At 34.5% G+C, this 57839-nt stretch overlaps 1 protein-coding gene across 1 annotated transcript; it reads right to left on the reverse strand.

The window, feature by feature from the left end:
* Positions 1-25248: 25248 nt before the first annotated feature.
* Pgant2 (polypeptide N-acetylgalactosaminyltransferase 2) lies at positions 25249-49399 on the reverse strand (the record flags this gene model as incomplete). Its single annotated transcript, XM_017619557.1, has 6 exons — positions 25249-26485; positions 30986-31158; positions 31388-32075; positions 32215-32282; positions 32411-32509; positions 48809-49399. Coding segments are annotated over 6 exons (1930 nt in total), but the record flags the coding sequence as incomplete, so codon positions are not given.
* Positions 49400-57839: the final 8440 nt, after the last annotated feature.

A 57839-nucleotide genomic window follows, 5' to 3' on the forward strand; every position in this document is an offset into this window, starting at 1 on the left:
AAGGCCAACAACTGTGCCAAGTTTGGAAGAAATTGGTGCAGCGGTTACCAAGATATACACATGTAACCATAAGTGGGCGTGGCTACGCCCATTTTCCAAAAATTTATAATATACTTTTTTTTTGTCTAAAAATTATTGTAAATATCAATTTTGAGTGAATTATCTTCAGTAGTTACTAAAATATCGCAGTTTTCGTATTTCTGGAAATTACCGTTATATGGGAAGTGGGCGTGGTTAAAGTCCGATTTCGCCCATTTTCAATACCAACCTACCTTGGATTAAGGGAAACCTACGTACCAAATTTCGTTGAGATATCTCAATTTTTGCTCGAGTTATCGTGTACACGGACGGACGGACAGACAGACATGGCTTAATCGATTTCTTTTTTCATCCTGATCATTTATGTATACATTTGTCTATAGCTATCTCGATTCGTTTTGGCTGTTACAAACACCGTTATGTGAACAAAATTAATATACCCTTGTGCACAAGTGCGCTCGGGTATAAAAAATAGGAAGGTAGAACCGCTGAGAGGAATTTTTTCAAATTCTTGACGTTTGCAAGCAATTTAATTTTAAAATTTTACACACAAACTCACACACACATTCTCGTTTCCAATCTAAAACAACAACAACTTTGAACAATTCTTTTTTTCTCTCTCAATTTTATATGATTTTAAAATGTTGGCAAACTTCAAAAAAAAAAAATCATGGCCGACGAATTGAGAGAACGGTTTTACCTTACCTGTTTTTATCATGATTCATGAACGATTCCGCACCTTATCAGCGTTACTCAGCCAGTCTTGACTAAACTACCACACAAGATGGTATTGGATTTTTAGCAGTTAAGTTTTTTAAAATGTTTAAGTGTTAATACTACAAAAATAAACAACGCGCCCCTGATGGTGCTAATGAGCTTAGCGAAAAGTTGCGCTGTAATAGTGGAATAAACTTGTTTTAACTGCACTAGAGATAATTAGGTTGGACTAGCCTATCAAGGAAATGTATTAAACATATCCAAACCGATCGGAAATAACAACAACTAAGTTTTGTCTTGTTTGTTGTTGAGTTGCTTCGTTGTTTAAATGTATTGCATGTATGCACATAAATAGTTAGTAGGTACCCTGCAAAAAATTGTGCAACTATTCTCTAAAGAGAGAATTCCGAGATTACTCTCAATCGGGCACAATTGGGCATTAATTAGTCGCAACTAGTCTCATACGGGTACTAATGGAGATTAATTAGCTTCGACTCATTTCCTACGGGTATTATTGGAAATCAATTAGTCTCCGACTCATCTCTAACGGGTGCTATTAACGATTTAATAATATGTACGCACTTAGTCAATGAAATTTCATGTGCGGCGTTGGCACATAGAGAGAGTATTCGCTTAACCAACTTGAGCACCCTGGTTCGAATCGCACCTGACGCAAATTTTTATTTTTTTATTTTAAAATGACCAGTCCATTTTGGTATCCGTTCGGGTATAAAGGGGAACAATTAGTCCCTTAATAGGACATGCTCGAACAAAAGCGAACAGTTTTTTCCATATAAATAGATCAAAAGTGGTATTAGTCGCTTGTTCCTTTGCGATTTCTACCGGATTTATCCCGGATTAGTCGCATTTGCGGGGTATATTCTATTTTCGTTATTATCAAAATTGGCAACGAATATTTTTTGTTTTATCTCTCTTAAATTACTTACTAACGTGCGTACTTATGTTTATTTACTTTAGAGCTGGTCTCATACTTCTCTACGGCAGAGATGGGCGTAATAAGGAAAATGAATAATTGAATAAAACAAATATAAGAACAAGTTTTCATTTATTATTTCAACAATTTTGAATGATGAATAAATTTTTATCCTTCATTCGAATGATGAATACATTTTTATTCATCATTCAAGTAATTTCAAATAACGAATACATTTTTATTTATCATTCAAGTAAATTCGAATGATGAATAAATTTTCATTCATGATTCAAGTTATACTGAATAACGCATAATTTTTCATTTATTCATTCTTTCTTGATCCCAGTAACAGGTAGACGATCATGGTAAATGTTCCTTTCTTATATACCTATTTATTGTGTGAAATATTGGAAAATATAATATCAAAATCTACACATGTATGTAAATATATAAGACACGAACATTTACCATGATCGTCTACCTGTTACTGGGATCAAGAAAGAATGAATAAATGAAAAATTATGCGTTATTCAGTATTAGTTGAATCATGAATGAAAATTTATTCTTCATTCGAAATTACTTGAGTGATGAATAAAAATTTATTCGTTATTTAAAATTACTTGAATGAGGAATAAAAATTTATTCGTCATTCTAAATTAATTGAATGATGAATACAAATTTATTCGTTATTTGAAATTAATTGAATATTGAATAAAAATTTATTCATCATACGCAAGTGCTTGAATTATTGAATTTGAATTGAATATTGAATATTGAATTTATTGAATCATTCAAAACTAGAAAAATTATGAATAAAATTTTATTTTTTATTTGAATAATAATTCATTCAAAAACGCCCATCCCTGCCCTACGGTTGGCTTATGCACGTACGCCCCCGCGTATGAGTAACATCCGTAGTGCACTCAGAAGCTGACGCTGCCATTTCCGCCGCCACTGCTCTGTTTTGTTAGCTTTTATCTTGTTTGCAATTACTCTAAAGCTCAGTCATTTAAGTATTCACTATAACTGGGGTTCCCAAACTTGTAACATAATGGAAACCTTGCTAAATCGTTTCATTTTATGGAACCTCACATCAAATTACTAACAGTCAAAGGCACTACAATTTAAATATGAATAAAAACATTTAGTAGAAATAGTATACATACTTTAAATTTAAATGTAAAGAATGAAATTGCTTCACTGTTATTAAATATTGCTTTATAGTTCGATATTATGTCTGAGAGATATATTCGCATTTCTGGGGTAGCAAACCCATTTTTCACAACGATACGAAGCAAGGTTAAGGTAGTATTTTTAGCTACTTCATGGTATTAACTCCTAACACTAATCCAAAATTCGTTCATAGACATAGACTCAAAAGAGTGTTTCAGTGTAGAAGTACTCTGAAGATCTATGAGTGCTTTATAAATGGGTTTTGACCCAATCGATATTACTTCTACCCACCGAAAATTAATCCGACAAATATCTCAACAGCTATATCAAGAGCCCAATATGACATTTCACATTTCATTTGGCAATTCATCGCGTTTATTGCAGAATGTTTTACAAAAGTGGGAAACAGTCAATGTTATTCGTTTCCACACAGGTAATCCGGAAATTAAATTTTCTTTTAAAGGACGTTAATTTGTCTATCGGCAAAAATAAGGGTATTGATTTTCCATGCAAAAATATAGTAAATTGACTGATCTTTCCAAAAGTATTGTAAGTCGGATATTTGAATAGTAAAAATAATAATATTTTGGCGCTTACACGCTAAGTGTTTGGACGAGCTTCTCCTCCAATTTGTGGTGTGCGTCCCGATGTTGTTACAGGAATGGAGCTTTGCGCTGCCTTCGAATGGTCAATGGATTTTATGAGAACCTATTTCATGTCAGAAATACAATCGGAGGTTCGCCTTTGTCTGCCTAGGGGGATCGGTGTTACAAAAAGACGTTTTTTTTTTAATATTTTTGAGACATTTCTCTGACCAGGGCTTGATTCTAGGTCACACGGAGTGGTAGAAAGCACCTCTAACACTTCGACTACAGTGGCCAATAACACATACAAGTTAGAAAAAAAAAAAACACAAACTATCAAGCGCATCGCTCAACGCTTGTATGTACGGCAATCATACCAATTACGACTACATAAGTATACTCGAACATAGATACTCAGCAAGCTAAATCATCGTAAACGAACTCGAAACTGGCTTAAAATTTTCGAGCGCCTACTAACAGTCGTAAACGGGTCGAGAAAGCATTCGTATGCGAATATTATATATTATAAAATATTGTGGTTCAAGAAAAATTTCCAACAGAATGGAAGTTCTTTCTTGTGCTGACAAATTACTACAAGTCTCTTTCTTTTATTTTGTTTTTGTTTTATCGTTTACGAGCCTTTCTCTAACTTTTCGCCGATCTAGAACTCCTCGTGAAACAAAATGTTCGTAAAATATACGTTTTCTTGCTGGCTGGGTAATTATGTACAAACCGACTGCCGGCCGCCGTACTTATTCACACCGAATTTTAACAGCCAATATTTTTATTTTTTTTTTCACGGAACGCTGTTGACTTTTCTACGGAACCCACTTTAGGAAGCTCTGTACTATAGTATATGTACATTAGCGTGGACCGAAAATCCGCGTTTTTCAGAATTTAGATTGGTAATAGCAAAAATATGGTTCATAATGCTCTAAACACAGTCTGTGTGAAAGATGATAATTTTTGGTCAATATCTGTGGCTCGCCCAAGTCCATCAAATTTCAAGTGCTAAACAAATTTTTTCTTAGCTTACTTCGATTCTCTACAAAAAAGTTCCTCATACGAAATTATGCAGGACTAATACTTTCGAAGATACTTGAAATTTTAGTAGAAAATTTGTATTAATTAATGTATTTATTTGAGCACATTGACTTTGATTGACTTGGGCGAGCCTAAGATATTGACCAAAAGTTTTTATCCTTCACACAGATTATTTTTAGAGCATAATGAACCTTATTTTTGCTATTACCAACCAACATTCTAAAGAGGCGGATTTTCGGCCCACGCTAATGTACAAACTTTTCATGTATGTATTTAAAATCCATCCTTTAATTACAAACAAGCAATGTAAATATACACAATTGCAAACTACGTTCCATTGACTACATACGCATGTACGCCTGCCCGGCGAGGAATAGTTTGCGCTTATGAAATATGTATATTTCAGGTGATACTACTCCTCCAAATACAACTTATTTATAATAACAGCTTAGTTTCAAATTCCCATATCAGTTTTGAGTTCATAGAATTTCTACTAGACCTTAAACATAAAATCGGCTTACTGTGCGCTGGTTTGTTTACATGTAGATAGAATCGCTATGAATTCATTTGTATGTAAGGATATTAATAAGTGGGCACTTGCTACTTTGTAAGCAGCTACATGTGTAAGCAAGTTATTTTTGTTGGAGCCCTAATGTATGCATGTGTCTTCAACTCAGTTGCTATTAACGTACGCTTGCACTTACTTTGCCTTTGAAAACAATATCACTTTACAGACTTATTAAATGTGACCTATTTTCTGCTTCGCAACAGTTAATGATCATTTTACCCTAATTAGTCTGAAGTGTTGCAATAAGCAGACGATTAGACTTGTTAACATTACTTAATTAATATATATGAGTATAATTGCCCTTTCCATTAGTTTTAGATAATTTTGTAAGCATATGTATGCACGCATGCTAAGGTAAATCAAATTCATGACTGGCAAATGGCAAATATCTTTGATGAGTTAAATTGGAATTTAATTACCTAGTATTATTTACTGCTGGCGCGTATAAGTGTCTAAATTCTAAATGAAATATGTACTTTAATCTAGAGAGAGGTTCTAAATATAAATAGTAGTACTTGCATACAGGTTTTGACGTAGAATACGTCTTACGTTTCGATATGGAGGCTATGCTGAAATGTTGTAGTTGTAATTTTTAAAGCTTCACGAAAACGCTTATTGCACGAAAACTAATGAAGCGATTTCAAAGAAAAGTGTGGCGTTTCAAAGAGAACATTATCGACAGATTCATTTTTGTAAGTAACTAATTCGGTTTCCGTCGTAAAGAGAACGGTAAACATTGGCTTATTTTGGGGTCAATTTTGAGCCTTTAAAGTGCTCTTGCAACTTATGATTTGCAGATATAACTTTAATTTTCGGGATATAGGTTCTTTGGCGCAATATAAATATTATCGCGTACAGACTTTATATAAATTCAACAAATATTGAGCATTTTAAGGCAAACAAATTTTGAAAAAATTTGCAAATTTTGTTTATTACCAAAATGCTCGAATGATTTTGTTTTTGTTTTCTTTAATCAAAAATTCCGGACTTTTCCTTTCGTTTGGTTTATCGGAAGTATTGGTTGATATCTGCTAAGTATGTTTATTTGATTCAAATATATGGGCATAAATGATATCCCATACAAAATCACTTCGTCATCGTTTTTCAAACACGTGCATGCGTTGGAAGTGAAGGAAGGAGACAAAAAGTATTTATGGATGCGTAAGTACATATTACGGCTTTTGATAAACAGATGGCGCAATATTATATGAAGAATAACAAAGAATAAACAAAGATAAATATAAAGAAAAAGATGAGGATGAGGATACCGATAAAAGATAGAGGCAGAAAGATTAAAATGAAGGTAGTTTTAGAGAAAAGGATATAGATATAGGCACAGAGACTCAATCTGGACTCTATTTCGGAGATTTTAGCGATTCTCGGCATTCTCAGGACTCGTCGATATAATAACAGATATTTTGTCGGTTTTGTGATCGATATTTTTATTGATTTTGTTATCGAAATTTTTATCGATATTGTTATTGATTTTGCTATCAGTATTGTTGTAACTTATCGATATAATAGTCGATATTTTTATCCGTTTTGTTATCGATATTTTTATTGTTTTTTATCGATTTTGTTATCGATATTATTATCGATTTTGTTATCGATTTCGTTATCGATATTTTTACCGATTTTGCTATCGATATTTTTATAGATTTTTTCGTCGATAGTTTATTCGATTTTGTCATGTGTACTTTTATCGGCTTTTTTATCAACATTTTATTGATTGTGTTAACGATTTTGCTACCGATATTATTATCGCTTTTGTTATCGATATTTTAATCGATTTTTTATCGAATTTGCTATCGATATTATTATCACTTTTGTTATCGATATTTTTTTCTTATTGTGTGCTTTCGTTTTTGACTTGGATATGCTCTTAACCGTACCACGTATTCTACGTTTAAATTTAGCGGCTGTATCTCTGATTCAGCCTGCAAACCAAGACGAAGGCGCTGGACTGTTCCTTTTTCTTAAAATTGCGCACATTCTCGTAAACAAGGCGACATTTCTAAAAATGACTATCGATTCAGATGTGGCTTGTGGAAAACCTACATACATAGGTTTATAAATGGGAAAATCTTCGGAACCGTACCACTGAAAGTTAAAAACGTAAAGTTTTAAATTGAACGAATAAAAATAAGTTATACATCAGAGATCCATCGAGGAAACAAAAAATTTTTATTTATGTAATTCATTTTACTGAAACACTAAAAGAGTAACAAATAACAGACAGTAATTTTCGACATCTCAAAGAAAGCCGTAGTAAGTTTGAAAAATTTGGTTCTGAACGGGAAAGCGGTTAAGGAAATAGCCTATTTTTCAATCCAGGTTATAAACATTCTGTGTGCAAAATTTCATTTTAAAACAGGTGGTAAAAATATCTTCGAAACTAAGTTTTCTTAAACTTCTTTTCGTTTGACGCCTGCATTTTAATATTTGATGTAACTTTTTAATTTCATTTAACTTTTTAACAGGTGGCAACTCTTACAGCCAGTTTCACCAGATTCATTTAAGCTAGATTTTCGAAATTTTGGTTTCACTAATCCATTTTAATTTGTTTTTAATTTTGATTTAAGTGACCGATGTTCTTCATTTAAATAAAAATTAAATCAGAGTAACCACACTCACAGCCAGTTTCACCAAATTATTTAAGTGAAAATTACTTTAATTTTTGGAATTTTTGGTTTCACCAATCAATTTTAATTTTGATTTAAGTGACCTATGCTCTTCACTTAAATAAAAATTAAATCAGAATAACCAAGCTCACAGCCAGTGTCACCAGATTCATTTAAGTTAGATTTTCGAAATTTTGGTTTCACTAATCCATTTTAATTTGTTTTTAATTTTGATTTAAGTGACCTATGCTCTTCACTTAAATAAAAATTAAATCAGAATAACCAAGCTCACAGCCAGTGTCACCAGATTCATTTAAGTTAGATTTTCGAAATTTTGGTTTCACTAATCCATTTTAATTTGTTTTTAATTTTGATTTAAGTGACCGATGCTCTTCATTTAAATAAAAATTAAATCAGAGTAACCACACTCACAGCCAGTATGACCAAATTATTTAAGTGAAAATTACTTTATTTTTTGGAATTTTTGGTTTCACCAATCAATTTTAATTTTGATTTAAGTGACCTATGCTCTTCACTTAAATAAAAATTAAACCAGAATAACCACACTCAGAGGTGCTACACGTTTAATCACCTGATCATTGTGTATCTGCTGCTTACTTCTATACCAGCCCTGCTTTTACAACACAGCGTGCCAAAGCTTTAAAAAGCTCTCAGTACAAATGAAAGTTTTCGCTGGCCTAGTCTGTTTTACAACCACTTTTTACTCACTTAAATAAATAGCTTATTGAAACGGAAAATAATTTAAATGAGAATTAAATAAATTAAATTAAAGTTAGTTTCTACTTAAAGAAATCTGGTGAAACTGGCTGTCAGTGGTGTTACACGTTTAGTCACCTGATCATTGTGCATCTGCTGCTTACTTGTATACCAGCCCTGCTTTTACAACATAGTGTGCCAAAGCTTTCAAAAGCTCTCAGTACAAATGAAAACTTTCGCTGGCCTAGTCTGTTTTACAACCACTTTTTACTCACATAAACAAATAGCTTATTAAAATTAAAAATAATTTAAATGAGAATTAAATAAAATATTAAATTAAAGTTAATTGCCACTTAAATGAGTTTGGTGAAACTGGCTGTTAGAACAAAAAGCTTATTTTTCATTCTTGGTCATAAGCTATCTGTGTGCAAATTTTCATGTAAATTCGTTTAGTCGTTTTCGCATATTAATTTAGTCAAGCTTCTTTAGCAGGTGGCAAATCTCAATAAAATTAGCCTATTTTCCAATGAAATCAGTTCAGTCGTTTCCGCGTATCAAATTAGTTAAACTTTTTTAGAGGGTGGCAGCTCTTAAAAAAAGTAGCGTATTGCCCAAAATGGGTCATAAGCTATATGTGTACAAAATTCCATGCAAATCCGTTCAATCGTTTCCGCGTGATGGTTTCCCAAACATCCACATACATTTAATTAAACTTTTTTAGCAGGCGGCAACTCTTAAGAAAAGTAGCCTGTTTTCCAACCTAGGTCATAACAGGTGGAAAGTCTTAAAAAAACAACCTATTGTCTAATCTGTGCCATAAGCTATCCACGTCATGCAAATCCGTTCACAGTTTCCGTGTGATGGTTTCCCAAACACACAAACATACAAAGTTTCACATTTATAATATTAGTAGGAAGTAGGTAGTAACTATCTATTAGTTAGATACAATTCGGAAAAAAAACTTCACTTGCAGTAATTTCTACGTGGTAGTGCTCCTCCATCATTTGGTTTCATAGGGATTGTGATACCTTCCTCATTAAAGTAGTAAAGAAAGTTCGCTTAAGTGCTTTTTTCGGTTAAGCGCACAAGTTTTTCGTGCAAAGAAGGATGGGCAGCTAAGCAAAATATAATGTAATTGCTAGTAACAAATTTCAAATAGGTACAGTTTATTTTATCTTAACGTATAATGCATTTTCCGATGTTAGAATTACAATTTGTCATGATTTTTTAATATCTCTATGTAGCTCTGAAATATAACTCTTAACGAAAAAAAAACAACAAAAAAAAAAACAGATACCCAAAGCAACACGTCAAATTTGCTATCGAAATGATTTAGATCTATATATATATGTATATATAAAAATGAAATGTCTTTCGTATGACCGCGATGCCTGACCAAACAGCTGAACCGAATTCAATTATGTAAAAAGTACTATTTTGGATCTTCTGTGTGTCGGTTAAAAAAGATTCAAACTTTTTGTTGCTTCAAAAATGGAATCAATAAACGGACAAAAATCCGCACTTCATCCACTTTATTGTCATTTCTCGGATGGGTTTTCGGATTTTTTGCTGGCTGTGCTATGCATGTGTTGTCACCGCTGTGTATGCTTGGTGTAAGTACATACACCTTCTTAATTATGAAAAATCATCCATGAAATGCAAAACGCCAAATTGAATATTTCCAGTATACATACACTACTTTTGAACATGTTTCCATCTGATTTAAATACTTTCTTATTTGATTTTACTATTTCCCCCCCTCAGTGTATCCTCAAATATGTGCGTGCTAAATTTTGGTATGACATATACTCAGAAATGGGAATTTTTAAATAGGAACATTTTTAAATGATAATCAAATAAAAAATATTCATTTTTACTGCCGTGATCCCTGGCTGCCCTGATCCCCAGCATACATACATAGTACATGTATACCCGTACAAATATCGTGTTGTGGATGACTCCGGGAGAAATCGCAAAGGAGCATGCGACTAATACCACTTTTGATCTCTTTATATAGAATGAACTGATCCCTTTTGTTCGAGCATGTCCTATGAATAGACTTCGTTGACGTTTATTATATTTGGTCCTAATTTGTGCCAATAAATCTAAAAATAAACTATCGATGTTGGAGCCTTTTGGGTTGGCTAAAATGATATTTCAGCTATCGAAATATGTCCAAGACGAGTCCCTACCTTTTGCACCTGTTTGTATGATCAATGAGAAAGTGATAGTTGATGCAACGCCTTGAGTTGTAAAAATGTAATGAAGTGAATTTTTTAATAAAAAAAGTTTAGTGAAACATCACAAAGTAATTTTCCCCATGTTTCACCAATAAAAAACTTATGTTTGTTTCAAGATGATTATATTTTAAACTATAATCCTACATACTTACAAAATCCGACCGTGTCTAACATTTTGTTTAATACGTGATTTTGTACCATATAATATTGAAAGATGTTCTGAAGATTATTTTTATTTTAATTTTTTTTTTCAACCAGTTTCATGTAAGATGCACGTAAACGTGATTATATCATGATTCAAGAGCATTTTCATTTGAACTTAATACACATTTCAGATTCGAATTTAGCCACCCCAAAATATTTTAAGTAGTTAACATAATAATATACCTGAATTCATGTGAATATACTCATTATTTAAATTATGGGCACAAAATGGGTATCAAATATCACTGTGCGACAGGGGGAGACCAGTTCTGCTGGCATGTATTTCCATGAAGCTGTGACCAGTGTGGGGTCCACATTCATTTCGTTTTATAATGTGATCAGGCAAATAAAAGCTTTAGTGAAAGTTTTCGAGAATATACCACACTCCCCACATTATGAATTAGCCTAGAGTCGTCTGTGTTAAATGAAGAGGATGGAATCTATCTATTAAGGGTAGGAACGGAGTAGTCTAGATGTTTGAGCGCAAAATGATTGAGTGACCGAACCTGGTGTCACTCCGCTTTGTCAGATTATTTTGTCTCACCTTTGACCTGCCTGTACTGTACCAGATCTAGAGGTTGAAGATTGAAGAGAGTTGCAAAGGCTTTAGTTTGACTAGAGGGTAGCGATCCCGTAATTAGCATGTCCACTGCCCTGTGTGCCTTAGTGAATTTTTACCTTATCGAAGATTTACTTAAGGACGTTTACCAAACTTTGACTCTGCTGAATATGATTAGACAAGGCATGCCGGAATTAAGGAGTTTTGTGTTTATGCAAAAAGATTTGTTCGGATTGACGTTCAGTTAGCTCTCTTTTGACCAAGCTATCACAAATGCTAAGTTCTAAATAAGTTAACCTTAAACTTAAGGATGTTTTCCTACTTCAGTGTCTGACAAGTGTCAGATGGTCTGCCTAAGAAATGGATTAAAATCCTGTGCTTTGTAATCGCAGTAGCAGTTATTTATTGTTACGCTGTATAGGAGTGGACAGAGAACCCCGAACCGCGGATAGCATCGTCTAGTATTAGACATGTTGGCACTGTGGTGGCCTAAAGGCCTCTATAAATTGTCGAATGTGCATAATCATTAGGCATTAGTCTTTCAGAAAACATAAATTATGGTGATAGAAATTAAAGAAATCACACTTACTATCTGTACTTTGAAGGCCACAGAAGAATAAGGAAAGGTATGCACGATGGGTAAAGGAAAATATAGACAACACAAAGGATAATAAGCCAATATTTACCGTTGTTTATACGATGGAAAACGAAGTGGTCACTTGTAGAAATGAACCTGTGTGTAGGTCTGGGATTTTTTCTTTCAAGCATTTTTCCTTGGAATCGCTTCCTTACTTTACGTGCAATAAGCGTTTTTATGAAGCTCTAAAAATCACAACTACATACAACGCTATCGAAACCTAAGACGTTTTCTACGTCAAAAACAATTGGTCTAAACTCAGAAGGATGAATATACTTATATGCAAGCGAGGAGTAATATTTACGCAGCTTTTAAATTAAACGAACATTTGAAGTTCTTGTAAACACCCTTGAGGATTAACTTCATGGTTAATATGTTAGTGCAAATAAAATCCATATGTGCTACTACCAGTGGCAGAGTTGTCAGCATAGGTATGTAATTTAATACTCTTTCCCTGAATTCAGAATATTTATTTGTTACAACCTAATTTCGTAACATGATTTTTTACACACAAATGTGCACTCCAAAGGATGTTAGCGGATGTTAGGCGCAATAAAAGCGAAAACAAAATCTCTTTCAAAATAAAAAAGAAAATCGATAAATTTTGCCTATGATCGCATGGCAGGTACCCGCCACCGCTTGTCACTTCTAATGCAGCTGGAAAGCGTAGAAAGATTTATGTCGTGCATATTTCAAGAGCGAAAAGCATTTAGCGAATATTTGCAAAGCGATGACAAGCAGGAGGAGGAGGAGGAGCAGTAGCAGTAGCAGCGGAAGAAACGGTACTTAGACATTGTCGCAGCTGAAAACTCAGAAGCTTGTCTGCCGGTGGAAAAATGGCAGAAACAGCAGCTTACCTTTAAGGTAGTTCGAAATTAAATTTTCACTCATAGAGAAAGAGGCAGATGCGACAGCAAGAAGTAACCTGTGTGTGTGTAATATGGGTAGATATATATATGCTGGTATTTGAGTATGTACCTATGTAAATATACATACCAGTATGCGCTCCAGTGTTGCCACTTGAGCGTATTTTTATGTACCAAAATGTCTACCAAATCAATATCCAAACAACCAAACATTTTTCCATCATTAAAATGAAATTTTTTAGCTACCCAAATTAGCGGTAAAAATTAAAATCTGTCTCTCAAGATAGGCAATTTTTCGTTAAATTTCAACAGCTGATCGATCATGACTTAGGGACGGAAGAAAGCTCTTGTGACAACTCCTAGGTGTGAGCAAATTGAAAACAATTTTTGAACGTGAAATCGCAAAGTCACCCAGCCAGCAGAGAAACGTAAATTTTGCTGACTGTGCAGTCTTTCGTATCCGGAAACGAACAGTAAACGACTACAATTTTGGTCAATTCACGTATTAAAAATCGTTCAAAAAACAATGCGGTTTTCGTATCCAGAAACGAACCTAAAGCGACTGCAGTTTTCGTTCATTTTCGTATCTGGAAAACGTTCGAAAATGATGACGTTATTTCAAAGCAATAACTGTATTTTAGTTTTTCAAGCGGAAGTGGCTGAGCGTGCAGAATAGCGTTCTAGTATTTGTTAGCTTTCAGAAGGTGCCGTGTTTAATGCCGTCAGGTACTTCCTAAATAAATGTTTTCGAGCTATGAAAAATTATCTGCCAAGTCAAGAACGAAAGTGTGTTGAACGAAAACTTCAATCAGAAAAATAGACAAAAACGCATCCGTTTCAAAACTATTTTCGGTATTTTCTTGAATATACGTTTCTGCCGCATACTTTAATGTCTAAAGTTTCCGAAAATGGAATCGGTTAACGGACATTTCATACTTCATCCACTTTTTTTCGTTAACGGATCCATTTTCGGATTTTTTGCTGGTTGGGAAACGAACGAATTTCAGTGCTCAATTTGGTTTCATTTTTAAAACATTTCTTCCTACCAAAAGCTTTATCAAACCAACCAAAATACCAAAGGAAAATGAAGCTACCAATTTTGGTCCAATTGGACAAAAACGGCAACGCTGACGCTTATGTGTAAATCGTATATAATCATATAGCACAGAGCAACCACCAACGGCAATATCAACACATGGCGAATGACAAAAATGAAAATACAAATTTACTGTTATCTTGCATACAATTATACGTACATACAAGTGCAATTAAGCATATTCATAAATACTAAGCGATTATTTATATGAAACTCTTGGACCCGATAAAACTATGGAAGCGGAAACATGTCAGTCCTTCTTATGTTTGGAGTTTCAACTTCGCGCAGCAGGGTTCCGCCAGCCTAGTTTTAATTTTCTTGCTTCTTCTTCTTCCTCTTCTTCTTATTCTTCAGAGTTCATCCTTTTGGTTGGTGCCCTGTAGTCAGTCGGCTTACAGTATATTGTTTTATGCAGATCTCCATTTTTGCTTCACCACCTGTCACTTGCAACTCACCTTTAATCGAAAAAGTTCCTTATGCTGCTGTGTGGAATGCTGCACACCGACAAGAAAGGATGCGAGCATAACAACGTCGGTCACTCAGGTAGCATAGGGCTACGTAGTTTTCAAGTTTTTTTTTTCTTTTTTACTATCCCTTCTGTGACCACCAAACAACCTCCAGTGCAAGTTGAAGTACCCACTCGTGTGCGTTCGAGGGATGATGCTCACGGACGTTTTCAGTTAAGCGTACACGCACTTAACCGCTTCACAGCTTTGACATTTAATGCTTACCGCTCTGTTGGGCTTGTAACAGCAGCTTTATTGCATGAAATACTGCTGTGATGTGGGAAAGTGCCATCTGAAGTACATACTGTGGAAAATTATCAGATTTGTCTTGGGGAAAATTATAATAAATCTTTAGGGGAAAACCGAGCTTGATTGGATGCTTGAACTATGGGAGAAAGATTTTAGGGCTAGGCAAGTTTTCTGCAACAACTGTGTTAGCCTCAAACTAAAAAATGCAATTTTTTTTTTTTTTTTTGCTTTGCCAAAGCGAATGCTTCCATTTCTACTTGGTGGAGATTCACTATAATTAGGTTAGGCTACGGTGGCAGCAAATCTAAATAAGCAGTGTAAAAGGACATACCTGGCCCAAATATTTACGGTTATACCACTAACGTGGGCTTATGTTTACTCCGTCTTCTTACCCATGTAGAAGTACGTTGCCCTTAGGTTAGGTTATAATGGCTGCGCCCATCCAGCACGGCAGAGAGTCCACTTAGACCGTCATGTGCTCATTGCGACACCATAAAAGAGGCTGCTTCTCGTCTTACTTGCTGCCTGAAGCGATACCAATTCGTTCCGGTGAAGCTAACAAAACCATAGACACGAGCCGTAATCCTTTCCCCCAGAAATTCAAGAAATCACATAGTTAGTGTTGGAACAAATGACACCAATTCGGGGCAGTGACTTACTTAGATAATATACTCCACTCTCGATTTCTTCAATATCGCGGCACCTGTGACATAAGGCATTCGACCGTAAACTCATTATGTTGGCATGCATCCTTATCAAGCAGTGTTGCGTAAGAACGCCGATTACATGTCGAAGCAGTGATCGCTCCAGTCCATTGTTTGAAATTAGTATTAATTTATTTATTGAATTTAGTTCCAATTCCTTGCCAGTCCATCCAAAAAGGATTTTCTGGAATATCTATGGGTCCGAAGACCAAGACTACATTCGTTGGGCATAGTGCAGCCAATTAATAGGTTAGAGTATCTACGCATTCAATTACTACATTCAAAGAGGTAGTTTTATTTTGATATAGAGACTTTATCGCAGCCAAAGAGGAGCCTTGGGCACAATCGTTCTTCTAGGTATGCAATTACTGTTGCACGTGAGTAACTCATGTGCGAGATGCCGTAAACAATCTGAATGGAGCCTCGGGCCACGGCAGAAAGAGAGGGAGTTTTGGTGGGGCGATTCCCACTTGTTCGGTTTAAAGTCTGCAGCGTTTGTTCACCAGTAGGCGTGGATACAAGCGGACATCTGTCGCTATGTAAACGTATATTTGGTTAAAAACCATCCACTAGTGTACTGGGCAAATAAAAGAGCTAATAATGCCTACGATGAGAACCTTCCTCTTTTGATGACGACCACGGCAAACATTTAAAGGCCTATGATTTGAGGACTTGCAGCTGGAATGTCCGGAGACTTAGTGGGCCAGGTGCCGCTGCTCGGCTGTTTGTCCACACATAAACCGTATCAAAGCGAGACTCTTCAACATCGCGAGACACTCAAAAATCTTTTCTATGACCGCCTGGAGCGCACATATTAGCCCTGGCCCTGTAACAACATCCAAATCGTGCTTGGCGATTTCAAATGTACATATGTATGTTACGTACCGCTGGCGGCGAAATAATAACTGGTTCGATTCGAAGTGTATCAAAACTGGAGGGAAAAGGGATGTCGCCTTAAGGCCCTAGCTTCAATCGGGCGTAACGGGAGGTTTATGCGACCGATATAGGGAGCTGAAAAGAGACGAAATATGGGAGTGCGAAGAGCCTCAAATGCTGGCCGACCGATAATTTTACGAAAGAGTTAGGCGACTTTTGGAAAATTTCAAATGTAAGGCAAACTTCTGTAAGAACGACCATGACGACCTTCTGTTGAATGATGGCAGTGCTGAGAGTGGTAAAGAAAATGAATAAGTGCCCGAGTTGATGATGATCGAGTAGCTATGATAAGGAAGGAATAGCAATTACGCGGCTGAAAAACAACAATGCTGCCGGAACTGACGGCCTACTAACTAGCCAAGTGCGGAGGCGAGGAGCTGAAAAGTTACATGCATCAACTCTATGCAGAATGTGGTCAGATGAACGCATTCTCGACGACTAGAATTTAAGTGCGCTCTGCCCAAGCTACAAGAAAGACGACCTTCCGCACCTCTCTAGCACAGAAAGAAAAGCCACTTAGGTTTAAATTAAAGCTATAACTCTCAACTACTGTCCCTGTAAATACCATTCCTGCACCTTGGCCTAATGGTTACTTATAGTCATTTATGGAACAATAAAATTATACTGGAAAATTATGATATTGCAAAAAAATTTTTGCCAAAATCAGTTTTTGCTTTACAATAAATGACTTAAGGGTTGAGGTGCAGGGATTTTATTTCTAGGGACAGTAGTTGCGAGTTATAGCTTGAATTTAAGCCCAAGCGGAAGGTTCTAGCCTTCCTTCTGTGTTGCACTTTGTGAGTAATTCCTCAAAACGTGAGGAATTTCGGGTGCGCTTGAGTATTTTTTGAGGATTTCTTTTGAGGAATTTTTGAGAAATTTTCTCTCGATATATTTGCAGATAACAAATGCAACCATGTTTTACACAAGATAGTTTTTAATATCTCTGCAAATTTGGGAACAACAAACATTTTGAAGTTTTATAAAAAGCGAAACACACCACACAAGCGGCTTGTCAAACATTCTGCAAACATGACTCATTCAAGCAAAGAATTTTAGTTTTCTTCCGGTTCATAATGTAAAAGGGTTGGGTTTTCTTCGATTTTTCTCTCCCACGTCCACATTCCGTTGCGAATGCGGCGATTTTATCATACTCAATGTAAACACTTTGATCAAATGTCAACATGGCGGTCAGAAAATCAAAAAAATTTGATTTTTGTTCACATTTTTCTGAAACGGCTTGTCAAGCCTTCAACCACCCCCATATATAACATAAATAGCTTTAAGGGAAGGGATATTTCGCTTGGTTTGTCAAGCCGCTTGTGTGGTGTTTTTCGCACTTAAGTACATCTGCATTTGCTGCTAAATGTTCAAAATGTTATTGATATTTTTTTTCATTCCATCGTTATATTTCCAACTTATTTTAAACTTGCAAAATCTCGGTAACGAATGGAGAGAACACGCATTGTTCAATTTTTTTTTTGTTTGAGGTGTCGCTCATTTTCTCCATATAAAATAATGTTTGATAATTTTTTTATATGGAAAAAATGTGCGGCACCTTCAACAAAAATATATCCCAAAAATCAATGGTAAGTCCTAGCTTCCTCATACTTGCACTTTATTATACCAAAATTTAATGATCTATAAAACTGCATACTCAACTTGTTTCTAGAGAGCGTAAATAAAAAGTGCAATATTTGAATGTAATTTTGCAGAATTGTCTTTAATTTTGCACAAGGTTTGAAACTTTGATTTTTGGGGTTTTTGTTGTAGAATTAACTATGTTTTTATAAAAATTAGCGAAAAATAAAATATTTAAAAAATAGTTGCCCGTATTGTAAAAAATTCGCTGTACCTAAACTTTGTTGACTGACTGTACATACGTACTTTGACCGCAAGCTTATGTTCGTCTTGCTGATGGCTTTAATACACCCAGTAGAAATCGGTGGCATGCATTCATGAAGTATGCATGCTATATGAGTGAAAGGTGCCATAAGCGGCCATGAACTTCCAGAAATAAAGTCAAATTCATTCGAAGTGTAAGCGAACACACTTAATGTTATTTTAAGTAGATTTCTCTATAAATTTGACTACTTTACAGCATCACAAAATGTTTGTAATATTTTCGGTATTGTGCAAAATTTGTAGGGAACGGACGTGTTGTACGATAACATTTTCGGCACTGAAAAGGCTTTTACCAGATATGCATTTGCATATATAAATGCTACCGTGTTGTTTGTGCTCGTATGTGCCATATATTGAAATGTATCAGAAAAGTAGAATTTACATATGGAAATAGATGTATATCATATCAGCATTAGTACTTTCGCAAGCAGTAATTATGTGTATTTTTGTATGCCGGTATACTAGTGCTTTTGCAAGTTTGAAACATTAATACAGTCAGTTGCATACAGCAGTAGTACAAGTGTATGGTTAGAGTACGCATACGCTCTGAGAAACCACACGAGTTAAATGGAAATGAAAGTACATTTATACTGGCCTACATACACAGCAACAAGTTCATGCCACTACAATCGATGTCGTATGCATAAGATTTCTACTGGGCAGGGTCGGGCATATTCACACTGTCACATATTGCAAAGTCTCTGCTGTAGCGCAGTTTTGCTTTGCTTTGCAGAACGTCAGCGAAGTTGGCTGCGAAAGACAACATATTCACGCGTGTATAGGCAAACCAGGAGTGCCCGACACTGCTTTAAAAGCATTCCTCGTGTTCCGAGCCAAAATCCTATTATTACACGTTCTTCGTTATGACGCGTAACGGGTGGATCGTAAATACATGCTAATTCGCCGGTCGGACTACTCACTTCCAGAAGGCGTTGAAAAGGTGTAAATCGCACATATGCCATTAACCTACTTTACACAATGTTATACTCACCGGCACATACACATACTAACAATTTCCTCACTTAGAAAGGCATGTGAAAAACGCATTAACATGAACTTCCACTTAGAGGGCGTTTATGAGGTAAGTACATAGTTTAGTGCAACGTTTGCGGTGTTTAGTGAGCAACTTGTTGTTGCCGCGTTAGTCTACTTTTATGACGTGTGAAAGCCTACACTCACTTCATTCTTATAGACTTTTACGTGAATATTTACGAGTATCTGCACGAAGTGATAAACAAATTTATAATCGAAGTATTTTTCATAACCTTCATGCCTGCCAATTGTTTAGCGCTTTTATGCTATAACTTTTAGCTTAAATGTAAGTAGCGCCTGAAAAATATAATTTTTTGTATGAATAGGTTTGAAATGCATTCAGAAATCTGGCTTCAAAGATATTAGCTTCTTAAGGCGTCAAGAAACATCCTTCGCATGCAGAGTTCCCAACGTCAAAGATTACGTTGTTGATATCTTTGGGTAAATCAACTTCCCAGCGATGGCGATACATTCACATTGAATAGTTATATGCATAGACTTACACTGACAATAACTTCACTCAGATGATTTGATTGTCTTCGAAAGTCGTATTTAAATACTATAGATTCCTTCCAAAAGTTCTCCATCCCGCACATTACGCATTTACGAAAAAACTATCGCGGAAGAGTGGAGCAGCGTCTCTATCTAGTGAAATGGTCACGTATATCATACATAAGGTAGCGAACGACTGCCAGCTCATTGTTCACGAAGATCCCACGAACATTAATAAAATTTCTAGACTACAATGTATTTTGGAACGAATTTCCGTCATCCCTTGGCATGTTGGGTGTGGAGACAAACGAATAACGAGAAAAAAAAAATGACGCTGAAAATGGTATAATGGCTAGGTCGTTTTGTATCCAAACCAAATTTTGCAAAGGATGACGGAAATTCATTCCAGCGCCTTTCCATATAATTGTTTGTCCAAATCCATAATTCTGACTGGATTCATACATATATTGTTCTCTTGCACCTTCACGCGGTCTCAGATATCGACGAGGAGCCCAAGCAACGATCAGAACGTCGGATTTCGGGTTGTGTGCTCTGGTGAAAATTTGGCCCTGTCGTAGCTCATCAAGCTCATCGTAGCAATCTTTAGGTATTCTGTTCGTCATGTGGTCAGCTTATACGTGAGCCCACAGCAAGCACGGTGTTTGGCCAGCAGACCTCCCGGTTCATCCAACTTTTGTGAGAGGAAGTGGTTATTCGACCGTATGTGATGTGCAGCTGCATCTAATAAGGTTACTTAGATTAAATGCATAGAAACTGTACGTTTAAAATTTTAACCTTCTATTATCGTATATACATATGTATATCTAATTTTCATGCATTATCGCAAGCTGACGTAATATCAGTAAAAGTCTTTAGCTAAAAGTTCTACGTCGAGTCGGCACAGGTAATCATGATTCGCAAGGAAACTTCCTGCAGCTCCTACTTCTTCAAACGTATTTGAGCCGGCTGTGGAGTTACTTGGTAAAATGCATGGGTGAGATAGAACAAAAGATTCTACGACCTGAAAGATCTTTTGTATATCTAAAGAGAGTACCTAACCCAGTATGCCCATGATACCGTCGGCTTTCTTCGTGAATCCTAAAAAGGTCTTAGCAAGTTCTTAAATAACAAGTAAAGAAGTATAAGTTCGGGCGAAATCGAACCTTATATACCCGGCGCAGGTATCAAATATCGTAATTTCAACTCTTTAACTACATTTGCATGATAAGCAGGGGGTTTTCCCCTATTTCAAACTTTTTCGATAATATGTTGAATTAGACTTAATGAAATAATTGAACCAAGTTTGGTAGAAATCTATAAAGTGGTTACCGTGATACACCGCGTAGCCATAAAAAGCGAGGTGCCACGCCTTATTCCTAAAAATGTATAGCAGTCTTATTAATTGTTCAGAGATTGTTGTATTTAACTGTAGATTTATAGATTGGCGCTTACACATATGTTATTGTTTGGCCGAGCTTCTCCTCCGACTTGTGGCGTGCGCCTTGATGTTGTCACACTAAGCGGAGGGACCTACAGTTTTACGCCGACTCCGAACGGCGGTTGTATTTTTATGAGAAGTTGTGTTTCATGGCAGTAATACACTCGTAGGTTTGCCATTGCCTGCCGAGGGACGACCGCTGTTAAGAAAAAATCTTTTTCTATATTTTTTGCGATGTTGCTTTGACCAGGGCTTGAACCCAGGTGCTTATAAGTGAAAGTGCGCACTGCTTACCATTACACCACAGCGGCCGACGACTGTTAACTTGGAGTAAATTAGCGTCCTCAGTTACTGACATATCGGAGTTTTCGGATGTCTGAAATTTACCGTTATACAGGAAGTGGGTGTAATTTTAGTCCGATTTGAATAATTTTCAACGAATTTCTTTCTCGTACTAAGTTGATTAAGTAGAAATTGATGAATCGATTACCGAGGTACAAATTTTTGGTCAAAAGTGGGCGGCGCCACGCCCATTGTCCAAAAATGTGTAATAATCTAGTTTTCTGCTAAGTGGTTATTCTAATTAACGATTTTGAGTCAATTAGCTTCAGTAGTTACTGATTTATCGCAGTTTACGTGTTTCTGTAAATTACCGTTATAAGGGAAATGATCGTGGTTATTACCCGATTTCAAAGATTTTCAACAGATTTCTTAGCCAGGCCCTAGGCAATACTCATACCAAGTTTGGTACGGATTCATGAAGCGGGCTACTGAGATACAACATTTCATCATAAATGGGGCGAAACCAATGAAAGTGATGGCGCGTTCTTTTCAATATCCCAGTAAACACTTAGTGTGCTTTTTTATTCCATTCCATTCTTTGTACGCATGTCGTTGAAGTGTTCTGCATATTTATGAAGGTGCCTTTTTTCCCAAACCTATGTATTTGCCTGTCGGTTGTGCTTGCCGCGTTTGAAGGTATGTATATCTACGCACATACATTAATGTGTATGTATGTATGTTTAATTCAAATTGATTTGCCTGCTCACATTGTGGACTGGAGGTACATGGGGAGTGGGTATGATTTTTGAAACCGATATGCTTCATTTTGGTCTATGCAAATTTTTGGGATTCTGTCGGCGAAAAAGCTATTTATGATAAGTTTCACTTTGAGAGCATCACCATGCATAGTCATAATTTAACATCAAAATTAATTTCAATATTCATTCATGGTCAAATGAATAATAACTGACAAGCTATTAAGCGGAAAATATTTAGAAAGAAAGCGCTTTTGAATTTTATGAAATTTTAAAAAATCTTCAATAAAAATGCATGCCTTAAATTGTAATCCTTGATAAAGATTTGCCTTAGAATGTTTAAGAATTCTTTAGCATTTACTTACGCAAGATTTTCTTGGTGCATCAATAATGGAATAAATCAAATTTGTATTGGTGTATTTCGGTTTATTTATTTTTTATCTGTTTTTAAAGTTTCCTTTGAGCAAAAATGCATTTAATATTTACTTACATCTCACGTTTTCTCTTTTCTTGTTGGGTTTTTAATATTACGCTTTAATGATTTTTAACTGTTAAAGAAAAACAGCTCACAATGTTTACAAGTTGAAAGCACACACAAATTCATACTTACATATGTACATATGTATGTATGTATGTTTGTATATGTGCATGGAATACTTACAAATATATAAACATTGACTTTTGCCATTTATGTAATGATTATGCTGTAGTATTTAGTGCAGCAGATTTTATTGGTTTTCTTGCTGCTTCTTTGGAAACTTTTTTGTATTTTTTTCTTTGTTAGCAAACATTTATTTCATTTTTAATTTGGCTCATTTATATGTACTTTCTTTTAAGCGCAAACACATGTATACAGTTTAAAATTATAAATATTTTTATTTTTTATTTTTATTTTTATAGTCCTTATTATTAACTAAGAATTTTAAAGTTTTATAACTAAACGGCTCGCAATTTAGAAATTTTATTAGTTATAATAGTTTTTCTTTAATTTTTCAATAGAAATAACATTTATTTAAAATAATTGTTTTCTTATTTACAATTAAATATATTTCAAATATATTTTACAATTAATTAATGCTTATCTAATGATAAATCTTTGTTTTTTCTTCTACCTTTTTATTTTTAGTTTTTGGGTATTTTTTGTGTATGTATGTGTACACAGAAGACCGAATTGTGCTAGTTTTAGCTGACAAAAGAATTCAAACAACAATTTTTCATAAAAAAAAGTTAATATTTTTTTAATTGACGCAGTGAAAACAATTGGGTCTACCAATGTAGAAAAGTGGCAAATCTTCAGAGTGGAATTAGAAAGGTGGCAATTATTAATAACTGAACAAAAAATCGCAAGAAAAGTAAAAAAAAACATTGAAAATTACAAATAGCTAAAAAATTTAAATTTTAAAATATTAAAAACAAAAATACTTTGCAAGACATTTATAAATGTGATCGACACAAAAAAGGAATAAAAAAATAAAATTAAAATAAAAAATTTTAATTCGAAAAATGTTTTCTGGACTTGCTTTTATAAGAAACGTATAAACTGAAAAAGTTTAAATTTAATATTTTTAGAACACAAAAATATACTAAATCAAGGATTAGAATTAAAGAATCATTAATGATGTAAATTTTAAATATAAAAGCAAAGAATTAAGCCCAATTGCAAATTTATAATTATGTATAAACTGATAAAAGTAGAAAATTAAAAATTTTTTGGTATATAAAAAGTGGCAAAATCAAAGAATATTTTTAAAGAATGATTCAAGTATTTAAACTGTTAAATATAAAAATGAAAATTTAGGTACAAAGTGTAAAAGAACATGAAAAAATATAGATATGTCTGAATCCGGGGTGAAATATTGGGCAGATAACTTTATAATAAAGAAGCTGAAAAAAGATTTAATAAGAATTAAAAAGTTAAACCGCTCTTTTAACAAAAATTTTAAATACAAGCTCTTTTCAAAAGACTGACAAAATAATAAAATTTAAAATATTTTAGGACATTCAAAGAAATTTTTTTTTAAGAAATTAACAGCTTAAAAATGAAAGATTCGTTCCAAAATAACGATTGATGATTCATCTTAAACTTCAAAATTAAAAGAAAATTTTTAAAAACTGTATGAAATGTTAAAAAACATAATAAAGCATTCAAACATACATATGTATGTATAGAACTTACACGCATATATAAGTGAAAACTTTTCACAAAATAACTTTTACAATGTCAAAAACTGCATACAAAAATCTATCTTATATTTGTATGTTTGTATTTGGTATAGTTAAAAAAAAAAAAATAAACTCAGAAAATTTTGCAATCCCAAAACAAAAATATATATTTTTTTTTTATTCTTCACGGAACACGGTTGTATATGGTTCCAGGTTTTAAAATTTCTCTCAACAATTTTGAGTGGTTTTTCACGATTTTGAACCTAAAAAAAAATTTAAATAAAATAACATATAAATCTCCTCAAACCGTAAAAAATTTTTTACTCACTCCACTTTCTTCACCCATTTGCCTTGATTCTTTTTCACTAATAGTGCCATTTTCATGTACATACATATTCGCAAAACTACAAATATCTACAAATGTATGTAAATATGTGTTTGTGTAGGTATATACTTAGTTAACGCGTCCTTGGAAAATTCTGAGGAGTGAGTTCTGTTCCATTTAAAAATAAGTAGCTTTCAGCAGCTTGGAATGCATAAAAGTGCGCAGTGTAAATTAATTAAGGTTGCTGCTGCTGGCTCTTCAGTTTGATAAAAAATAAATCAGTCTAAATATTTAATATCCCCCTCAATGACTCTAAACTAACCCCCGTAATTTGAAATTCTTAGTACAGCGCATCCCTGTCATCGTCATCGTCATCGTCATCGTCCCCTTCTTCTTCTTTCTCTTACATTTCCTCTTCTTTCTTATCAGCATCATCTTCGCTTAGCACTGCTTATTATCATTGGCGTTGCATGCAACAGCATCACTTCACTATTAAATATGTAAGTAGTAAGTCATTTGCCAAGTCGCTGCCAACCGGCATAGTCCTGCCACATCGTATTCGCCTTTCTATCATATTTCACTTAAAATTACACACTTATTGTAATTCATGTAAATTTAACTAACAAATGTATGTCTGCCTGGATGTGTGTGTGTGTGTGTGTGTGTATGTCAGCTGGCAGATGTTGCAATTGTGCTTACACCGTTGCCACGTTTTGTTTTCTTTGCTTCTCCGTACTCTTCCTTACTGAGGGCTACTTCGGCGCCAGCCATCCATTAAACTTTTAATATCACTAGTGTCCTTGTTTACTCGCTTATGCTTAATTATACTCTTTATAATGTCCTTCATTACCCACTTTGTTGTTAAACGACCATCAACGGTCATTTTTGCTGCCCTTCTGTTCCCCTCCGCTGCACAACGTGCCGGCACATTCGAGCGCTGTGTCAGACTCTGCTAGTTACATAGTTGTCATTCATTGCCATTATATTTCTTTGCGTGCCATGCCATTTTGTGAGTCCATGTGTTCGTGTGTATGTGACTGTGTGTGTGTGTGTGTGTGTGTATACGCGCGCGTGTTGAACGTTTATGTTCCACCTCATTGCCCCAGTGTCATTCGCCTTGTTGTAATTGGTGGTAGCAGTTTTAAAATTGTGGCTCTATGAGCCTCAACAATAAACTTAGTTTTTGCGCGGTAGTGATAGCTACAAAGTTATTGTAGTGTCCATAGTCGTGCAAAGAGTGAGATCCTCGTTTAGTATTTTGTCGCCGCATTAACATCCGCTTCCGCTTCCGCTTCTACGCCAGTTTTCGTTTCCACACCTGTTGTCTCAGCCGTCATCGTCATCTTTACCTTCATAGTAGTCCCCTTTGCAGCCATTGCCGCCTCATTTCACGCAAACTTCCCATTCGCCACAAATTTCCAACGTTGTGACTCCAGCGCTGAGTTGCAGCGTTGGGCGGTAATGCCATGCTCGTGGTGATCACGTGAGTCGAGGCATACGTTGAGTTTATTGTGCCGCAGGAAACCGCCTTCACGCATTGTCCAGCGCTGATTTTCGGAACTGTCGCACTCCTTCATCACCACTTCAGAGCCCCGCGCGAATTGAACCAGCGTCAGACAGAGGTCATCATGTTTGATTTGGCCTTGTTTGGTGTAGGCCCACTCTTGATTGCCGCCAGTGTTGTGGCATTGGAAGAGTCCTGCGAGTCCGTGCGATGTTGGAAAATGCAACGAGAAAGAAAATGTGAAATGAAAACTATATATTTTAATGCTATTGAAGTTTTAATCCTATTTGCATGTAACTCTATTTTCTTTGCGTTGTTTCACTTCAACTAACTAATGAAGCAGAATGGATATGGGATGTAGTGAATGGGAAAAATTAGGTTGCGCGCTCATACATATTTATTGTACCAGAGTATTCGATGCTGCTTCGAACATCAGTTCAATGAAATGGAATTAATTGATTCGGCGCTGCGGAAAGTAAAAGCGATAATAAGATTGCCAGGTGTACGCGAGTTCTTAATGCAAAGCAGAAATTTTAAATTGAAATTGGTATAAAGTTTCGATTAACGGGAATAAAAATAATCGTCGTTTTAGATTTTAAAAGAAGTAGGGCTTATGCATCGGAAACTATGTAAAATGTACGAGTTGACAGGCTATTAGGGAAGTATTTAAAAAGGCCGTGCCTTAGAAAGGGGGTTAGTAGGTATTTCTATAAATCCATGTGCAAGAAAACAAGAAATCGATTAGAACACCACATTGTACCTATACAGATAACAAAGAGGAGAGAGTTCTGCGCTCTGCTTTCTGTCCACTTTCCGGATGCTACTCCCACTAAGTGTTCTAAGAATTAGACCTTATCAATTAGACTATAAGTTGGAAAAATGTACAGTCTACTAACCACAGGTGCCAAGAATACGCGAACGCTATATTTAGTAATAATTACCACAACCAAGGAGTACGCTTGCGAAATAACACAAAGCGGTGCAAGTTTAGTGAAAGAGTTATTCTTAATATCAACCCCTCTAAGGCGCCATCGTCCTCCATACAGAATAAACCCCCTTCTAGGTATTAGGACAACAACTATGAATGATATTTCCGCCGAGAGAAAGTACCTTATTCTAATTCTAGACTGCAAACTTCTGTGGACCATATCAAAATCTATTAAGGCACTAAAGTTATGCAACCATGTACCCTCTCTCTCTTGTCAAAGGCAAGGTCCTAAAAACTAGGGTCATGGAAAGGCAAAGACGTCAGCATCCACTATAAGAAATTAAAAATAAAGTCGAGCAGCACAATAACCCGGAGTAACTCCGTTATGGAGGGACATGTCCAGGCCAGTACTCTTAAGTGCTACATAGACGGCTCGTTAATACCAGAAAGCGTTGAAACTTTTATCTAGGGATCTAGGTGTGCCTATGGGGAAATTAAATAGGCATTTTCAAGCGGAAAATCACGTCACTAGTCGTTGGGCAAATATTAATTTACGTAGAAACTACCGTAAGGAGAGAATCCTAATACTTAGCGACAGTCAAGCGGCACACAAGACAATCGTGGCACTTAGGGCTTTATTTAAATAAACTTTAGTCCTTGAGTGCATGGAGAAACTTAACGTCATTGCTTAAAACAATGGCAATCAGCTACCCTGGGTACCATGTTACAAGGAAGTAAAGGGAACGAGGAAATATTAGCCAAGAAAAGTTCAGCCGCAAATGCTACAGGGCTTGGCTCATTAAATGATTATCACGGGCATCCTTACTAGAAATCCACCCAATTACAATATGCATTGAACGATGCCTGCCGAAAGATTACCACGATGCATATTCGGCTTCGTCACGAGAGTGTGTTAGTGTACATAGTAGTAGTGTACAGCTGATGCGCTCTAATCATTGCGCTCTCTTTGTTGGGGTTTCAGATATCACCTGTATATACTGAAAAGCTATGCTAAGCTGGAGGTTCTTCGCTTCTCTTGTTTTCAGAATTCCATGATTTAATGGAAAAGAGAAGACCGTTTCACAGAAAGTCAAATATATGTATATATCACATATAACAGAGAGCCTAGCCAAAAAGAGTAACATGCGACGAAATGTTGGGCCTTTGGTATAAAAAGTGGATCTCATTCAAGAAGGCCATGCAGTTAATAATTCAACACATAATACTATAAAGTCTCACCGTAAAATTTTTGGCATGTGGCAGAATGGTAAACGTACGAGAAACCCCCCCGCAAAAAACCCGATTACTACAGAAATTAAAATGGAATCGAATTCGGCGATGAGAATCGCTTACCCTTTCGCTTGAAGAAGGCATCATATTAACATGGGAATGTCATTGGCCGTAAGCCATTACCCGAGCATTCGAACGAAGGGAGAACGCATGGATAAACAGAATCCAGAGCAGCGAACAAAGAATGCCTTACAGAGAAATTAATGTAGAATGACTAGATAATAAGTACATACATAAATACTTATGTACATATATTAAATTAAAAAAAGAAAATACAGATTGTCTTAAGAGATTAAAATTAATAAAAACTTTTTTAAATCAGTTTCTAGATCTTACTTAAAAATCGGTATGCATATACATACATATTTAATTACACTTAAAATTGTACTTTCTCACTCATGTACTTCACTTCATTGACTGACTTAAATTTCGCAAGCAAAACATGATTTTTTCGATGGAATTTCCGCAGAAAGTAACGGTAGAAAAGAATTTTTGGGTGTTCATTCTATTTTTCAGCTGACTACGGTGAAGTATTCTACTTTGCATTCCCCGTGATGAATCAAAGAATCTAAATTAATAAAATATTGTGGAACATTCTACTATGCATTACCGGCAATGCCTACAAGAAGCCCAAAAATTAGAAGACATTATAAGGCAATGCGTTCTAGAACACGTTACCACTAAAAGCGATTACCGATTTCTTGCTGAGACACATCTATAGCCACCTCTTCCACAGAGCACTCAATGTGGCAGACATCGCCAGAGCTTTTAATTAGCTTAAAATGACGAACAAATAATAAAGCTTGAAACACATTGGAAACGACGGGCTACGGACCACAGATGTCAAATTATTTTAACGCGTACTCTTATGTAGATAATTATTTTGGCGACGAAACGGCAACACTGCGACTAGCCAAAAATGTAGCTGTGGCCAGATTGAATCTATTTATATTTTTCTAGTGACAGATAAGATTCTTCCTCTACTTTTATGTCAAACTCAATCAAATTCATGTGTCGCTGCCGCGTTCAAAAAATTCATGTCGCCGTCGACAAGGTGTTTAGATTATTTATGTAGATAAAGCCTTAAGCTGATGCCAGATAAAACTTTGTAGCTTTGCGTGACATTTATAACTTTGCCAGCAAAGCGCCAGACGCAAAAGGTATGCCACAATGAACGCCAAGAAAACAATGTTGTACCGCTTTTTTACTCATCAAAGTTGCTGTGGATTTTAATTATTTTGATTTAAAATTATCAGCAATGTAATTAAGTTTTATGTTTCTGCATGAAAACCCGAATTTGGACGAAACAAAATAAATATTAAACCGGCTGATTGTCAAAGCGCGCAAAAAGATGGGAGTTGACCATCTTTTCGCTTCGCGCTGCCGCTTCAACGATTTATGTGGCATGCTTTGTGCATTTTCATACAATTCATCTTATCTGTCAAAGCGAATCTGTCACGTAAAGCGAAGCAAGCGTTTTATCTGGCATCAGCTTTAATGTCGTGTCGTGCGGTGATGTCGTTTTCGATGTGTTCAGAGCTTAAGACTTCATTTGGAAGAGAATATTGTAGGTATAGAGCTTGTCACTGACAGATCATAAATATCAATAGAAGGTACCTTTATTGCGACCTCAATCTTCGAAAATGAGGAAAAAGAACTTAATATATTTTTTAAGCGATATTTTCGCTATATATTCGAAGTTGTAAGAATAACTAAATGAGGGCAGCACGCGAACATGCGAGAGATGATGGGAAAGAGAAATAATACATTCGGAACTACGTAAATAGAGGATGTTCGAAGAATGCACTTTAGGGTGAAATGCCTACTCTTAAAGTAAGCTGGTTCATAGGGAATTCGTGCCTAATACTTTGCTGAAAAACATCGAGTTTTATTTTTCATTTAAAACTTAAAAGTTATTTGGTGAGATTTATTTTTCCATTAATTAAAATTAAATAGCTTTAATTTTTTTAATAAAAAATTAAACTCACCAAGTAATTTTTATTTCTTGAACAAAAAAATAATCAGATTACAATTGTTATCTGAACGAAAAATAAAACTCAGCAAATAACAGTTATTTTGTGAACATAAAATAAATATGTAGTTAAATAAAGGTTTATAGCTTATCCGCGTAAATCTTTGAACAACGGTCAATTTTATATAACACATCCTATGTTCTGGACACTTCCTTAACAATGATATTTTGGATACAATTTTAAATCAATAACAATTATTTTCGGTCTCTGCTGAAATGACAATGAAAAATATTTTGCATAACGTGTCTATCAGAAGAGGTGAGACATTTTTACATTAACTGTTTATTTTAGTTAAACAATTCTTAAATTCGAATACACATAATAAAAAAAAAATGCGATTACCATTTTACCAAAGAAATTGCATAGGGATGTGGGACATATTAAAAGGTACCTTAACAATAATATTAATTAATATTATTAGTTCAAGCACGAGTGATTACTTACCCACTGTGCCATCGACCAAGTTGCCCATGGTGTCCAAGCAGTCCGTTGCTCCTTGTTTAAATTGGCCAAATTCGAACGACTCCGGCACTTGTAAGTCCGGATAGACATTTTCCAAGTACCATTTAAATGGCTTACAATGCAATTTCTCTTTCACCGCTAACCGGTCGTCAATGCTGCATACACACAGGAGCGAGCACAAGAGTAAGCCCAGCGGAGTAACAGCATCACCATCAGCAGTAACAACAGCACCAGCAGCAAAAGATAAAACGCAAACATGGCGAACATAAATAGAAATGCAAATAAATGCACACAGATGAGTAAACTCGGCAGTCGATGCTGCAGTGAGTTTATTATTTACTATGCTCCCCTCTAACCCTATTCTACCCGCCCGCTTAAACTTACCTGCCATATGCGATATTCTTGGCCAGCGGCACTGCAGCATAATAGTACTGCTTGTAATCGTCCATCCAGACTTCAGCTGCACGTCTTGTATTTCGTGCAAACACATTGCCACTACCACCGGGAAATGTGTACGGATGTCGTTTCCGGAAAACGTGCCCCACCCGGCTGCATGGTATAATCTCGAGGCTGCCGCCACACTGCCACACACGGAAAGAGATCTCCAGATTTTCACCGCCCCACACATCCATTTTCATGTCGTACTTGCCGAGCTTATTAAAGTACGCTTTGTCGATGACGAAGAGGCCGCCCGCAATCATGGGCGTACGTATGGCAGTGGTGGGGTCATTTTGTCTTGCGGCACGGTCCGCAGCACTCAAGTATTCCCACTTGAAAATCAGGTTCCAGTCGAAGCCGCCACGTAAGTCGGCCGATGCGCCAATGTATTGGAAGTTGTCCATGCTAATGACATCGATGACTGGGCAAACCACACGTGTCGGATCCTCACGTACACGCTCCAACAGCGGTTCCAGCCACTTTTCATTGCACTCCACGTGACTGTCGAGGAAGGTGAGCACACCAGCAACTGCAGCATCGGCGCCACGTACACGCGAACGCACCAGCCCTTCACGCTTTTTGTTGCGCAGCACACGCACCTTGTCGATTTTGGCTAACTCCAGCCCGTCCTCAGCTGTGAAAATGAAAAATTTGAATGTGTAAATAGTGTAGGGTCTATGTTAATGAGCATGGGAGTACGAGTAGTGAAGCTTTGGTGAATATGGAAAGGGCAATTGTGATTTGTTGTTCATTAAATATTGGTTGATACTTACGGTGGTCGCTAAAGTCATCGACTAGAATAATTTCTCGTATTAAATGCTCGGGACTGCGATTCAGCACACTGCAAAAGTCAATGTAAATACATTGAGTAATTTACATTACTATTTACATATATTGCACTTAATTGGAAATAAAAAATTCATACATGAGCATGCACATACATATGTATGTATGTGGGGATTTACTTACCTCACTATTGTGCGGAGCAGCGTTGAGCGCGCTTCATTGTGGAATGTTATAATTACACTCGTCTCTGGTAAATCCTCCCGGTACTTTTTATTGCGACACCTGTACAGAGAAATACAAAAAAAAAAAAAATGTTTTTAAAGAAAACTAAAGTCAAATCATTTATTAACAATTAAAGAAGTCGAAATTTGGGAAAAGCCGTGTAACGTTGGCGAAGCCGAATTTTAAATACCCGTCGCACGTGTTATATATAGTGTTTTCACCTTTCTGATAACTATCGTTACCTGGTAAGCATGGGTGGTTGTACCCCTATTTCAATCATTTTCGGTAATACGTTGAGTTAGACTTAATGAGATAAATTTATGTACATAAATACCCCGCCCTTTTCCCAAAATTCCATAATAGTCATATTTCTTTTTGAGAGATTGTTGTAAGTACCAAATTCTCGCATTTATTACAAATATCAAAATACTAATTTTTTTATTTTAGTTTTTTTATTACTCTAATGCCAATTTCTTATCCTGAAAATTACCTTCGAGTTATATAATAGAAATATGCTTGACCCTTTTGAGTTGTTAGAACTTTATATGCCTTTCAAAACATACATGCGTGTTTTCCATGATGTCGGACATGACTTTCGTACGAATTTGGAGTTAAAGAAATCATGCGAAAACGGAAGTCACTTATAAACCAAAATTGCCGTTGTGTATGTTTTATACCGTCCTTTAGTCGACAAAAAATGTAGGTACACTTGAAACACTGGTTTCGGAAAATTCGATGTAAAGTAGGTTATAATGGACGTGACAAGAACAGAAGTGGTTTTAGAGTACATGTAAAAACGAGAAAAACTCTGCGAATCCTGCAGGGGTTTCCTTACTTAAAAATTCTTTAAATAAAGTCAGATTATGGACGATACAACCAATTCATTTTTAATTAGAAGCAATTTGTGGTTGGTTTAGTTTTGAATTGAAATGTGATGACGGACGTGACATATTGGACGTGACAGATTTTTTCCCTATACAATATTTTTACATAATAGTAATACATATATAATTTAATTTTTATTAAATTTGTTCAGTTCTCTTCTCCACCGTTTCGCGTTTCCATGGCCTTTTTTCGCCGAAATTTAAAGTTTTACAGCCGTTTCAACCCATTTACTTGCATTTTCGGTTACATTTTTAGGATTTTTATATTTTTTTTTGACGTGGTCTAATGTACACAAAAAAAAAATTTGTACATACCTACATAAAATAAAATTTACTGATTCCTCAATTTAAAGGTACCAAACTACATAGCGTACCATCAAATAAAACAAAAAGTGGTCTTTATTTTAATATTTATCACATTTGAAAAAATGTAAGAAGTTAAGTAGAAAAAAATTTGTGGATTTGGCCAATTCTGCTTTAATGGCCTTATATACATATCGACCCTTATTTGCGATTTTATTGTAAGCCAGAAACGGTAAATTTGACAGGAGAGGTTTTTTTTAAATTTTTTAAAGGTAAAATTGCGCTTACGATATTTTTCCTGAACATGCTAAGAGGAAAGTTATCAAAGGATTGGCTTTTGCAATATTTAGTTGTTATGTTTTATAATCTGGTCATTTATAAACGAAGGAGTGCGGGTACTCTAAGGATAGTTTGAAAAACTGAATTTTAAGCCAATTAAATAGAATAAGAATAAGCTCAAATATTTTCAACTTTAACTTTTTGGTGAATCTACTAATTTGTCCACAAGTTTTCTTCGTAGATGCAGTCTTAAAGCTCATTAAATACTCTAACAAACATCTAAAACGACGACGTAGGCGCTACTATCTGGTATTTTTTCACGTTTTTTGTTTAAGAATGAGAAAAAAGTGTAATGTTATCCTTGACCAGAATAGGTTCAGTACCCAAATCTTCATAATAGGGAGATTTTTGGAAAGTTTCGAAATCAGTAGTTATATTCCTCGACACCCTGCACTTAGCGTTTGCAGATGCAATTGCATAATGGCAGATTCTACTTAATTTTGATGAGGGAAATAAGCTCATTTTGAAGCATTCAGTCGTGGCAAGTGCCGATGTAACTTTGCTTAAAACTACAGTTCAAGCTGCTATTTACAATGAAGTTCTGTACACTCAGTGTCGCTTTAAACAACCATCTGATTTCCAGGGCAACCATCTCCCCTGACAAAGCTTCACAGGGAAGAGAATGTGCCATTTTAGCCTTAAGAAACGAACACAAAATTTTCGCTCCCTTTGCCTTTAAATTAAAATCGAACACAAAAAGAGAAAGGGGCAATCAAAAGTCGACATTTTTTGGTAGAAACGAAATCACCATTAAACGTGATGAGAATGTTACTCATACGCCATGTACGTACGTTCAATTTACTTTTCCGTGATAAATGGTAGATCCAATATGGATCAGACATCTTGGATTTTTAAAATATGATTTCAGATTCTGATTCAGCGGTCCCGAAAAGATATTTATATTGTCACCTTTACTTATGATTTTTCTCGCTTATCGGGATTTTCATAAGCGATTCATCAGGAAAATGTGCGGGAAACTGGTCGAAAAATGGTAATTTAGTACCGCGAAATTGCCTTTTTATAAGCGCCACATAACTTTCGAGTTTAAATAAAAAAACCTAACTTTTAACTTTTGAAAAGTTACTATAGACCCCTATTGGCCGAGCTACCTGGTTTTTTGAGTAAAATAAAAAATCTCCATAAAAAAAAAACTGTGGAGCGCGTTGCCGACCACTTAAAAGGGTTTTATTTTTAATTTTCCATACATCAAATAAGTCAGGAAATTAACTTTAAAAAACCGCATGGTCCTGAAAACTTACTAAAAAGTGTTTCAGGGCACTGCTCATAAATGTATAGTTCTTAAGTCGAACGCACATATCTTCGACATAACCTAAATCTAGCATTTAAGAGTAAAATATAAAGACAAGTGACAATTCATGAATAAATAATCAAAATTGCAACCATGCAGCCTTTACAAATTCTATGGGAATTGCTTTGGTCCCAGTTTTGTCACTCCCATTTCTGGAAGATTGTTCGATTTAAAAAATATATATGTAATAGTTCGAACTCGGACACTTCTGACGAGCCTCAAGAATCTCCGTATTATGGAAGTTTTATAGTGGATTTCCACTAGGCATTAAATCTCAAAAATGGCGAATGAAAATATAATCGTGTCATTACGTTAAAAAAGTCATTACGTTCATTTCCACATGGAATTATTTTAAATGTCATAAAATTTTTGTCATTTCAATTCCTAGTGGAAAATCGGCATTATTTTCCGGTAAAATTAAAATTTTTTTATTTTGCGAAGTAAATTTATTTTCAAATTAGAAAGATATCAAAAGCAGGCAATAATATATTAATCCCCAGTTTCACCGATAAATTTTAAAATTTATCAGACTGCTAGAATCTAAAATAACAAATTTTCCGAATAAAATTGTATCATTTTAAATTTTAACGGGCTGATAAATTTAAAATTGTTTCGCGAAACAGGGCACAAGTGCCATTAAAACATACTAAACTTCCTATTAAGGCTACTTTGTGAAAAGTTCACTTTCGCGAAACTTTCCGTCTTTCCGTTATCCGATTTTGAAAATTGTTGCTTGGTAGGTCGAAGCTGAAAAATACGACCCACATTTGTGTAACTAAATACCTATGTACATATGCACATATGTTTAAATATCCGGGTGGGAGGCGAGAAAATATACCTACAAATACTAAGACGTCAATTTCTACGAGAAATGAGAAAACAACGTCTTCCATTAACTATAAGTGGTACTAATTGGTTCCCAATAAATAAATAATATGTGCCGACGTGGTTGCATTAAAAAAGATGTCAAATTTTTGCAGCCATAAGAATGGCATCGGAAATCCTTTGAGCCATGTGAAAATTGACAAGAGTGAAAACAAAATCAATACAGAGGCATGTACGTACACATGTACATATTTATGTAAGTGGCAAATGGAACAGGAAACAACAGAATGGATAGCACTAACAGAAAAAAAAAAAGAAATGTTGGATTGATAAGCAACAGCTGTAGATACAAAACAGCTCCAAAAGTAAGTACATACGTGCATACATACATAAATACATAGGACTATACCTTTACGTATAGTTACGAACAGTCCAAGTGACACTGAGCAAATTGTGGCTTCAATGTAATGTACATATGTTAACATATGCGGGTTTTCGAAGTTATTTCTAAAAACATACATGTACATATATATATGTATGTGCTGCTTCCATTGAGTATGAATGTGAGATTACAGTCCCTTTCTCTTGCGGATAGAGTTGTTTAGACAGCTGTTATCAATTACTTCAACATTGGGCCAATAATCCCTACTAATGTGCCTTTAATGGACACACTACTGGTATTACAAGTTTATTTGTATAATATTATATGTATGTGTGTATGATATTACGTCTTTATGGACGCTTGCTTACAAATTCTCAGTTAATAATCAAATGTATCCCTGAAAATGCCAGCTTGATTTGTAAGCGGTAAGAGCTTGGGTCTCTATTCCTGATAAATCGAGTACATATAATTATGTTTGCGTACATACGATGTTAAATATACAGTGGTGGCTGAAATAATAGACACGCCTTACTATGAAGAGTTTTGGTTCTTTTATAAAAGCCAGGCTAGCTATACAACAAACACCATATAAACTCCCTTTTCAAACTTTATACAAAAATTATAAAAATTCGACCAATTTTCAGCAAATTTTTAGACTTTTTATCCATAATTTTCAGACAAATTTTCGGTATGCAGTTTTGTAGCCCATTCAAATTAAGTTCAAGTTTCAAGTGGCTAGAAAATACCGTTGGTTTTTGAAATTTTTTTTGTTGACGTTGCTAGGCATTCTCTTCGATATAAAAAATTTTCGAGGACATTTTGTATTGGAAAAAATGCGTGACACCGTCAGCAAAAAAAAAAAATCCTAAAAATCAATGGTATTTTGTAGCCAATTGAAACTTGCACTTTATTAAATAAAATTAAATTGGCTACAAACCCATACTCAAAAATTTTTCTAAGAATTCTGACTAAAATGTTTGAAAATTTGGTGAAAATTTGTCGAGTTTTTATAATTTTTGTTCAAAGTTTAAAAACCGATTTATATGATGTTTGTTGCATAACTACCAAGGCTTCTATAAAAAAATATTAAACATAAAATAAACTAAATAAATATAGCCAAAATTCTCGAAACTACGACGAGTCTATAATTTCTGCCGCCAGTGTATGTATTTCTTGTATTGTCAACAGCTGCAAGAAGTTTTTGTTAAACAAGAGGAGTTTGCTGACGAGTCCTCATGTACGTTTTTTTCTTCTAATTGGAACTAAATAAGATAAATGCGTTTTAAAAGGGAATACGTGCTAACTTATCTAGTATAAGTACTTTCTTTACATGCAGATCTACTTCATGTGCACAAAAAACACAGTTGAACCAATAACAAAATTTTTCGTTTTTTTTTTACCGGAGAAGCGGTATCGGTCTAAATGAGATTTCATTGCAATTTCCGTTCCCAACCGGAAGCACTTAACGAAGCGAGGCAATAAAGTTGGTTCGGTCAAATTAAAGATCGTATCTGGTGGCGATGGATTCAATTTCTCTCTTGCGTACAAATGAGCCTCCCATACAGATACATTCAGAAGTACCCTGCAGGAAATGGGTCTAACTATAAGCTAACTTTATGTTGATTGGGAAGGAGCTAAAAGTCACTTATTATCTGTATATTTTCTTTGATGAAAGCTAACTATATTTCTATGGCGATGGAAGCGGAATACTTTTGGACATAAAATATCAATAGGAAAAACAAAATATTTTTTTAATTTTTTTTTTATTTATATCTTTTTTTACTTTATTTATTTTATTACATTTCATATTTGTTTACATATTCTGCTGTAGGTAGTCCCATATTCCAACTCCGTCAGACATAACTTCAAAATGATAATATGAAACTTCAATGTTCCTTTTATTTGTCCTCAATTCGAAAAAGTATTTGCGAAGTGCAAGGTATTTAAATAGAAACGCGTTTAAAGAAAACAATCTCCTTCATTACTCCTGCATTACTTGTCAACTAGTTTCAAGTTAGCTTTTTGTAGCTAACTACGTGTTATATATTTAATAGAAATCCCGCAAAAATGCTAACTACAAGTGGGTTATTTTTTATCAATTGAAAATTTTTTTCTGCAGGGTAGTGTTGCATTTATGCTTAAGAAGTTTATGTGCATGCCTAAGCATACATACACATGTAGTCAATGGAAAAAATAAACAAATTTCTTTCTGAAAATAAGGTAAAAGAGTGGAACGTAAAAATTCTGTCAGCGGCAATACATGGTAATTGGATTTTGTAGCAACTTGATTATCCTCATGAGAAAATTGATATAAATAGGCCATAAACTACAACTTTCCAATTTTCGTAAGGTAGCTATATAAAAAGCAGTATTCTCATAAATAGCATTTTTAACATTTATAAGGAAACTGTTCCGATAGATGCATTTAGCATACCTGCACATTGGCGATACCTGGCTAAAAATTGTGCGACTAGTATCAATTATCAAAGAAAGTATTACGTTTACCTGCACTGGCCCTACAATTACCTAATTTTACAACTTTTTATTTATTTTGTTCATCTCGCAGAACAACGAAAATGGCTATCAATTTACGTAGTTATATAGATAATTAGATACCATTCGGTAAAAATTTCGCTTGCAGTAATTTCTGCATGGTAAGTGCTCCGCCACTATTTGGTTTCATAGGCATTCGGATACCTTCCTCATTGAAGTAGTAAAGAAAATTCGCTTAAGTGCCTTTTACGGTTAAGTGCACAAGTTTTTCGTGCAAAGAAGGATGTGCAGCTAAGCAAAATGTACTGTAACTTAATTTTATTTTTTACAAATATATAGTAAATCCTACAACAGAAAGCATACAAATACAAATCAGAATTTTAAGAAAAATTTTTGGTATGCAGTTATTATTAAAATTATTTATAATAAACAGCAAGTTTCAAGCGGCAGAGAATTCGCGCTGATTTTTAATATTTTTTTGCGGACGCTGCTAAGTATTTTCTTCTAATTAGAAAATGTTTAGCATGGTTTCAACGAAAAAATTTCAAAAATTAACACGAATTGAATTTTTTCAAATTTTCGACAAAGGTTGCTCTTTGTTACACTTTAAAAAGTGCATGTAAAACTACATCTGAAATATGTTTATTTTATAACCAAAATCTAATTAAATGTTTGAAACTAAAAACATTTTGAACATAAAAATACATTTTCTACTGGTAATAAACATTAAGTGCTCATATTTAACAAATCTTAAATATTGTATATTTAAAACTGTGTAATCATATACACGTATCCAAAATTCAACAAAGTTTTAATTAAATTTGCTCTGTGCAACACATTTGGTATATAAAATAAAGCAGGCAACTTTTTAATAGCACGGGGAATAAAAATATTTTACTTCGAAATAATTAATAATTATAATTAGGGGAAGCTAGAATTTTGCAAGGTCTTTCGTTCTGTGGTGCTAGTCCGCCCCGCAAAAGCCCGAATTGATGCAAATAAAATAAAAAGATGATACAAGGGGTGAAAGGTCATAAAAAGGTTTCTTTTGGGAAAAGCTTGTTACCGGCCACTTTTACGAAAAAATGTTTGTTACCAAATCTGTAGTTACGGTCATTGCTTACAAAAAATATCAAGTTATTTTTTTTTTTTGAAAACTTAATCTTTTTAGCCAGGGTGTTCAGTTTGTTTAAAAAGAACCATTTCTGAAATAAAATCGCCAAAAATCGCCAAAAATCGCCAGTTTCTTTTTGTAAAATTCATGAAATCGGATCAAAAAATGGTATTTTAAAAATGTGATCTTGTTATAGCATAGTTTTTAAACCCAAAAACGAATATAATGCCTTCAGGATAATAATAAATAACACAAATAATTTATATAACAGTGATGTACAAACAATTTTCTTTGAAAATATTCATACTTTTAAAAAATATTTGTATTGCAACATTAGGACTGCGCAATAAATAAATTTATTATAACCCATATTAATTGATTAAGCGAACAATCCGCTTTTAAGCACTCGGCACCAAAAATAAATTAAAAGCTATAATAAGCGAGATCAGCTATTTCCCCAAATGAAATTGCAAATTTAACATTCAGCGGGAGCTGTCACAAATGGTGGTTTAATATTGGCGAATGTTCGATATGCTACAACAAATTCGATAACAATAAAAAGTGTTGCTCCATCAAAATAACCAAATTATCACGTGTTTTGACGCATTTATATGATAGCACACAAAAAATTGACTTGAAGGGATAAAATCGCCAAAAATCGCCAGAGGCGATTTCCTAAATTTTTATGCGTAAATATCAAAATAAAAACACGAAATTGGCGCTAAATCGCCCAATCTGGACACTGCTGGTAACACACAACTCGCTGCCTTCTAAAGCAGAGTGTGTATGTATACGCGAATATGCCCGCCCGGCAGGCGCCGCTCAGGGCTGTTTTAAATCTATATTAACCCTTAATTATTCTTATCTTTGCGCAAGTGTTATGTAATTCTTTTTATCAAAACTAAATTTTGCCATGTTGTACATGATATTAAAATTGATATATTTCGAGTTAATACTTTTAAATAACGTCGTCGATCTAAATGCAAATTAAATAAGATTAATACAATTATTCTAAGGGAAACGATGCGATAAAAACAGGTATTTTGCGTGATTGATTTCAGGTATTGTCATCGAAAATGTACTTTGCTTCAACTGCAAAGCCAGAGGGAGCATGTAAACTGTACTATAATGAAGATATGATGAAGTGTTTTACATTTTGATTTCTAAGTTCAAGGATGGACAGAGCATACCAGGTTATTGATGAAAGCACGACGAAGTGTGCAGCATGATACACAGGAAGTAATCTTTGTAAGCAATTGCCATTCATATGGAATATCGACAATAGAAAAGCGTTAAAAAAGTCGAAAGGAAAGGAAATATAGACCGCTAAAAAATTATAAAGATCACCGGTTTTGATAATGGCATTGGACCAAGCATTCACTCACTTGTTGGAAATGCGACCTTCTTCAAAAAATATCTCACAGTGGAAATATAATACTAGAAACATTTATTTTTTATTTTTGCCAACACGAGAGAAAGGATCGATTTAATCACTGCCTAATGGGGATTTGCAAAAGCTCGGACTCTGTGTAGAAAATGTTTCCAGTTTCCAACGAACATTTCAATTGGTAGACTTTCTCCGAAGGCACATTTAATCCTTAGTTCAAGCACTTCAAATACTGTAATGATAGGAAAGAGAATTTGATGAGCAAAAACTTTTTAGTTAAACCTTACTCGTACAAGAGGAAATGTTTTTCTAAAAAAAATAAAACTAATTAATCTGATTCCAAAGAAATATACATATGTACGTAAATAGAAAAATAGAAAAAATAAAATTTTGTGAATTCTGTTGCTAAAAGTGAAAGTAATCTACATTTTCCCAGAAAATGTGTCATGTTTGCAGTAGATTTTAAATGAATTACGGAAGCATCAATCGTTTACATTGTCGCCTATCTAACACAAGTAGACACCCATGCTGCAGGATTTCCTTCCGGACCACTCTTACAGTTCACTTCATTGGCTGCGTTGATATTATGTGCATTCCAATTACAGGCTTGAAACGAGACAACCTCCATTTTCACACATACGGCTCACAGAAAAAGTTCTTGTATAAAATGCGTATTGCTTAGGTATTAGGCAATTGTTTGTCGGCTTATGCCAACTAAAAGAATCTGAGGGTGTTGCATGTCAACTTCACATCACCATGCGACGGGTTTTATTTTCACAATAAACCACTGAATAGCTTTGTTGTAGTTCTCTTGATTTTTTGTTGTACTTTGTTTTTGTAATTTCCCATTTTTCCCTACCAACAAGTTGAAGTATATTTTGAACGAGCACAGGCTGTTAGTAGGTTAACTAGACAAAACTACGTCGCACTGCTATCCCGCATTTCATGGAAAGGGGATGAAGGAGGTTGAGAATAGTATTTTATTTTTTTCAGAGATGCATAGGCATGTGGGTGCTCACTGGATTGAGCTTGATGCAATCAACATGTTCAATAAGTTTTTTGTTTGGCCAACAAGCCACATCCAGTGCATAGCTCTTAGTCGAGCTTTGCTTGGTTCCCCACTTCATTACACATGTGTGCACACTTGTCTGTTCTATTTCTTTTTTTCTTTCAATTTTCTGACAATTTATTGACTTAAATGTGTGCAACTATGCACATGTACATACAAATATATATGCATACATACATACGAACTTGTATGCAAGCATTCCCCTGCAGGGAATTGAATTAGTTTGAAAGTAATTTATAAACTACTTTATTTTCAATGATAACTTATTGAAATGCTCACTATTTTAACTACAACGAACTCATTCATTTAACATGGCGATGTCCTAGGAAGCAGTGAATTGCCTTTTCCTGCATGTATTTTCAACGACTTTAAAATGCATTTGGCTTAAACAACTTCAAAGTCAGTATGTTTCGTTTGAGTACGCTTTCGTTCTGCACTTCACAGATGCTTTTTCATAACTAAGAAAAACCGAAATTAAAAATTTAAAGTTAAGTGAGATTTGAACATGGACATTCTTGGCTGCGACCAATTGTGGCAAACATCTTTGCACGCTCAGCTACAGTCAGACATGTAAATGTGCTTTCAAATGTTTAGTTTGAATTGTGTGCAAGCAGCAAGTCGACTGTCCGACTCAGCATTTAATTTCAACTACTTTAAAATGAATTTGGTTCACACAACTTCAAAGTCAGTATGTTTCTTTTGAATACGCCTGCGTTCTGGAATTCACTGATGCCTTTTCATACTTCCAAGACACAAATTGTTTTTTTGAGCAAAAAGAGTATGAAACTTCGAAACATTTACTCATTGCATTTGTTTTAAAGTAGTCTTTCAATTAGTTGATTAAAAAAAAAAAATCACTTGTTTCCGTCAGGGTCATGCTTGCACTCAAATGTATGAGTGTGCTGTTTCTGCATTTCAGGGAGGCATTGTAAATTTGATTGGGTGCTAAAATGCGTAGAAATATGTTACAATCTGGGAATCTGTTGCCGCCAATACGTATGAAAGTAATCGAAGCTGCTGTGAATTAGAGACAGATTCGTAGATGTGGCTTTGAAATGGTTTGCTACACCTACAAATAAAATTATAGCATAATGGTCTAACTCATAAAAAATAAAATAGATTTGTAGAGGTCTATAAAGTGACATTTTCATACAAATTTTCAGTTTATAACGCAGTCAAAGTCTTCTTTTCTTTTTATCAATTTGGGTGTAAATATGTAAAGATTTTGAGTAAAACCATTACTGAAAATAGTGACTTGTCCGCAATAACTGAAATTCGAAAAGACTGCAATGAAAATATCTAATAGATAGTTTAGTTATTACTATGTATTATAAATTTTTTTGTTGTACTCCTTAGGACCATTAAGTCCCGCTCGTATAGGAGCCAAGTTGAAATGAACTTAGTGCCTATTCTAATAAAAGTAATGAATATGCATTTTATAATGACCAAATATGTCATTAAAATGTCTGTCAACTCATGCCTAGTGGAAATCCGACATAAGGTTTTAAGATAGTGGCGGTGCGAGTAATATTCCTATATAGAATACACTGGATCACAAATTTCAGTTTAGTTTTTCTCTAGACGCCACTACCCAATTTCTAAGTAGAATTGCTCGGTGATTCCGAAAATGGAACAATTTTTTTCGATGGATATGTTTTCGAGGTATTTGCAATTTATCGTTATTCAGGTTAAAGCAAAAACTGGTTCCTCTTAATCACGTATATCTTACGAACCAATTTAAAAATCTTTATATAAATGTAAGCTAATGAAATTCTCCACAAACAATGTACATATATGTACATCATTTTCCGATTAGACCGATAGCTTCTGACAAATTAATTAATCATTTCAGTTCTATTTCTTTTTAATGAAAAAATTAAAAAAAAATCCAACTTTAACAGAAGAAAAATTAAAATAATAACTAGGCTCTGAGCCAAATTTATGCATTTGTACTAAAGCCTGTTCTGTTACAAAAAAAATCAAGCTACTAATGAAGAAAATCTATGGATTAATACGAAATAATGAGTGGTCAAATGAAAATGCGCAGAGATTTTTTGTATGAAATATGATCAGAAAGGCGTGATTCTCAGGTGTACGTGGCGTATGAGTAACTTTCTTTCCTGCTAATTTTTCATACAAAAAATCTTTGCGTATTTTTATTTGACCACTCATTATTTCTTATTTATCCATCGATTTTCTTCATTAGTAATTTGATTTTTTTTGTAACATAACAGGCTTTAGTACAAATGCAAAAATTTGGCAGAGAACCTGTTATTTTTTAAATTTTTCTTCTGTTAAAGTGTGAGTTTTTTCCTTTTTTCATTTAAAAATAAAAAAAGCTGGAATGATTAATTAATTTGTCAGAAACTATAAACCCTATTGGAAAGTAATGTATATACGGTTTACGGAACCAGTTCTTGCTTTAAGCTGAATAACCGAAAATTTAAAATATCTCGAAAACTTATCCATAGAAAAAAATTACTCGATTTTCGAAATCAACGAGCAATTCTACATAGGAATTGGATAGTGACATCCATCGAACATTTTTTCTGTAAACCAGTGATATAAGAGCATTAACAGTAAGGGCCGTGCCACGTACAGCTTTCGCGTCGGTTTTGGCGTTTACTACATATTGACAACAGAGATATATAGTATGTACATATAAATTGGGTTATATAAAGCAGTTCATATAGGAAATTTTGACGCCAAAACAACGTAAACTTAATTTTGAGTCGTAGATTATGGATCTGTTTACCGTTTTTCAAGATCAAGTTATCTTCCCAAGACATTTTCATTTCAAGTTTGCATTGCGAAAGAACAAAAATTCAAATTTTAATACGGAAAAGGTTATTTATACGTCATGTACTAATTTTTACTACACACTTTCATTTGTCCATTCAAAAGTGGTTTATTTATCCACCGATTTTCAACGTTAGTGGCTTAATTTTTTTGGTAACAGACAAGCTTTACCACAAATAAGAAAAAATTGCAAAATAAGATTTAATTTTTGAATATTTTTCTTTGTTAAAGATAGATTTTTTTTTAGAAAAATGAAAATATCTTTGGAAAATTGACTGATCTGGAAAAACGGTATACAGATCCATAATGTATGACCCAAACTTAAGTTTACGTGTCGTTTTTTGTGCAATTTAAAACCCGGGCAAGGGTAAGAGTTTTTTTTATAAAAGTTTACATAGTTTATCCTTTAACAAAAACCGTATAAATCCAAGTTTGAATCTTTGTGCAATATTTAAATAAAATCAACACACTTTCCTAAAGATTTCGAACTTTTTAATTAGAATTTGTTAGAGATATTTTGAGTATGGAGAGTTGTAGCGCGATCATTTCTGGTATAATAAAGTGCAAGTTTGAAGTAGCTGGGATTTGCCGTTGGTATTTGACAATTTTTACAAAGCATATTCGAAAATTTTTTTATAAATGAGCAATATCTTCAAAAAAAAGCCAAAAATCGGCTGTAAATCCCAGCTGCTTAATAAAACTTCTTAGAAATCAAATATTTATGAGAAATATAAATAATAAGCTTGAAATTTGTATGAAAGCTTTTTGATTTTTTTATGTTGCACAAAGTTTGAAGCGTGGATTTATACGGTTTAGATTAAGGAATAAACTATAGTTTTATAAACAAATAATTAAAATTAAAATATAACAAATAAAAAGCCTAATTTTGTCAATATGTGAGTGTCGTAACTTTATGATGAGCACTATATATCACAGATAAATCGATTAAATCGAAGATCGATTAATAGAGCCCTTCCGATTCTATTTTTTGTTCAGTTTTTAGTTCCGATTCGATCCAAAAAAATTGAGAATCGACATTCGATTTTTTCTGAATTGATGCATATAAAAATGCATTAGAAAATCAAGAGCATCTAGCTTTAATTTAGAATATTTTCACTAGTTTAGTAAAAAAAAAATTGCCAAAGCTTAAATTGGAGCAAACTAATATTGAAAAAATTGAAGCATTTCAAAGCATACAAGTGAGCGGCAGAGTATAGCTTAATAATATTTTCTAAATAAATTTCGGGTATGCAGTTTTGTAGCCCATTCAATAAAGTGCAAGCTTTAAATGGCTGCAAATTAGAGTTGATTCTTGGCATTTTTTTGTTGTTCGTGCTAGGCGTTTTATTCATATGAAAATGTTGTCCAGCATACTTTGTATGAAACAAAATGCGCTACAAAACTGCATAGTAATTTTTTTTCTAAAAAAGGCACTTATACTTCACTCCATGCAGTTAGCGAAAACAAAAAAAATTTTTTTTGCTATTTTTTTGGCCTATTAACAAATTGTTGAATATGTTAACAAAAAATTTTAAAAATTCTCTATTGCGAAAAAATCTGTATACGCAAGCTTTATTGGGCTAGTGTATTTATGTATAATACAGTTTTTAACCGACTTCACAAAAATGAGAAGGTTATTAGTCCGTCGGAATATTTTTGTTTTATGTATGTTACCGCATATCTTTGAACCACGTTAACCGATTTCTATATTTTAAAGGAAAGGTGTCAGCTCACAGGTGGTCCCATAGTAATTTGGTTTAAATACGATTATTGGATCATAAAGAAATTAACGATAATCTTAAATTTTTATATGAGAATTGAAGCCTTTTTTTTGCTTAAAAATTACTTGTTAAATTAGCGGTTCATTTTGAAATAGAACACATTTTTTTCTCCTCTGTGTTTAAAAAAATTAAAATTCGAAAACAATTTTAACATTTTCCTAAGTAAGGCAAAGAAAAGAATTATGAAATTTCTGTTGAATGCTCATATCGTTGTATTTTTTTAGGTATTTATGGATTGTTAGCTATCTGATAGCTTTTGGATAAATTTAGATATTAAACCGTTATATCCATTTTACTTACAATAATTTGTGTAATTTAGGTGTTGGTCAGAAACAGAAACCCGTATTTTGTTTCTTTTAGAAAATTAAGTATGAGGCGTTTTTTGACAAATTGTATGAATCGATCTTGGGAGTTCGATTTATTTTTTGACGATTTCTTCCTGCATCGATTATTTTTATTTCGATTCAAAAATCGATTCTTTTATTTCGATCTGGCATCTCTATTATATATACTATTCTAAAACTCAACTTTTTATTAGCAATTTTGAACGTTCTTCTATCCAGATCCATATTCATACTAAAGCCTGCATAAGAATTAGTTTTTTTTTTATGAATACGTTTAGGATTCTTAGGAGTTGGAAAATTTTTATTAACGGTGTTTAACAGGCCACTTAAATACTGTTGTTTTCTGATTACTATATTAAAATGGTTTATACAAACTTCATGCGTAGTTTAACCGGCATTCAAATACATAAGTCTAGGTTTGTGGCATATTTGAAACCAAGTTCTGCTTTATCGTTCAGACATACCCCGCATAAGCTCAGCCGAAAAAGCTCCGCAATACTTGGAAGCTCTCCCTATGTGTACGTGCGTACTAGAGCTCTAGATACCCGGGTATCGAGCAATGCGAGTAGCTCGATGCTCGCTCGAAACTCGTTCATTGCTCAACTGCTCAAATGTTTGTTCAAAATTTTCGAGTTTTTGAACAATTTCATAAACAAAAGAAAATTTGTAAATTGTATTTGTCAGCAGCTGCTTTCTAATTCATGTTAAATAAATTATATTATTAAATATCAATGTAACAATCCTTGCATTATATATCAATAATTGAAAAATTTAAAAAGTTTCTACCAAAAATGTCAATATAATAAAAAAACATTGTTCAAATTACTCGAAAAAACTCGAATTGCTCGAGCTCATGCTCGAAAATTTTCGAGTAATGAGCGTTGAACAAGTGTGCGAGTACTCGCTGCTCATATACCCGGGCTGTTTGAAAATGTGCGAACAAAATCGAGAGCTCTGGTGCGTACATTAATGTTTTGCTATCGGATGTGCAATTTATTAAAATTTAGGGCTTAGAGAGTACTTTTATAAGTAAAAAAAATATATATACACGCATAAGTAAACATAAAAGTTTTTCTTGGTAATTGGTGGGACAGAGTTTTTAAGTGATCCGCCCCAAAATTTTCTATCTTTTAAGTCTTTGCTTTTATCTCATTTTGTGACCAAATTTGAATTAAACAACCTAGCCATAGCCCACATTTTTATGCGCAAAACTTTACTTATGTACATATGTATTTATGTAGTATGTATGTACATAAAGTTTAGTATGTATAAATCAAACCAAACCTTTCATCACTTTCAATTAACCCACAATTTTCAATTTTCTACTCACATTGGATTCCGTGTATCTGGTATATCCCTGTTGCTGGGCAATGCATCGCTAGCCTCCTGATTAAAGCGATTCCGTATGTAAGGATCCTCACCAGTGCGCAACGCACCGCGACGAATGTAGCCGGCCTCATCGAAATACTCCCAATCGCCAGTGCTGCGGCCATTCGGTGCTGTCAATGAGCCGTGAATGCCAGTGGCGCTGGCCACCGCAGCAACACCACCGGCACCGCTGCTACTGCTGAACACACTATTGCCGTTTAGGTGTAACGTGTCCTCCTCCACGCCCACTGCCGCACCCGCGCCATATGCATTCAAGCCCAGCCCACCAATGCGCGGATGAAAAGCGGGTCCAGTGCCGATAATTATAATGTTACCACCGCCACCACCAACTCCGTCGCCACCACCTGGCTCCTCGTACACACCCTCATTGGCTAGCGGGTGTAGTTGATTGATATCATGCGCCGCGCCACCACCGTGCACGGAGGCAGCTGATGGTAGAGGTTCGTCTTGGTATTGCTGCATGGCGGTGGCTACTTCGCGTAAGCGTAGCGCACGGTTTTCTACCTGCAAAAAATTATAAAAGAAAACGGGGCTTTAAAATATGAGTATATGCCATTAGTTAGCAGAAAAACGAGGAAAAGCTGAAAAAAGTGAAATAATCTTTCAACGTAATCTGACTAAAAATTACGTCAACAGAAATTCTGTTCGCTTGTCGCTAAGCCGGATAAAAAAAAATTTTTACATTAAATATAAAATCACAGCGAAAATTTTTTTACATACATACATATACATATATGTATATGCCCGTAATGTATCGTCCCGTCACTATACTGGCCGAGACGGAAATTGCAGAAGTATATATGAGGGCCATGCTGACGATAAGGGAACTCTATTGATGTACATACTCGTTGGTTATAAAAGATGAATCGGCCAAAGTGAATGGGAACAGAAACCAATAACTAAACTACAAACGTACATACGTACTTACATAAATATATTAATATATGGTAGTAAGATTGACGCAAGTAATAGGAAACGTTGCAGCAAGTGATAAAATTCAAAGAGTCTTTGCTAAACCATACACCATTCAATTAGGTCCCTTGAGAAGGCCTAGTGGATCATGCCGCAACAGCTGAAAGGAACCTTTTAACTTGCTAACCAAGGTGCACTTTCCTGACTGCATACCACTGTGCAAAACTCGCACCATTCATTAGAGTAAAATTAACCTACGCATTGAATTGGAAAGTTGCAAGAGACATGTTCGAGGAAGATAAACTATGGCAGGATTTATTTGACTGCAAGTCAAAATTAAATAACCACTTTTCAAGGAAAATTAATAAACTTCTCAAATGAAATTAAATATCTTGGAGTTATACTTGAAAATAAACTCTCATCGCAACCGCACCTAATTTATGCTACTTAAAAGGCCAAAGTATTTATTATGATACTATTTAGGACGATAATGGAGAGGAATTAGGGCATTGGGCCTAAACTGGCTAGTTTGATGTAATAAATACACCATTTAAAAACCCACCATACTTCAAATCTGGGAAAAGACCTTTGAGAAAAGTATCAACACTCACCATCAATTTGCCGACTTCCAAGCCGCTTTTGATATCACTAGCACTAAAAGGAATTGCCTATACACCGAGATGCCCGTTACATTGACATTGATATATACGAAGAGTTCCATCAGAATCAAAAACCGCTTAGATATAATTTAAGACCACTCATCTACCCTTAGGACTATAGAAAAAGGGGAGGGGGGCCGAGCTCTTCCGAGGCTTAACTTCGCACACAACTTCAATTTTTTTTTCCTAAGTAGAACCAACTACGTCAATGAACGACCAACACTAGGGCGAGTAATTTTTTTTTGACTATGCGGGTATAGCATAGGAGGATTCTATGTGTGATTCTACGCAAACCTGCCGAAGAAACCATGGGTCTAGGGCCAATTTTGAGTTTGGAAAATTGCGAAAATAAGTTTCGTAGAAAATGGGAACATTAAAGAAAAATATAAGTGCAGAAATGGATTTTTCTTACTAAAAACCCCTTATAGCATGTTCTTAAACACAATTCAACCACTACCAACGACACTACAGCAAATTGTTAAGACCTATTTTCGCAATTTGGCAAACTCCAAATTGATATTAGATCCATGGTTTTTTCGGCAAATGTGCTAAGAATTATACAAAAAATCTTTCTGTACTATACTTGCATAGCCGGCAAAATCTCCCATACAAATTGACCCGCCCTAACCAACACCCTTTATTGATGGCTTGAGGACTGACCTTGAACCGGAACAAAGCACACCCGTATTGTTTATCCGTCTTCAGTGGAGCTTTGTTAGGCAAAATTACTACACGCAGCTATGTAAATTCTTCATGCGGAAAAATAATTAGGTAAAACCAAAGCACTCTTTTACCTTCGAATACTCAAAGGAAAAAATTTTTGCAGGATTTCTTACTTACTGCGGATGTTTATGCAGAAAACGAAGGTTAAAAATATGTAGCCCATAACTATAAACAAAATGTATACAAATCTATTTATTTTCCTTATAGTTAAGTGATAAAAATTTTTAGACTTCGCTACTGCAAGTCAAAGAAGCACTTGCTATGGGAGTTGTTTCCTCTGACAGGAACAGGAAATAGCAGAGGTTATTGCGTCAAACTGCTTTGCCGTTTTTAAACACAGACTTTGCTTCCCGGGGTTATCGTACCCAGAAAACATGACCTATATTGAATTTAGCCAAGGGACCTCCCGAAATTGCTTAACAATAAGAGGGTCAAGGAAGACTTGCAGCCGAATAGATGGGTTTAACAATAGATCGCCATTGGCTGTAGTAACTAGGCGATCTGCTGCATGCTCTAGAAAATATTTTAATCTCTTTGACTGGTAAGACTTTGATGCATAGATTGAAAACTTCCATTTCGTTGCATTCTTATTGTCAAATATACTCTCAATTTATTAAACAAGTACAGAAGTATAAGCGCGGGCGAAACCGTACTTCATATACCCGGCGCACGTATTAAATATCGTTTTTTTCACTTTGATGTAAACTACCCTTCTATGATATGTAAATCCCTCTTATGTGTGTCAAAATCTAGGCACTCGTCACATAACGTAGGATAAGCTGCGTGAAGCAATAACAATCTGAGTAACCACTAATCTATTGTTATTATTCTTAATAAGGGGGCGGCGCCTCGCCCATTTTGCAAAAATCTATAACAATATTAGTACCTGTTAAGAAAATGCTGCAAGTTTTCGTATTTCTGAAATGTATCGTTTTATGGGAAGTGAACGTAGTTTTAGTCCGATATCAAAAATGTTCAAGGTGTTGCTTTTTTGTACCAAGGGCAATAACTGAGTTTTGTAGCAATTGATATGAGTAGTCTTGCTTGCAAACAGCGTTATGTGATAAAATACCAGTATACCCATTAATTAAAAAAAAAAACAACTACGACAACAAGTAACATCTAAAATGAACATTTTTTTATTGGCTGAAAATTTGGATAAAAAATATAATCGCAGCATGGTAATTTTTGCAAATTTTATATTTAAAAAATTGATATAGTGAGTTTTGAAACAGTAACTTTTAAATAACTAGTGAGGTACATAATATTACCGCTTTAGCTATTCGCGTTCTTCCACTAGGTACCGAAACTACCACGTTTTCTTGCACTTCCATGTATTATAGAAACTTTTTAATTACAACAACGCATTCGCCCTCTCAGATCCCAAAAAAATGTAATATATGTCAAACAAAATGCGCGCTACCATTCCGCAGGACCTGGGTTCAGGCCCGGCTCAACCCAACATCAAAAAAATAAAAAACAAAAAGTGTTTTTCTAATATCGGTCGCCCTCGTCAGGCAATGACAAACCTCCGCGTGTATTCTGTCATGGAAAACAGCTTCTCATCAAAATCCAATCGCCCTTCGGAGTTGGCGTAAAACTGTTGGTCCCTCCCACAACATCAAGGCGCACGTCACAAATCGGAGGAGAAGCTCAGCCAAATACGAACATATGTGTAAGCGCCAATCCAGTATTAATATGTCAAACAAAATTACGAAAATTTTTGAAAACTATCGATGTCGGTTTTAGCAAGACTTCACAATGTCTCTTCTTTACATCTCTATACATTACATTAATTTTTGTATGTGCAAGAAAAAACACAACATAGTCGGCAAAAAAAAAAGATTTAAGTCATTGGGAATTTTAGCAACTATAAGCTTACACTGAGTTAAAGTAAAATTTAATAAGCTATAAAACTGCTTACACAAAATTTTTTTATAGAAATTCGAATTAAAAAGCTTGAATTTTTAGTTATTTTGTAGTTTTTTATGTTTTGTACATTTTTATAAAAAATTAGTAGACACTAAATAAACAATGTATTTTTATAGCCAATTTCATTTCTTTGCACTTCACAAGGAACAAACAAAATCTGAATTTAATTTTCCATATAAAAAATAAATTAAGATTTTGCATATAATTTATATAATTCAGACGCATAAATTAATAAGTTTATTTTATTATTATAAGAAGTTCTTTTTGATGCACTTAAATTAAAAAAAAAATATACAATATCTTTAATTTACAGTAATTATAGTTATAGTTTCAATTCAATACCTTTCACAACGATAGTACTATCGATACTATCGATGTTTTCAACTATCGTTTCGAAAACTATCGAGTGGCGGTACTATCGATAGTATCCCAGCTCTATTACTCACCAAAAACTAAATATCGAAAAAAAATTTACAAAGCGCACTTTGCAAGTGGACTACTCATATGTCCTCATAATTGGATGGTTCCACGCTAATTTTCTAAAAAAATTCTGATTTATTGCGAAGAGATTGTGATTTTGAGGGAATTAGTTTCAATAATTACTGATTTATCGCAGTTTTGGTAATTCGGAGGTGGGTGTGGCTATTTTCCGATTAAAAAAAATGTCAAGAAGTTTCTTAAAGAAACTTTAGTCAATGTTTATACCGAGTTTGGTGGGGGTTGGGGAAGGGGCTTCTGATATACCGCCTTTCATCATAAGTAAAAAAGGAGCTCGTAAGCTACAAAGGGAACTAAATAGGAGTAGGCTACTTCAAAACTGGTAGCTTTGACTGAAGGAATATGCATTTCAGTAAGAGAAATTGTGAAATATATCTTTCTATTGAAGCAGTAGCTCCTTGCTATCGTTGCACGCTTACTCCGTTGATGATCTCACAGAATGCAAAAAATAGCGGACATTTCCCAAAATCTGCCTCTGGGTGTGTATTTTGTCTCCATCTGATGATGACGATGCCTTCTAAATATGGTACTTCAGCTAACATATAACTCATTAATTTGGTATTATATTTGTAGTTGCTGTTTCTGTATCAAACTCTGCCGCAAATTTTCTGTTTATGTTTGTTATTTCTCATGCAACCTTTTGTTTTCCTTTCTTGCCAGTTCTTCTCATTTCGCTTTCCATGTCGTTTATAGTATGAAAATTAGCTTTGTTGACACTGCTCCACCAATTTCAATGGAGGCTGCCGCAATTTCAACAACTGCAATAAAATCTGCAACATTTGCCACACTACATACATTAATAACAACCACAACAGTCACGGCAATAACTGCCAAAGTCATTGCTGTTTTCGCATTACTTGAGACTTTTCGCAATTCTCAGCTAAGTTGCCAAAAATCTCCCGCTCCAGCCCATCTTCACACTTCTAGTCGCCAACGCTTTACTTGACATAATTTGCCATTTCAACATTTCACAACTTTGCCACTTTATGAGTTAGCGTGTTTGGCATTATATTTCAGCTCAGTGTTTGTAAGTGGCAGTGGTGGGTGCTGCATACAATTTACATTCATAAAATGTTAAACTCATATTTTTTAATTTCATTTTAGTTACATAATTGGCCTGTAAGTGTACTTAAAGCCATCTGCAGTGGTAATCTGTTGCAGGTGTGCGCCTGTGAAATTGTCGAGAGCTTTTGGTGCTGATGTTACTAAATAGTTTAATTTTTTTTTTAGAAAAAAAATTATGTATGTATGTGGATATGTATGTTTCTACTTGTGTACATACGCATATATATTTATACAATATTGGCGCCAGATTTCTACTATTTCATTTTACATAGTAGTTGTAAATCTAAAACTTTGCCAATTTGAGTAAAATGTAGCTGGATTTCGGTTCGGCATGAGTGAAATGTGGTGCACTAATGTACATATCTATTTTTGTATTTTTTGCCAATTATTTTTATTTGGTAGGATATTCGTTCGAACGAAATTTCTCATAGTTTTAAACTTGAAGTTGTACATATCTACATATATAATACGCAAAGGGATTTTTGGTTTAGGTCATCAGATATGCAACGTTCGTTAGATTTTTAAAAATGAGGTGTCAAATTTAAGCGCTTAGGGTGCGGACGTTGAGTAAGGTTTTACTTTTTCGAAAAGCGTAGCCACCTGTTAAGAAATTAAGCTCAAATTATTCAAAAAATTAATTAATTGTTACAATATGGGTATCAACTAAGAACGCTGATCCCGGGATCCCGGCCTTTTTAAGGTCCCGAAAAATACGGGATTCTTGGCAAATAATCCCGAGATTTTCGGGATTTGTAATTTCCACTGATGACAATAATAGATGATCCTTTTCTTGATCAGTATTGGCTACATTTCTTTTTTATTTAATAATTAATATCTAATATATAAAAATCTCATGTCACGGTGTTTGTGGTCGAACTCGTCCTAAACGGCTCAACCGATCTTTATGAAATTTTTTGTGTATATATAGTTGCTATGAGAATCAAACCGTGTCCCTTCCCATACAAACCGAATTTTTGATATTACATAAATCTGGAAGTGTTCATGGTAGAGTACCCGAACATGGTATGGAGATATACGAAAACAATCGCTTACTCATGGAGAAAAATTGTGATTATTGGAAAAGGGGCATGCAACGTCCCATACAAATCGAATTTTACATACTGCATATCTCTGGAAGTGTTCATGGTATATTACTCGAACATGGTATGGATATATGAAATCAATCCCATTCTCTTAGAGAAAATTGGGGCTATTTGAAAAGGGGGCGTGGCGCCTTTCAAACTCACTGAAACTATTATATATCTTTGTATGCATTTACACTTTTGCTAGGTTATTTAAAACGGCAATGGAAATATGCCTTCTGACAACCACCAAACCGTAATATTACAAGATAAATGCGTCACTGAAAATCAGGAACGTGAACTGTTGGTGAAAAATTATGGACCAAAATGTTTCAATATCAAAAATTAATTTTGGTTGGGACGAAGTTCGCCGGGTTTGCTAGTTTTTTTTTTTATACATGTCTAGCTCATTATACATATAACACCGCGCGATAGTAAATTATAAACACAAATATCAATATATTCGCGAAACCATGGGCAAAATAACTATAGTAAAATTGCATTTTTAGTTTCCACTCTGATGTCAGTAATTCAAAAATGATTTAAAAAAATTCAGAGAAATGTGCTTAGAGAAGACGTATGGGTATCAAGTTAGACAGGAGAAACGCCTATAAAATTTAAACAGTTTCAAGTTTTTGGTTCAGAAGGACTCGTAAGTAATTAAAATGTCCTTTTAAAACTTTATCCCTGAATTTTCGCAATATTTGTTTTTGAAAAAATTATATGTTAAGCTCTTATATAAACTCGATAACATAATCGAATTTCGTCCTTCTAACTTTATCAGCTTAAAAAATTGCCTATTCGTCCTTGTGAGTCCAAAAAATTTTATTTTTTTTTTTAATTTTAAAGAAATTTCCTCTTGCATTTAGTACCCATTTTTCCAATTCACATTCCATTGAATTTTTTAAATAATTTTTGGAATAATCATATCTTTAAAATTACAAAGTCCCTTAATATAGATACTAACATCAGAGAGAAAAAATAAAAACGCCACGTTAAACAACAAGTAATTTTTAGCAAAAAAAAAGACTTAAAAAAAATATATATATCTCCTTTTATGAACCATACGTTAAGTTGAATGGAATTTGTAGAAATATGCTTCAAAGAAATATTTATTAGAATTAACCAAACCCTTCAACTAAATTAACGATTTGTTACAACCTAGATGAATATTAGAAGCTTTAATATATTTAGTTATAATTACCAATCGATGGTAATAGTTCCCAATCCTTGGTAACAGTTCCCAAATATTGTCAAAATTCGGGAACTAAATATCTTTAGTTGTCGAAACTAATCCTTTTTCTCAGTGTAGTTAAATCGTTAATAGATAAGTTAAAAAAACAGCCCTAACACTTTTACAGTATGTATGTATAAAAACGTAAGGAACATACAATACACACATGTATATATATCAGTCTTTCTTAGTTTAAAAATTCACCTCTTAAATAAATGCAAAAAAATTAGATCAAATTAAACGTATGTATACAACTTTTTCATGCCCAGTATGAATAAATTCTCCAAAGGGCTAAAAAAAGGCCTAGGGGCAATTTTAAATTTATGTGGCCAAAAAAATAATGTGGTAGCTAAATCTAGCCACCAAAGGGCTAAAACGGCAACACTGGTGTTTATGGTAAAATGGCTTATGCTTTATTGAAAAACCACAAATCCAAATAAAACAATATTTGAGTTGATTTGAGAAATAAAAAAAATACTGATTCTCAAATGCATCTCTAATTGCGAGTTTACATAACTGTTTATTAGGCAAATATGTATATCATCAATTAAATAAATAGGCAATCATGTTTCCTTTACTCCCCTTTTACGGCTAAACTATACTTCTAAGGTATAAACAATTAAATATCATTAGAATGGTATTTTGATGCTGATGTGCAGGCAATTTTTAAAATTTCAAATTGGTTTAAAATAAAGCGAAAAAATCAATTCAAAAGTCACACCAATACCAATGCCATACATGTACATGGAGATGAAGATGAAGATGAAGATGAAGATGAAGATGAAGATGAAGATGAAGATGAAGATGAAGATGAAGATGAAGATGAAGATGAAGATGAAGATGAAGATGATGAACATGAACATGAAC

The sequence above is a fragment of the Rhagoletis zephyria genome, unplaced genomic scaffold, assembly GCF_001687245.7.
Source record: "Rhagoletis zephyria isolate East Lansing unplaced genomic scaffold, Rhagoletis_zephyria_1.1 Rzeph_scaffold_01899, whole genome shotgun sequence".
NCBI lineage: Eukaryota > Metazoa > Arthropoda > Insecta > Diptera > Tephritidae > Rhagoletis > Rhagoletis zephyria.